General features: G+C 38.2%; 2 protein-coding genes and 1 long non-coding RNA gene across 7 annotated transcripts; 1 reads left to right on the forward strand and 2 right to left on the reverse strand.

Annotated features, from left to right (window-relative positions):
- The first annotated feature begins 13169 nt into the window (after nucleotides 1-13169).
- Nucleotides 13170-23653, forward strand: LOC107806762 (proteasome subunit alpha type-5-like). The gene is made up of 9 exons (XM_075249341.1): nucleotides 13170-13358; nucleotides 13443-13524; nucleotides 13615-13695; nucleotides 14413-14526; nucleotides 14645-14746; nucleotides 16715-16773; nucleotides 22740-22842; nucleotides 23161-23226; nucleotides 23313-23653. The coding sequence occupies exons 1-9, from the start codon at nucleotides 13345-13347 to the stop codon at nucleotides 23403-23405; spliced, it is 714 nt and encodes a 237-aa protein (XP_075105442.1). The 5' UTR covers nucleotides 13170-13344; the 3' UTR covers nucleotides 23406-23653.
- A 2935-nt stretch (nucleotides 23654-26588) lies between these two features.
- LOC107783033 (protein root UVB sensitive 2, chloroplastic) lies at nucleotides 26589-33095 on the reverse strand. 5 transcript variants are annotated; one of them, XM_075249346.1, is made up of 11 exons: nucleotides 32947-33095; nucleotides 32676-32792; nucleotides 31035-31123; nucleotides 30655-30739; nucleotides 30379-30438; nucleotides 30174-30267; nucleotides 29929-30026; nucleotides 29071-29250; nucleotides 27791-27913; nucleotides 27284-27713; nucleotides 26589-26718 (listed from the first exon to the last, which is right to left on the reverse strand). In XM_075249346.1, the coding sequence occupies exons 1-10, from the start codon at nucleotides 32956-32958 to the stop codon at nucleotides 27288-27290; spliced, it is 1284 nt and encodes a 427-aa protein (XP_075105447.1). In that variant the 5' UTR covers nucleotides 32959-33095; the 3' UTR covers nucleotides 26589-26718; nucleotides 27284-27287. The 5 variants fall into 5 exon arrangements, with proteins under 5 accessions (XP_075105447.1, XP_075105446.1, XP_075105444.1 ...); XM_075249345.1 differs by having other exon boundaries at nucleotides 27791-27961; XM_075249343.1 differs by having other exon boundaries at nucleotides 29929-30267.
- A 1785-nt stretch (nucleotides 33096-34880) lies between these two features.
- On the reverse strand, nucleotides 34881-45850 carry LOC107783035 (uncharacterized). The gene is made up of 2 exons (XR_001647378.2): nucleotides 45339-45850; nucleotides 34881-35195 (listed from the first exon to the last, which is right to left on the reverse strand). It is a non-coding gene; the product is annotated as an uncharacterized LOC107783035 (long non-coding RNA).
- Between the last annotated feature and the right edge of the window lie 26239 nt (nucleotides 45851-72089).

Raw genomic sequence — 72089 nt, forward strand, 5'->3', positions numbered from 1 at the left:
TCAACAAAATTCATTTTTTCATATTACTTACCCTCTTACCTTCACGAATTTACTCATCACTTATAATCCTTATAATCCCCAAATAATTTTTTCCTTGGACTAATGCCAATTACATTACGACAAATTCAACGTACAATACTACAAGGTGCAACATCGTCGTAACTTATTACTGCGAAGAGTGACATCATTGTAATGTAATACTAAAGGGCATAATAACATCGTAATTTATTACTGCAGAGGGTAACATCATCGTAATGTTGTGGGGCGTAACATTATTCCCCCCTTTGGAACATTCGTCCTCGAATGTTGACTGATGCACTTATCATTTTCATAACTTATAGCTTCCAAATTCTTTAGAGCTTCCCTTGATATCTAGGCTACTATTATGTGAATGAGTCCAAAGTCCACGGCTTCCCCCCTTAGGGCTCCTTTTCACACCACAACTTGTAGTCAGAATCCTTCCAATCTCGTAACTGTTGCTACCTTTCATCACACAACCTGTACAATTTTGACCTTGTAACTGTGCCCAATCTCTAGGCTTCATATATAGAGCTAGATAAGATGTCCCTTTGGGAATCTATGAGTATACTGAAGTTCTTTGCTCGTACTTTGTTGAATTCACGAATATTTATCGCATCGCATAGGTCTGTTTAGCCATCCATATGAATTTACTGCCATAACTCTTAATTTAATTTATCGTTGTTGAGGTCTGCAACCAAATCCTAGCTTACTCTCGTTGCTTAATCCATATGTATAAATTTAAGTCCTTTAATGCTTCCTCATCACTGTTCATCTTTAGAATGACGGCCTAATCTCATCTCATACGTTGTGACTTTTGTCCATCCATTATTGATTCACCTCAATATTGATCTACAATATACCACTGATAACTTGAAACTTTTTACGTAATACTTTGCCCCTAGGGCTTACGTTACATCAAGGAATATTCGAAGTAATTTTTCTGATCCACTTAGCGGCGATACTGTACTTCAATAACCGTATTCTTTAGCATCCCAAGGTGATTCTCTTACATGAGTATTTTAATCCCCTACAATTCATGAATCCCTTTTCTTTTCTTTTTTTTTCAAATTATTATTGAATCGAAGGCCCAAACGTCATCCTTTATCTATCACAATTACACCCTTATTCTACTATTAGGACAACATTTCATCTCTTCTAAATGCTACTTATGAAGAGTAACTCCTTTGAGTCCATTCAGGCTATACTGAGCTTACTATAACATAGAGAAATCATTAGCTCCCTTGTTTTCATGGGCCTAGTCCTGAGGACTAATCCATTCTCGTCACCTTCTCACTCGCCTTTTCTCGTTCTTACATCCTGTCATAAAACTTTGTCACTTTACTATACTTTAGTTTGCAACCTATACACATCTATTTATACTACTCGTAATCTTGCTTCAACTTGCTTGAATTTCCTTGTATTATTTTAGAACATCAAGCGAGACATCACATCGTCTCTAACTTTTATTTACTTTCTTAACTAGACCTCTCGATACCTAGAAATTATTGACTAGAAGATATGCCACTGACGATGCCGCTATCATTCTTTGATATTGAATCCCCGTGCTTATAGCCTTCTATCCAAAGTATGGACTATTCACGATCTTCTGCCTTTGAGTATCTCGTACGTTGTTCACCTTTACCTTACTTACCTTAAAATCTCGCATCGTATCTTCTATCTCTCTCATGACCTCCCTTCCACCTAGGTGTAATCTACGTCCATAAATTGAAGTTCTATTATAATACTTGCACCTCTGGTACATATACAATCCCCTGGGAGTTTCATATTGACTTTTTTTTAGACTGGTACACTTCTAACTGGCTTTATCGTAGAGCCATTATAGAACATAGTTGTTGTGCTATCTCTCTTGCACCTCTAATATTAAGAGTGATTCTGTTATGTTCTCAATAATGATTCCTATAACTTCTGGGTCCAATAATTAGATTCCTGATTTACTTTGTTGATGTAACTCTTTAGTTTCCTTCTTCTTCTGATCGGCCTTTATGCTGGCTTAAGTTATTTTCCAATCTGCGGCTCACGGTACTAGTTATTACTTTATCCGTCCATGGACGCTATGGAATATTCATGATAAAATCTTTTAACAATTCATTCCTTTGTCTATGACCTGGGCTCAATTCTTTCTTTGAACTTATATCGGAATCTTTTACGGCCGTATGATTGTCAACATATATGCTGCATGTATAAAAATCCAAACTCTTAAGTGCGTTCATAACGTCACCAACTCGGGATCATTGATCAAATAATTCCTTTCATTTATTCTCAGCTTTCTTTTAACGTAAGCTATTACCCTTCCTAATCTTTCTTCCTGCTTGTTGCGTGCATACTTAGCTTATCTTAGCTCCCACGCATGCCGGAATTTTTGTACAACTCATATGATCTTCGAATATTTCTTTTGATTTTTACTTCCTGTTCACTAGCCACAGTAGATTCCTCTTTCTTATGGAGGACGTACAATGTTGTGAAACTGTTGTTACAAGACCACTTCCTCTTTAGGTCATTGTGCTTAGGTTGAAGCCTTCTTCCTCATTTCCTTGGCTAGTCCTTCGTTGTAGTACTTAAGGAGGATCCTCTGACTCTTGTAAAGATGCAAGCTTATTATATCGTATTCCCGATAGAACTTTTGGTGTTCGTGCTCACTTGTAATTATCCTTAGTTACTTACCTCCACACTCATCTGGTCGTACGGCTACTTCTGAACTGAAGTTTTGACTGTCTTCCTAGTGGAACTATCTTTTATTTCCGTAACACTTATACGGTACCTTTAACTACCCCAACTCCTATTTGAATATTTCTCAAATATTACAATGTCATAATTGAGGGGCTAAATTCACTATATTGAGTTTTACTATCTTTATCTTGCACGACCTACTGTCTTGTCTGTATCCTCTTGACTAGCCATAACTAGGCTCTCCCTGAATCAACTACTAACTACTCGTTGACCCATTCTCATGTCAATCTTTTGCGATATCTTTCTTGGGTTATGTCTCGCATTGGCTCCTTAATTATCAATAACATCTCGGGCAGGAGCCATTACTTCTTCTTCTTGACGTCGTGTTTGCATAATGTTCTGGAATCGTGGAATATATGTAGCATTTGGATTAGTAAAATCTCATCCCTTTATCATTTTTATTGCATTCTTCCTTTATCATTCCATATTCCCCCCTTTAGGGTAGTACTAAGAGTTGGAGATACGGAGACCTGCCTATAGATGTTTCACCTTTTCATCTTCAGCGTCATTTTACATGATCGATTACCCTTACTCGCCTTGCAGTAGTCCTTATGTACCAAGGATAATAAAACTCCCTACTCACAATGGTGATACTTAGTGTAACTGGGACATATATTCCCTTAAGCTTAACTTTGCTCCCCTTGCTTGCTTTAGGGAAACGTCTTCCTCAATGACCATTCTCTAAATTTCCCATGAATCTTCTTTTGTTGTCCATTCTATTATTGCCGGAACGCGATCTAAAATTCGCATGATCTCGACCGCTATCAAATCAATCAGTCCCTAATTCATGTTTAGTTTATCTTGTTCACCTACCCATACTGATTTCTATTATTCTGGGTTTAATTCTCCCTTCTGTTAATCACGTTAGAGTCACGAACTTATTCCCCGAAATGAGGATGTGACTGTATGGCCTATACTATTTTGTTTTCTTAAGGCTCATTACCTTTCGTATCTTTTTTCATTTGACTATAGGTTCTGTAACACTCTACCATTGTCATCCATGTATCACACCTTATTCATAATGCTTCCTTATCTCTCTTCTCGTTACTCTGCTAATATTTCTGCATATCCCTTTCTTTCTTTCTTTGTGAAAACTTCAACATGACATTCTTTCTCTTTTAGCTCCCTTTTGCTCCACTCACTGGTTCTTCGAGTTGCCTAGCATTATCTCTCTACTAGGGACATGAGTCATACTAAGATAATATTTATCCTTTCTAGGCTTTCAGCACCTATCTTTGTAGCACTCATATCTAGTGGTACTATTTTAAAATACACCATCTAGGTGTTTCACAAGAAGATCTATTAGTACTTTTTGCAATGTCCTTTGAAATTGTCAACCAACGCAAACCATCCATTATTAATTTGGGTTACCCTAACCCCATCCGGATCTTGATATCTCGTCCTTCTCTAAATTTACATGTTATCCCCCACAGGGCATAACTGGAATGGGTGTGACCAATTGTACATACCTCTGTTACTGCTAAATATTACTCAAAAAGCTTATGTTCCCTTGCCTGAATTATAAACAATGTTAACCTTCATTAACTGGGCGCCTCGTACCCTTCTTCATCTTGCTTCTTTTGCTTGTTGAAACTTTTATTTATCTTCTTAATCTCTCATTGTCTTTCACTATTAAGATGGATAGGCATTCTTGCCTTAAGGCTTCTTATCAGGAAGCTTACACCTTTCAGTACACACATGATCTACTAGAGACCTCACATTTACTTATCGTAGGCATCATACAAAAATCCAATTCCTCTGACTCAGTTCTTTCACAATCATCTCTCTTTCCAATCTCCTTTCTGGATATAGGTATCGTCTTATTACGAATAAAATAGAATTTCGAAATTTGTATTCTTATAAATGAGCTCTACCACACGATCTAAAGTAAGAAGAAAGAGTGGCAATCCTAAATACCCTGTAGCCTCCTGATTATAAGTGTGGTGCACGAGACACCCATAAACAAGACTCTACTAGACACGGCTTGTAGACTCTCTAGGACAAAACTGCTATGATACCACTTTTGTCACGACCCAAACCGATGGGACGCGACGTGCACCTGGTACCTCACTCAATCGAGTACCAACATAACGTATCTTTCTTATTATATCATCTTATACACATGTCATACGGGCCTAATAGGCCAACATGATCATTTATAAACTCAAAACATAGGCCGACAAGGCTGTACAATCTTTCACGTGCACGACATATGTCTACAAGTCTCTAAAAGTACATAAATGTCACAAAGGTTGGGACAGAGTCCCGTCATACCAAACAATACACGTCTAAATCATACTAACCAAACGAGCAACTCCAAAGCAAATGGAGCGCACCAACATCTTCCGCTGAACTGATAGCCTACTTGGAGGGCTTTCGACCTGTCTATCGGAACCTGCAGGCATGAAACGTAGTGTTCCCAGGCCACTGTGGGGAAAATCATCAACGTATACCAGCTGATTAGGTGGTGGTGCGTATATAACGCCATAACCTTTCCAATATCCCATATACATATATATACATACATATATACACGCGTATATAACACCATCTGGTCACGGGTCAATGTACATGAATGCAATACATGAAAAGTACGTTAATAAATTCTTTCGGAATGTCATAAGACCATTTTGCCTTTGAGTAATATCATAAAGTAAACTCTTTTCAACTTTCGTATTTTTCTGAGACCCATGAACAAATGATAAAATATTATGACACATGAAAGTTCAAGAACATAGATATCTTTAATACTTCTATGAATAAAGTCATTCATGGAATTTATGCATTTGCACGTTTCGTTCGTATCGTATGGATCATGCCAAAAAAAAGGGATAGCCTTAACATACCTGGAGTAGGAAAAACTCCATATAATATTCCGTTGGAAACCTTCGTGGATTGAACTTAGAGCCTAAAAATCGGATTAAGCTTCTGCGCTTTGAAACTGAGGAACGGAATCTTGGTTTGATTTGCTGAAATTTGGACGAAATTGCTTCTAATGAAGCTTTCATTTGAAATGAAATGCTTCTGCTTAACGTTCTTGGCTTTTTAAGCCAAAGGCAGATTGGCTTGGCCTTTTTTACAAGGAATTCCTACTAAGTTCATGGATAAGATTTTCAATTCTTATCAAGACTTTAACTAAAGTCATCATTTGGTTACCACATAGTAGCCATCTGGCAAGGTGACCAAGAGTCATCCTTTGCCATGGTGGCTTTATGCCACGTGGAAGGGTGGGTGAAGATTATCAATCTTTACCCACTTATTAGTTAACTGGGTAATGTCTCGTTATCCGGTAATTAATTAATTACCCGCATAATTTAAAAATTGTCCCGAATTATTTAAAATATTACTTTCTTTTAACACATCTTATACACCTTACTATCATGGCTATGGGATACCTTGTATGGTACTCGTCCATAAAAATCGGGTATTTTAGCTCGGGCCGTATTTTATCTCAATATACCAAACTTCGATAAAATTCATTTTCTTCGATATTACTTACCCTCTTACCTTCACAAATTTACTCATCACTTATAATCCTTATAATCCCCAAATAAATCTTTTGTTTGGACTGATGTCAATCACCTTACGACAAATTCAACGTACAATACTACAGGGTGCAACATCGTCATAACTTATTATTGTGAAGCGTGACATCACCGTAATGTAATACTGTAGGGCATAATATCATCGTAATATATTATTGCAGAGGGTAACATCATCGTAAAGCTGCAGAGCGTAACAGCTGAGTTCATTTTCTAGTTCGTCGCTGTATCTGGAGAATATGTTCCCGACGTGCAACATCTTTCCAGCTTTTGTAATTCAGTGATATCATTCTCCTTTTCTATGGAAGTTGGAGAACTGCATCATGCATATGGTAGTTCGAAACAAAATGGTTTAAAGGATTTTATTTCTTTTTGGATAGGTCATGTCTTTTTAATAAAATAATCCTTATATATTGACTTTTACAAGAGGGTATCTACTTACTGGAAATTTTCCACCTAAGAACACAATGAATTATTATCTGATATATATGACGCAACGAAACGAGTAAGCACACAAGTTTTAGAATTGATTCTATTCTTAGAAGTATTAAGGTTGCCTATGTTCCTGATTCCCCATATGTCCTACTACCATATTGTCTATACATGGGTCTCATAACATTCCAAAAGATCATATTGACTTACTTCATTACGCATTGCATTCATTTATACATGTGCATTTACTCATGACCCAGATGGCATTATATACGCGTATATATATATATATATATATATATATATATATATATATGGAAAAAGGTTACGGTGTTATATACATATCAACACTTGATCAGCTGGTATTCGTTGACGATTTTGCCCACAGTGGCCGAGATGATATGATGGGATGCCCTTAGAGGCCTGATGATGTTATGAGATATGTACCTATGTACGACATGACATTCATACGCATATGAATGACACTATAATTATTTCATAGTTATCAAGACTTACAGGTTGAGTCATTTACTCTATATTCCTTTTGTGTCCGTTATGTACTTATTTATGTGCCTTACATACTCGGTACATTATTTGTAGTGATGTCCTTTTTGCCTGGGGACGCTGAGTTCATGCCCGCGGGTCTTGATAGACAGATCGAGAGTCCTCCAAGTAGGCGACCAGCTCAGTGGAAGATATTGGTGCACTCCATTTGCTCCGGAGTTGCTCGTTTGGTCAGTATAATTTAGATGTGTATTGTTTGGTATGGCGGGGCTCTGTCCCGATCTTTATAACAATTATGTATCCTTAGAGGCTTGTAGACATATGTCATGTACATAAAAGATTGTATGGACTGGTCGGCCTATGTTCAATATACGAGTGGTTATTTTGATCTTATAGGCCCACATTTCTTATGTATAAGTTGGTATTACATGTTGTATTATGCCTATTTCATGGCAGCCTCTCCAACAGTTATCTATGATAGTATGGTACGAAAAGGTATGTTATGTTGGTACTCGGTTGAGTAAGGTATCGGGTACCCGTCGCGGTCTATCGTTTTGGGTCGTGACAGAAAGTACTTTGGAAAGGGCAACTGGGCAACCAGCTGAGGACATTACTTGGGAGTCCGAGTCCTAGTTCAATATGAGGAGTAGATATCCGTATTTTTTGTCAGTTCAGGTACATTTCTATGTCCATCCGAGGCTGAACATTGCTTTTAGAGGTAGAGAATATAATAACCCGATAGGTCGTTTTGGGTTCTAGTCTTCCGTTTTATGGTTTGAGATCTTGAAAAGCTTCATTTCATATAGTAGGACTTCTGTGCATGGTTCATTTTGATTTCCAAAAAGTTTAGATGTATTTTGATATAGAAATCTTGATTCTAAAGCTTTATTGTGTTGGAGTTAACCAGGGTCAACATTCTTGATAAATAACCTCGAATCGATGTTTTGACAATTCTAGTAGGTTTGTTTGATGATTTTGGACTTACACATGTTTGTTGATGTCCCAGGTAACTCGAGGCCATTTCAGCACTTATAGTTGAAAGTTGAAATTTTGAGTTTATGAACATTTGAATTCTTTGGTTTTAATATCTGATTCTTCATTTTAGATGTTATTTTGATGTTTTGAGTTTGCGAGCAAGTTCGTGTAAGGTTACTATACTTGTATGTATATTTTGAATAGGGATCGAGGGGCTCAAGTGAGTTTCGGTTTGGTTTCGGGTTATTTTGGTAAGTCTAGCAATTGCTGGTGCTGCAGTTGTTGCAATTGCGATGAGCTACAAATGCGAGATTCACAATTCCAATTGTTAACTGCATTTGCAATGTCTAGGAAGGGGAGGCCAGCTTCGCAATTACGAAGATTTTGTCACATTTGCGACTTTAGTTGCTTATGTGCTACTTAGCAATTGCGACCACTAGTTCACATTTGCGAGCTGCACAATTGCGAACAGTAGTTCGCAATTAGGATATCTGCAACTGGGTAAAAATAAGGAATTTTTGGATTAGCTCATTTTATTCTATTTTTGAGACCTAAACTACATATGGAAGCGATTTCTGAGAGAATTTTCTTCCCAACTTCATAGATCAGTGAATTTAACTTAGTTTTGATTTATTTCTATTATTTTTCATAGATTTTCACCCCTTTACCTATGATAAGAATAGAAATAGAATTTTTGGGTAGTAACTTAAGATTTTAAATTTCAGAGATATAGCACTCGATTTGATGTTGTATCTTGAAATAAATCACATATTTGAACTTAGGGAGGTAATCAGGATTTGGTCCTGATTTTGGATTTGACCAAGTAGGCCTAGGTTGGCCTTTTGTTGACCTTTTCAAATATGTTAAATTTTTAGTATTAGGAGGGTTTCTAAAGGTTATTTTGACGTATTTGAGTATTATTTGACTAGGTTTAGTTATTTGGAGGCTTGTCTAAAGGGGAAGCAATTTTGGATTGTTAATTTGTTCCGAAAAGAGGTAAGTGTCTTGATTAATATTGGTTTGAGGGAATTAGATTGTAATTAGGTCTATTTGCTACGTGTTATATGTGTTGGAGGCGGCGTATATGCAAAATAATGAGTGTATATGCATTTGTCAGGGTTAAGGCATACGGGTAGATCTAGCCTTATTCATGCCTTGTTTGCTTCATGTATTATTTCTCTTATGCTTTAGATAGTTTATTAAGTTACTTGTTTTATCCTATGCATGCTGGTAACTATATATAAGTTTTGTTGGGATATTTGGACATTACGGTTCTTGAAATGTTGATTCATCTATTGTGCAAAGGTCATGATTATCTCTTACATGGTGTTTATGCTTAATCACTCTTCTTTATGTTATTTATACTTCTCACTTTGCTTGGTACTGATTTACATATATTTGGTGAGGATGAGTGATGATACACGATGGCTATTTTCGTGCTGTGAGGATAGATATTATGCATAATGGGTGTTTCCGTGTTGTGAAGATGAGAGATATTGCACGATGAGTATTTTTGTGCGATGAGAATGAGTGATATATACACGACAGATGTTTCTGTACTACTGATATGATTTTCTTTTACTCATTTCTCTTATTATACGAATTCATGGGTTTGCCTTTATTGTTTTCCTAGTTATCATTTCATCCTCTTGGATTTGAGTTGTTTAGAAAGGTTTGATGGTGATATTTGAGAAACATGGCCGCTATTTCTTTTAGTTAAATGATTTTACTTTTTCTTGTATGTATTTCTGTTGTCTATCTTGATATTTATTTTGTTATTTCTCTTGTTACTTCACTTTATTTTTCTTCTTATTTCTCTTACCTATTAACTGCACATGTTTATAAGTAGGTATCTTGTCGTAGCCTCATCACTAACTCATCGGAGTGAGGCTCGATACTTACCGAGTACATGAGATCAATTGTACTCGTACTATACTTCTGCACTTCTTGTGCAAATCTTGGTATTAGTCCCAGCGGAGTCCTAGATGTGCTTAACGTAGACATCTAGGTGATTTCAGGTAGTGCCGCATCTCCGTCCGCAGGCTCTAGAGTCACCTTCATTATCTCTGTTACTGTTTATTTGTATTAGACATTGTTGTATTTCATTGCAGATTTTGCATTTAGTATTTCTTAGAGGTCGTGTACCCAGTGACATCAGTCTTGGGGATTTGTTCTGACAATGTATTAGTTATACTTATTATTTGATTTTGAAGCTTTTACCCTTATTTATGATATTATGTTGTTAACCGTTTATCTGTTGTTTCATTACTTATTGTAAATATGTTGGCTTGCCTAGCAAGTAGATTAGGCATCATCATGACCCCTTGGTTAGGATCTTGGATCGTGACAATGCACTTTCTTAAGTTTATGTTAAAAGTCTCTTTTCCTCTTTTGGATCCTTAATTGATGATAGATTTATGTTATAATCATAGGTTTGAGTGAAAATCACTTACTTCATCGTCTTATTAGGTGAACATCGCTTCAATTCGAGTTCCCTAACTCCAAAAATTCTAAATTAAGCTTATAATATGAAATGAGGCTATTTATAGAGGAAATTCAAAATCAACTGAATATTTATCCTGCTACATCGCCCCCCGCATCGTCCCATGGGTCACATCAGGCTTGCTACCTGCAACTTTTTTGTTGTCAAATACTGATCTGCCACTGTTCAATAAAATAGTCATAAGTCTTTGCATAAATGTCCAAATAACGAATGGATTGAACCTATGAAAACTAGATTCAAAGAGCTATATTCTCATCAAAATCTCATCTCCAAAGTTTTTAATATATTGGGAGAAACACTCTCATGAAATTAGATTAGCTACAGAAAAATCTTATTTCAGTAGTTCGATTATTTCAAAACTTGCTCCAAACGCACCGAAACTTACCCCATCCCCTCGAGTCTCCTCCAAACCATTCCAAAAAGTTAAAATATCATATATGGTCTTTTCCAGAGGCTCAAACCTTGATGTACTTTCAAGGTTTTGCACCTCTCAAGCATAAAGAAGAGAGAAAACAAAAGCACCTCACTAAAGTTTTTCACAAAACTAGTGAAACATTCTTCAAACTCACGTAAGATTAAAAGAACCTTACCCATTCCTTTTTTAATCCCACAAGATTGTAAGAAACGTTGAATAAAGGAAGAAGAATAAAATATAAAATAAATCACGTTTTGTAGCAAGAGCTTAAAAAATAAATCACCAATATTTATTTTCAGCATATTGAGCCCTTTAAATAGGCCTTATAATGAGTAAAATTGATAAGGTTAAGAAAAATTAATCCTAATTAAAATAGAATAAGAATAAGGCTTAGAAAATCTATCCTAACTAAAACATGAAAGAATTCTAGTATGAATGAGATACCAACTAACAATTCTAGTTTGACTAGATGTATAAATATAATCCTACTAAAATCACAATCAAATAACTAGGAAACAAGAAATAAGAAATCCTATCTTCATGGAAAAGAAATGCTAATTTTGAATGGATTCTTGGACTTCTTGAATTTCTTGGATTCTTGACCTTCTTGATCTCGCATCAAAATTCAAATGGGATTGCTGAACATAAAGATAACTCTCACGTCAAATTTATGAGTCTTCAATTTTCAATTTCCATGCAATAGTGTTGAATCACACTCGAGCCACTCAACTCCTAATTTGAGCATACATACAAGTCCATCATTTATGCGAGCCTATGGGAACTTTCAATTTATGATTTTGAGTCCGTTTACCCAAAATCTTGACTTTTCTCAATTATGTTAACTTTAAGGCTCTAGTTAGGAATTAAGTATTTCATATTATTGTCGAACCTCTCTCGGGACCCAAATAAACTATACATGCATGTCATAAACCATCATATGAACCTACTCATATGGAGTGGTAAGTACTCCTATCCTTAACTAGATGTCTCGGGTTCGAGCCCTGGTTACGGAGTCGCCTTTGTTAGGGAGCGCTTTACCTCCAACGTGGGATTTCCTGGCGCGAATTCGGATTTAATCGGGCCCCAATGCGAGTACCAGATAATGGGTGAGAAAAAAAAAAGAACCTACTAAGATCTCAAATCATAGAACGGGATGCTAGGACCCAAACAACGTGTTGGATCGTTTCATAATACAATATCATCAGCAAATAACATACCATCAGACATCATCTTTTATTGTATTGGTTAGTTCACCCATAATTAGGGTAAACAGAAATTTAATATTTTAGCTCTTGCACTAATATAATATCTACGTTAAAATTAAATTTTTAAACTTCATGTCCAATCCATCCGATCATATAAAACGCGCAAAAAAGTATATTTATATTTAAACATTCAACTAAGAGAACTAAATATCACAAATTACTTGCTTAAGTTTAATCAAATACTAGTATCTCATTTCTGTCCAAAGCTTTATTTATTTATTTATTTATTTATTATTTTTGCAATCATTTTAACATACGGAAAATGATATATCTACTTCGGCTTAATAAAAAAATCCGTAATTAACTATGAATCTTTTACAGAGAAAATTCAACTGGGCAACAATAACTAATTGGTGATCTTAAATTTGAACTCATAACCTATCACTAAGACTTATGATTCAGTAGTATTGATGGATTTATGGCACAAAATACGTATAAATTTATATTTTCATCCTTTTTCCTTTCTCCTTCTCCGATCCTTAATGGAATGGGCATTTTTTAAATAAAAAAATATAGACCTATTAACACTATGATTTATTAAAATAAGGGGTCCTTTATTTTGCGGGAATATGTTAAACCAAATTAACGGCAGAATTTTTGCCCGTCAATCTTAACTTATTCGGGTGAACCGTTAGGATTTTGCTGTCAAGTTCTAATTTTTTTTTTTTTTTTTTGTCGCTGTCAAAGTTCTATTAGTAAGGTTATTTTGCAAAATCTTTTTAAGCGAGGTTAAAACCTAATCAGCATGCTAAAAGATCCTATTTGTGCTACTCGGCAGCAAAAGGGCTGAAGTAAACCCGACCCGAAATAAAGCAAGTATCAGCAAGAAAGTGAACATTAGTCTAAATATTTGCTTTACAGAAATGCTTCTTAGTTATTGAAGCCATTAGTTCTCAGTTTAAGAAGAGTTGTCAAAACCTGTGATTAACTGCATCGAAGATGTTTCTCACAAGGTAACATTACACTTGGCTTAACCTAGGGTATATTCGTGATACTGTTTTCCTTTTCAAATCTGACTTAGACATTTTGGTATGAAGAACTGAGTACGATAGAGGTGTTAACACTTTCTCTCCTGAAGGCCGCCTATTTCAAGTCGAATATGCAATTGAAGCCATTAAGGTTATTTATTGGTTGGATTTTTAATTTATGTGTTTGTGACGATTTGTGCAATTGACAATTCTATTTGGGGGTCGTGATTTTTTTTGAAAGCTGGGTTCGACTGCCATTGGGTTAAAGACAAAGGATGGAGTCGTTCTTGCTGTTGAGAAGCGCATTACCTCACCTCTCTTGGTTTGTAACCTTTTCTATCCTTTTTCCTTTTGTGAATATTTGAATTTGTGTGTCAAATTACTTTGCTTTTTGATGAGTCAATGTTGTATGGTTATGATAATTAGGCTTGTAAATTTGTGGACTGGACTGCTTATGTTATACTAGCAGTATAGCACCAATTAATTTTGTTCTTCTTAATCAGTAGACAAAATGCTGGTAGAATTAATACATGTGACTCAGCTGGCCTTCAAAAAATCATTTCTTTATTAAAAGAAGAGAACAAAGAAATTCTGGTGAACTTTCCTCGGCTGAATTGTCTTCTTGTTTACGTTATGAGAGGAAGATAGAATAAGCAATTATTTCTCAGCAGGCAATGCGAGCTACAGGAATGACTTTTGATTTCTCTCTTCCCTTGTTGCATAATGTAATTGGTATAGCTTTAGGAGACATTGTCTAGTGATCAGTGAATTATTAAAGTAGCAACTAGTAAACTCTAGCTAAATATGGTAGTGGATAAATATGGGAAAACCGAGCAAATTTCTTACATTGAGAATATTGAAAAGCATGGTACAGTTTCCTATTTGTTGCCTTTTCTGCTTATTATGGTTTGCTTTGTCATCTGTCAGTTGTTTAAGCAGTTGCTGCAGATTATGAGTGGAGAGCCCACTGTCGGCCTGTCAGTTGTTTCACTAATTCGGTGTTTTCCTCATTCACATCATTGTTTTGATACTCTTACAGGAACCAGGTAGTGTGGAGAAAATTATGGAAATTGATGAGCACATTGGTTGTGCGATGAGTGGACTAATAGCTGATGCCAGGACACTTGTTGAACATGCACGGGTTGAAACTCAGGTATTTAAATAGAAGACACAATTTTTGTAGTTCAATTTTACGACAAATAATTTTTTGCAATGGAATTCTACAGCAAATAATTGACTGAGCTTTCTTGTTTTGTTCTATGTCTCAATAGAACCATAGATTCTCCTATGGTGAACCAATGACAGTTGAGTCCACCACACAAGCTTTATGTGACTTGGCCCTGCGATTTGGAGAGGGTGATGAAGAATCCATGGTTAGAATCATTTTTACTATTATATGTACTTACTCTCTTATTTGGAACTCAACACTTTCAACTCCTCTTAGTTGAAAGATTTCAGTGTCCTTGTTGTTGATGTCTGATTTTTGAAAGCATGGTATTGGTCCAAATACACCTTTCTGCATTCCCCATTTATCTGGAGCTACATGGCTTACCTAAATTTAACGGGATGATTAGATATTTTTAGTTAGCTTAACTAATTTGAAAAAACAAATGGTGCCTTTCTGCTTGAGTTCACATGTTGTTTCTCCTTATGTGGGTATGAAATGGAGAAAGGGTCAAGGAACTTATATTTCGCAGTCATGTGAAAAATTCAAAGTAATTCTCATTCTCTATCCCTTGTGTCAGTAGATATTATGTACGTGATATTGACTGTTGACCATGCTTCAATGTCTTCACGTTTTTGAAAGTTGTATTAGATTTGTTTGGATCATGAAAATCAGTAATTTGTTGCTCCTCTTTCTGTTGAAAGCCTTTTGAGTGCTACTATATTAGATGGACTCTTCACTTTCTCTTGCATACCTATGTTGAACAAATGATCTTTGAGTAAGCATGTATTATTAAAATGATATGATTTTGAGTAGTTGATATTGGTATTTCTTATTGATACATAAAATATGCTACGAAGCGGCTAAAAATTGAATGTACCCATGCCATATACATACATATATCCATTAAGTCATACCCAAGCCTGTTTAATTTCAAAACTTTACCTATCGTAATGGTAGATTAGGTTGCGCACCCAAGGGTGCAGCCTAATAGTCATTGAAGTGGGTGCAAATCTTGGAGATGGGGGTACATATTCTAGTGTAGATAAAAAAAATACACTATAATTTCTTCCAATTTGCCTAAACCTTGGTGGGCAGAGTTACCCTGTACTTGTGCTGGTGGGATGTAGCATGTGTTCGATGGAATAATCGAGGTGTGTGCAACCTGACCCAAAAGCTACCCTTATAAAAAAGGGAAAGATTTGGTGGCTAACTCTTGGATCCAAGATCTTTCTTATTGCTAGAATCTGCTATTGGAAGAATGTCCACCATACAACCTCTTGGTTTCTTTGCAGTTGGTTTACTTTCTCAAAATATACCTTCTATCTGCAATCTAGTCTCCGGAAAGATACTCTTGTGAACTTTATTGTAGAGTTTGATTGGCTCTAGCAGCTCTGCATATATAAAAGTTGATTTTCCAGCAAACTTTCTTATAAAGAGTTCATATCTTTAAATGGTGCTTTATCTGCTGGTGTGAATGCGCACTATAACCAAGCAAGATTGCTTGGAAACTTCTGTTATTTAGGAAAGAAAGCGGGAGCTAGCTTGTGCCTAATGTTCTGATTTATGGACTTTACTTCTATGTTGCGCGGACTCTCTAAAAATGTTGTCACACCCGTGTCGGATCCTTAAAATATGCACTACTTTTGGATGATCCGACGCGTACCCGGCACCATTTTTGCAGAGTCCGAGCAACATAGCTTTGCTTAATATTTTCATGGAAAAGAAAGATGAAGGGCAACGGCTTGTTTCAAAACAAAATTTGATATGCATTGAGTTTTATTCTGGTGAAGTTGCTCTGTAATATACAATTAATAAACTTGGTGCATTGAGGACCTGGTTTGCATTTGACGATTTTCTATAGGGTGTATCTGTCTTGTTCCCTTGTTTGTGTTTATTGGTGGCATTATCGTGTCTGGCCTTTCTTGTTTTATGGAGTAATTTTTTCAAAAAATACTATCTGGAAATTTTGGCAAAGTGAACTAATGTCTGAATCTTGTTAAAGATCACACATACTTTCTAATTTCTATTACTTAATTCTTAAAGAATCTTATAGGCTTCCCTTAATTTCTATATCTTTCTTTCTGAGCACCTCCCTTTTTTAATCTTATGACTAGTGTAAGATTCAAATCTATCACCTTTGTGCATTACTTTCGTGTTTCTTTTGTTCGTGCAGTCCAGACCTTTTGGCGTATCTCTTCTTATTGCTGGTCATGATGAGAATGGTCCCAACTTGTAAGTATTTTCATCCCTTGAATGACATTAGTGGAAACATAACATCTTTTGCTTTCCTAGGTTTTCTCTCATCTCTTGGATACCTTTCTTTTGTTTTTCTACATAAAGTCCTCAAGTTAAGAGTTTTAGTTCAAATTTCCAGGACAAAATAAGTATTGACTAATTTCTAAATAGCAGTCCTAGGCTATTTGTGTACCCCCCCCCCCCAACCAATAAATTTCAAGAGTGTTTGACTAAGTTCGCGTAACTTTGTGGAACTCCAGAAGATGTTTACTACATTCGACCTAAGTTGCTCGAACACAAGTGCGGGTGTCCGACACGAGTGCGGATCTAGAGGTCGGATCCTTCGAGATGTAAATTCTAAGACTCGGAGATACGGATCCTAGTACGGGTACGGGGATCTGGCTAAAAATAATTTAAAAAAATAAAAAAATGTCTAAATTATGAGAAATTTTGAGGAATGCTTTATTATAAAGTGTGGACTTCCTAGATAAGATATGCTATTTTCTTTCCTAGTTTTGGTTCTAATTTCGGGAATCAAATTGTATCTCGTCCCGAATTTTTCCGCCCGTCGTGGTCAAAGTAACCAAAATTGTTTGAGTCAATACCCACACCCATGCTAGTGTCGTGTTGACACGGGTGTGGCACCTAAACTGCTGTGTCGGAGTAACTTAGCGTTCGACCATTCAATTCTTTTTAGGGTAAAGGGGCACATTTTGCCCCTGCACTATCCGAAATGGTTTAAATTTGCCCTCCATTAATAGTTTGGGTCAAATGCATCTCTGCCATTACCAACATAGGCAAGATTTGTCCTTATTTCCAAACAGTAGACATTAGTCTCTAATGAGTAATGACATTGTTTATCTCTTGGTTCTGCCACGTGTCAACCACGTCGCTCAATTTAAACCCACCCCTTTTTACCAGCCCCCTCCCCTCCCCTTTTTACACAACCCCAATTTCCCCAGCTAAAAATTCCGAACCTACTGTAGCGTTTACCAAATGCGATAAAATTGTCAAAAATCAGTTGAATAGCTTACAACAATTAAACCTCTTTGTTATGGACTAATATCTCTTTTTTCAAGTTAAAAGATTTGCTGTTTTACTTATACAAATTAAAGAAAGATTTTGTTCTGACCTGTCACTTTGTCAACGCTCAGTCATTTCCACTTCCTTTTGTCCATGTTTATTCGTTTTCTTTGTGTCAGCATGCTAGAAATTATGCATGAGCAGCTTCAGCACAAGGTACATTGTAGTTGTGCTTATTTCCATGACTTTTGCATTAGGAACATCTCAAGATTATTGTGCTGACAGATGACTAGTTCCCTTTTTGCAAATATGTCATTTATGAACTTTCCATCAATATTATTGATCTGAGTTGCCTCTTAGTGATCTTCAAAAATCCAGTAATCCTGACTAATGATCATAATCTGCCTTCTCTTTTCCTGGCGACTTTCCTTCCTTGAATAGGTTTTTTTTGCTCCAACTAGAATGTATCATTTAACATTTTCTCCTTGTGGTAAATTTGTTCCATTTGGTATTACCTATAGGTAGTTGATATCGTATTTTCGTCAGTGTGAGAAGGCATGGGAGAAAATATGATATATTGATATTGTGTGTTCAATACAATACAAGAGGTCCTTATTTATAGCTATACTATACAAGGACATACTACTCCTATTCCAATGTGGGACAAGACTACATATCTAACACTCCCCCTCAAGACGGTGCATACACATCATATGTACCGAGCTTGTTACACATGTAACTAATACGAGAACCAGTAAGAGACTTAGTGAAAATATCTGCTAGTTGATCATTCGACTTTACAAACTTTGTAACAATATCTCCTGAAAGCCCAAATTGATTTTGAATTTCAGCGTGAAAGGTCTGGAAAATAGAAAACAACTCAGATTGATTTTTTATCAAAAATATCCAGGTGCACCTAGAATAGTCATCAATGAAACTAACAAAGTAGCGGAATCCTAAGGTAGAACTGACCCGACTAGGACCCCAAACATCTGAATGGACTAAAGTAAAAGTGGACTCTGCTCGATTATCAATACGTCGAGGAAAATGAGAGCGAGTATGCTTACCGAGCTGACAAGACTCACACTCTAGAGCTGACATGTGAGATAAACCAGGTACCATTTTCTGAAGTTTTGACAAACTAGGATCTCCCAACCGTTTATGTAATAAATCTGGTGAATCAGTAACAGGACAAGTTATTGAAGGAAGACAAGATGTGAGTCCATGTGATTTAGCAAAGATAAGGTAATAAAGTCCATTTGATTCACGCCCGGTACCAATGATCCGCCCTGTACTGCATTCCTGTATAAAATCTTGGTCATCAAGAAATAAAACGGCACATTTAAGTGATTTGGCTACGCGACTAACATCTATGAGATTAAAAGGACTATTAGGGACATAAAGAACTAAATCTAAAGGTAAGGAAGGAATTGGGCTTGCTTGACCTATTGCAGTTGCCATGGTTTCAGATCCATTGGCCATTGTGACTCTTGGAAGAGATTGAGAATACGAAATAGTAGTGAAAAGAGATTTGTTACCGGAAATATGATCCGATGCACCTGAATCAATGATCCAAGACTCAGAGGATGAAGATTGAGAGACACAAGTCACGCTATTACCTGTTTGAACAACGGAATCTATCTCAGAAAATGTTTGCTTACCTGCTTTGTACGGAAGAAACTCAAAATAATCCACTAAAGAAACCATCCGACTATTCGAAGTATCGGTTCCCATGTCGCTACAATTAATAGTGGTAGGGTTAACTTGAAATAGTGAAAATTAGTAACTCCTTTGGGAAAACTGAAGAAATCGCTGAGAAAACACTTTTTTACAGCAGGAAAACAGAACACTGTTCTGCGCCGGAAAACACTGTTCACCCTAGAAATATTGTAGCTCTCGAAATATTACTGTAGCAGCCGGAAAATATTCAAAGTGGTCGAAATGAAATAAAAACAGTAGGGGTAGGATCGGAATTACCAGAAGACCCAACTGTTCTGAAGGAACTTTTTCAAAAAATTGCCGGAAGTCCACATTTGAAATTACTATTCACGCCGGAAAAATATAAAAGTGGTCGGAATTTGTGTAACCTGGATGGGTAGGCTCGGAATTGCAAGGGGAACAATCTGTCCTGAAGCATCGTTGCTAAAAAATGGCCGGAAGGTGGCCCACGCGACGTCGGAACTTCGCCGGAAAATTTTCTTCGGACAGCTACAGTGCCGCCGGAGATTTTCACTGGGGTTTGGTCGCCGTACAGTGACTACTCTTGTGGTAGTGTTGGATTTTGCACAACACTGACCGAGACAAAGCGCAAAACAACTTTGAAAGTCGTCGGGAAAAGGGTTCCGGTGACTGATTTCACTTCCCGGAATCGCTGGAATTTATGCACAGCGATAAATCTCTCACGATAGCTCTGATACCATGTGAGAAGGCACGAGAGAAAATATGATATATTGATATTGTGTGTTCAATACATACAAGAGGTCTTTATTTATAGCTATACTATACAAGGACATACTACTCCTATTCCAATGTGGGACAAGACTACATATCTAACACTCCCCCTCAAGCCGGTGCATGCACATCATATGTACCGAGCTTGTTACACATGTAACTAATACGAGAACCAGTAAGAGACTTAGTGAAAATATCTGCTAGTTGATCATTCGACTTTACAAACTTTGTAACAATATCTCCTGAAAACCCAAATTGATTTTGAATTTCAGCGTTAAAGGTTTGGAAAATAGAAAACAACTCAGATCGATTTTTTGTCAAAAATATCCAGGTACACCTAGAATAGTCATCAATGAAACTAACAAAGTAGCGGAATCCTAAGGTAGAACTGACCCGACTAGGACCCCAAACATCTGAATGGACTAAAGTAAAAGGGGACTCTGCTTGATTATCAATACGTCGAGGAAAATGAGAGCGAGTATGCTTACCGAGCTGACAAGACTCACACTCTAGAGCTGACAAGTGAAATAAACCAGGTACCATTTTCTGAAGTTTTGACAAACTAGGATGTCCCAACCGTTTATGTAATAAATCTGGTGAATCAGTAACATGACAAGTTGTTGAAGGAAGACAAGATGTGAGTCCATGTGATTTAGCAAGGATAAGGTAATAAAGCCTATTTGATTCACGCCCGGTACCAATGATCCGCCCTGTACTGTGTTCTGTGTTCCTGTATAAAAACATGGCCATCAAGAAATAAAATGGCACATTTAAGTGATTTGGCTAGGCGACTAACAGCTATGAGATTAAAAGGACTATTAGGGACATAAAGAACTGAATCTAAAGATAAGGAAGGAATTGGACTTGCTTGACCTATTGCAGTTGCCATGGTTTGAGACCCATTGGCCATTGTGACTCTTGGAAGAGATTGAGAATACGAAATAGTGGTGAAAAGAGATTTGTTACCGGAAATATGATCCGATGCACCTGAATCAATGATCCAAGACTCAGAGGATGAAGATTGAGAGACACAAGTCACGTTATTACCTGTTTGAACAACAGAATCTATCTCAGAAGATGTCTGCTTACCTGCTTTGTACTGAAGAAACTCAAAATAATCCACTAAAGAAACCATCCGACTATTCGAAGTATCGGTTCCCATGTCGCTACAATTAATAGTGGTAGGGTTAACTTGAAATAGTGAAAATTAGTAACTCCTTTGGGAAAACTGAAGAAATCGCTGAGAAAACACTTTTTTACAGCAGGAAAACAGAACACTGTTCTGCGCCGGAAAACACTGTTCATTCCAGAAATACTATAGCTCTCGGAATATTACTGTAGCAGCCGAAAAATATTCAAAGTGGTCGGAATGAAATAAAAACAGTAGGGGTAGGATCGGAATTACCAGAAGACCCAACTGTTCTGAAGGAACTTTTTCAAAAAATTGTCGGAAGTCCACTTTTGAAATCACTATTCACTCCGGAAAAATATAAAAGTGGTCGGAATTTGGCGTAACCTAGATGAATAGGCTCGGAATTGCAAGGGGAACAATTTATCCTGAAGAGTCGTCGCCAAAAAATGGCCGGAAGGTGGCCCACGCGACGTCGGAACTTTGTCGGAAAATTTTCTTCGGGCAGCTACAGTACCGCCGAAGATTTTCACTGGGGTTTGGTCGCCGGACAGTGACTATTCTTGTGGTAATGTTGGATTTTTTTCACAATACTGACCGAGACAAAGCGCAAAACAACTTTGAAAGTCGCCGGAAAAAGGGTTCCGGTGACTGATTTCACTTCCCGGAATCGTTGGAATTTATGCACAGCGATAAATCTCTCACGATAGCTCTGATACCATGTGAGAAGGCACGGGATAAAATATGATATATTGATATTGTGTGTTCAATACAATACAAGAGGTCTTTATTTATAGCTATATTATACAAGGACATACTACTCTTATTCCAATGTGGGACAAGACTACATATCTAACAGTCAGGATAAGTAAGATAAGTGTAAACTTCTGCCATTTGCATAAATATAACTTCCATGTTTCACAACACGGATGAGGTTGCGACGAGTCCTTACTCTAGACGTGAATGAACCTCTCCTTATTATCTTCCGGAGATATCTCAATATAGCAAGATGGTCATTTATGTATGATCAAATTCTTAAGCCTGAAGAAGGCCATTTTGAGGCTGTAGAAGATGACGCTACAAATTAGCCAAGTTACTAAAGAAGTTGCTAGAAGCTTTTTTAATGGCAGAAAATTTGCCTCATCAATGTATAATTGTACGAGCTACTAATACCAGACTTATTGTTTATTGAAGTTTTCCTGGGAATTATATAGGATGTGAAATTATGTAAAACTAATATGAAGACATTTGGCATTTTGAGCAAATTTTCTGTCAGATGTAGTTCCCACATTAATTCCTGTGGCCATCTGGTATGATGTTATGGACTTCTCGTGTTAACTGTGGACCTTGCAATATGCAGATACTATACTGATCCTTCTGGAACATTCTGGCAATGCAATGCAAAAGCTATTGGTTCAGGTTCTGAAGGTGCTGACAGCTCTTTGCAGGAGCAATATAACAAGGTAACTTCTTAATTAGTTTGCATATCTCATCCTAATGAAATTATGAGTTGTCTTTATACAATGACTCCAGCCTTTCGGGCTGTTCGTTGGTTGATGCTACTGACTTCCTCAGTCCTCAACAACACACAACACCAACCCCCCCCAAAAAAAAAACTCTCTGCGGCCGCCAGGGAAAGAAAGAGGATAAAGCCAATAAACGTGCTCCAACTAAACTAAAGTTGTTGGTAGCAGACTGCTATATTCTTGAAGTAAGCCTAATAAAAGTATTATGTGGTTTTAAAAGTGGATTTCACTTCTACCTGTTTGCTAATTTTGCAGGACCTTACCCTTAAAGAAGCTGAAGCTATAGCACTCTCTATTCTTAAGCAAGTGATGGAAGAAAAGGTAAGTTTCATGTTACTGTATTTTTTATGCAGACTTATATGCTCTACTTATCTATTTATGGAAAATAATCCACCATATGATGCCAGGTGACTCCAAATAATGTTGACATTGCAAGGGTATCTCCAACTTACCATCTCTACTCACCTTCTGAGGTGGAAGATGTTATCAGCCGCCTATAAGAAAGCTCTACTTATTCTCATCACCAACTTTTTCTTATAACGACGCTGCTTTGTAGTCTTGCTAGATTTCCTGGAATATATTTTTCTTCGCAAGGTTGAAATGATGGAGATCGTGGCTTAAGATTTGATTTAAGACATAAGGTCCAGCCTGTGTTCTGTTGTTCCTGGATGAAGTACTATTTGCTACGTGTCCTGCAGGATGTACTTGCCAGTTAATTTGGTATTGAAACTTGTTTGGAGATTTGAAATCCTTGATCTCTTATGATACCACATAATTCTTGTCATAGTTTCTACTCAGGTTGTGACTGTTCTAAAGATGGAAAATAGTACTTTGGAACATTTTCCACGGTCAATATCATTGATTAAATGGAAAAGGCCTAAAAATACTACTCAACTTACAGAAATGACCTATCGATGCCATCCGCTAAAAGCTTGCTATTTCCATGACACTATCGTTACACATTTGGCCCATCTATGCCATTACTTGACTAACGACTGATTTTTTTTTAAATATTTATAAGACCCACATTTCCATGTGTCCTGTCATTACTGGTGCTACTTAACCCATGCCCTACATAATTTTTACTTTGGTTAGGCCTATCTACCCAAACCCAACCTGGTTAAAACACACCCAAATTATTAACCCAAACCTAGCCCTTCATACCAAATCCCCTTCACTCTTCGGTCGTCTCTTTCATCTGTATCATCAAATCTACCATCTCAGAAAAGCAAAATCTGTTGATGAGGATACCTTATCTCGAGAATTCAAGTCACTGATAAAAATTGCATCACCAACATTGAACTCTAAATAGGTTCCTTTGCCTTCAAAGTTCGAATTGCCAAGAGAATTGCTTGAACTTGACACGCTAAATGATCCAACCCTATCACTCATGCCACCAATAGACTTACTTCCACCATTTCCTCCAACAATACTAAGTGTTTTACTACCATTTCCACCTAAGAACCTTGCTGCAGCTGACCTAACACCACTGCTCACTCCAAAACTTGATGATGATTGGGGCTGCGCCTGCATCGGTTTATCCTTGAGATGAGCAATGGTTGCCTGAAAAAAAATTATTATTATTTCATTGGTGGATCCTCGATTTCGGGTAAAAATACAGATAATGCATTTTCGATTAGGAGTTAAAAGGCAGATAAGAACAAAACCAATTTACTGTAAAACTCAATTATTCAAACCCCCAAGAACATACCTTGAACTTGAAACTAACCTTCTTCTTGGGTATGTTTTAACTGGGTTGAAATTAACATTGAACTTGAAATTAACCTTCTTTGATTAAAGAGATTTGGGTTGAAATTAGGTTTGGGTTAATGATTTGGGTATGTTTTAACCGGGTTGGGTTTGGGTAGATAGGCCTAACTAAAGTTAAAATTATTTAGGGCATGGGTTAAGTCGGACCAAATGTGGGTCTTATAAATACTTTTAATTTTTTTTTAGCCGTTAGTCAAGTAATGGCATAGATGAGCCAAATGTATAACGGTAGTGGCATGAAAATAACAAACTTTTAACGGATGACATCGATAGGTACTTTAGGCCTTTTCCGTTGATTAAATTTAGGTACTGTTTAGGGGGAGAATGACACAAAAGGGACTCTTTTGGGTTTGTGTTTAAATTTTGTCCCTGAAATTGACAGTATTACGGAAATAAGGATGTGCGCTAAACGAACAACCACATGATCAAATATATAGGGAATAGAACTATCTTAGTCATACAAAATTTATTTTGACCACAAAATAAATTTATACAAGGATGGATAAGATTATGAATGAAGATATTCGAGAGAAGGTGGGCATGGCCCCCATGGAGGACAAGATGCGGGAAGTAAGACTCAGATGGTTCGGGCACATTCAGAGGAGGAGCACTGATGCACAGGTGAGGAGGTGTGAGCGACTGGCTGTAGTGGGCACGCGGAGAGGTAGAGGGCGACCTAAGAAGTATTGGGGAGAGGTGATCAGACAGGACATGGCGCGACTTAGGATTACTGAGGACATGGCCCTTGACAGGGAATTATGGAGGTCGAGCATTAAGGTTGTAGGTTAGGGGAAAGTTGCGAATATTTCTACAGCACAATAGAGTGAGACTAGCTAGTTAGGAGTTAGACTAAGAATGTCATTGGTCGTCTATTGATGCAGGGCTTTACCTGCTAGTTTTTACTATACCAGCCATTTATTTCGTATTTCGTATTCTGTATTTCATATCTCTTATATTGCTGTTATTGTATTATGCATTTTTATGGTACTAATATATCGGCTCCTGTTGTTTTTTTTTTTTTTTGAGCCGAGGGTCTCCTGGAAACAGCCTCTCTACCCTTCGGGGTAGGGGTAAGGTCTGCGTACATATTATCCTCCCCAGACCCCACTTATGGGATTATACTGGGTCGTTGTTGTTGTTGTTGTTGTTATTTTTAAGATTAATTAAAAACCTTCTCAATAGTTAACAATTCCATAATCTTGGCTCGCAAACTGTCAGAGAAGTATATATAGAAGATGATATCAAGGCATCGAAATATACTCTTCTTTGCTACTCGAAAGCAGAGGTACTCAATATATATACATCTGCATAAATGAAACTAAATTGTAAAGTAACACAAACTAGACCAAGTTTTAAATATTAACGTAAGTTAACTGGAGAATTCATGGCAATTGAAAAATGATACTCCCTTTATAATAGAAGCAAACATAACATTGATATGGCATACGAGATGCCCAGATTTCCATAGGCTCAACCAAATTTATTGAAGGTTGTCGGCCATTCATAAATCTATCATCAAATAAGTTATCTTCTTACTTGGTTAGTGCTTCATGCTGAGAACATGTTAAGAAACTAAGCTTAAAGTAACAATATGAAACAAGGAAAAACAAAAGATGTAAAGAGGAAGAGAGAGCTTTCTTATTTCATCAAGTGTTTTTCAAGTGTGTGCAATGTGATGCCCAAACCCTCTATTTATAGGATAATATTGAGGTAATAAAAGGGACGCCATGAACATGGTATTAACTATTAAGATCATGAGGGAAGATCACAGAGGAGATTATGTAAGTGTGAGAATTACAACTATAATGGTACAATGTAATGGGAGGTTAATGGAAAAGAGTAGTGGGAGTAACTTCTTTAGGAGTTATAGACATCCACTATGTAATATAATATTTCATAACAGAACCTCCTTAGTATTAATATAATACTTCCTTTATTTATATAATAAAAAACGTTTGGAAGTCTCAAATTTATTTCATCCCCTCTTATACATCCATTCATCACTGTCTACGTTTTCAGCTATCCCCACAGGACATGTACTTGCTGCAACCAAAAAAGAGCGTCAGTTCCCACGTTGATGCATGCGCCGAAATGCAATGTGCAAATTTTGCGATAATAATACTGAATATATCATCAGATATCCAATTGGTTTTAACACTTAAGAAAAAGGTAACACAGGTCTGCACCTTTTTAAAATAGTTGCCAGTGTATAGGAAGACTAAAAAGGGGAAATCCTTGAGAAAAACAGTTCGCAAAGTGGCTATAGATAAAACTACACCATAATAGTGAACACTTGGTCCACACATAGCCCATTGAACTCCCAATAAATTGGAATTATCAAATGCCTCTTTGATATAGTGATCAGAGGAAAACCCATGCTATTTTTTCATGGACATTGCCACCTTAAACAAATTGTGCGTGTTTTGAAAGGAAAAAAAAAAAAAGTCTATTGCTTACATTTTGTCCCAGTAGTAAGAGATTCTGTATTGCTTTCACAAGACACATTTCCCCAAAGTCTTCCTAAATGATGCAGTGAATCTTGTGTCTTCATGACAATATACTATACCGATGTAAGAGGATAACAAAGTACCAAGAATTTGATACTTACAGAACTAAAACACAAAACGACTTCCAGTACCATCAAGAAATCGATCAGTATGCCACCCTTTTGCCTGCAGCTCAGCTAAAAATGGGGAGAACACAGAATTCATCTTCTCATAAGCCTCTTGTGAGATATTTGTACTTGGTTCCCTAGCTAATCGTTCCATATCTGAAGCATAAGCAGCAACCATCCAACCCCTCAGTGCATCTTCACCAGTTGCATCGTGCTCCAGTATCATATCAGTCCATCTACTACCACGGTTTAAAAGGAACTTCTCCTCGTGAAATGTTTCTTTAAATTGTCGCAGCTTTGAAGGGCTAACTACTTCATGCAGAGACCTTCCCACCTTTACATTTCCAGCATCCTCTATCAGCCTTTCAGGAAATACGAGATCTTCTTGATATCTTAGGTCAGCAGGACTTGAGATTTTTCCAGTCTAGATAATATAATGGAGAACTCAGTTAATTGATATGGTATTCGATCTGTCTCACCTTTGCAACTTTAGATATGTACCTTCACAAATTCGGCAACAATCATTGCAGTTCTCTGCGGATTTAATGTGTTGACAGGAGTAGCTCGCATTTCTTCACAGACACTGTAAACGTGTATAATAGACAGCAGTGGCGCAACAACCAACTGCAGGGTATTCAATATTTTCAGAATCGGAAAGGACCCTCTAATCAACTGCAATAACAACTCAACACTGTGAACCTTACATGACAAGCCACTTCCTTGCGTTCTCTACACGTAATTGGGCTAAACAGTCTACATGATTGTATTACCATGCTCTGGTAAAAACTGAGCTCAGAAGGGAGTAGAAGCCAAAGGACCCCTGGAACAAAAGTTCCTACAATTTCATTTCTCATATTCGAGGTTTGAGAAGCACACATACCGAGAATGTCTAGTAACTTTTTCAAGTCAATGTGATTTTGGACATCTTAGGACACAAATTCTTCTTGTACTTCTACCAGCTTGAGGTTTGTAAGCACAACAAAGGAAAATAAATTTAGATAGCTACAGAGAGAAGCATACATGGGATTTCATTAACTTAGGTACAAAGCTCAGACTCAGCTAACGCTAAGATGACATCAACAAAAAGAATATGACAACCAATATAACTGATGTTACCATCACTCTTACTTGATTACTACTTTCAGAAGCATTATTAGTAGGCTCTAAAGATAAAATTCTCACACTTTTGCACTCCCTTTTCTCTATACTCTCTCTCCATATACACATAACAAACACCAGTATAAGTATGTTTCAAAGATTACCATTTAAATATGTTGTATGTCTTACCATTTACAAAAAGTATGCTTCATGGACTATCTAAAGAATCTTACAGCTTTAAATTGTGAACTCTTCATGCTACCGCCAGAAAAAGTATTCAGGGAAAACCTTGCAGCTCCTGTAAGCTGGAGCCATACCATGAGTGCACTACTCCTATAAGTACAGAGTTACAACACCAGGTGTCTATTCATCAAAGTAACACATGGCATAGTTAACAGTTCACGGTGATGTCAAACCAACAATTCTGCATAGTGGATTTTATAATCGCATCAAAGTTTAATACTCCTAGTTTAAACATGATTTGGAAGCCATATAAAAGGGTCAAAGCAACAACAACAACAAGAAGCCCAGTATTTTCCCACAAGTGGGGTCTGGGGATAGTGAGATGTACGCAGCCTTACCCCTACCCTAGAAAGACAGATAGGTTGTTTCCGATAGAAAAGGGGTCAAAGCAGAATAAAAGAAATGTAGATAATACACCTTTAGTGGTAATAAAACAGTACCTTTCCCTGCATTGATGAACAAATATTAGATGCTAAGTGAATTCCTGCTCCGAGCCCGAGAACATTAAAAAGAGTGGAAATAGCCTCGCCTTTAGCAAACAGATCACTAAGATTTCCTTCTTTGGCAAATGAAGAATATATCGGCAATCTTGTTGCTCTAGCTGCAACAACTGCCATTCCCTGACAACTCCAAAGAAGTTTTTCTCTTTAAAAAAATTGGGTTCGTTAACATTGCTGGCAACAAGTATCTCACAAATCACAGAACAGAAGCTTATATAATTTACAATTTTCAAAATATACCATAGTTAAGCTTTGACTAATAATATTTCTTTCATAGATAGATAAAGTAAATGAACAGTACTCGAAAAGGAGAAATATTACTCTTTCAAGGGAGATTTTATCATAAAAGAAATTGCGACGTTAGAGTAAGTCGTGTCATTCTCTCAGAGTTCTGGAAATTACAGTTTCCTCTATACAAAATTTTCAATCCTATTATACTTCATATATAAAGTGTAACGATGAACGAAAAAAAGGTGGTATATAGTGTACATAAGATTAACTTCTCGATAGATCTGTTCTTGTATTATATATATTGAGCAGTATTTTTTGCTCCTGCTCTATGAAACAAAACAAAAAAATGCTGTTAAAAGAATACTATTTATCAATTCAGGATAATAGGGGAGAACTTTCGAATGAGGAAAAAAAAAAGGGAAATCATGTCTGCCAGAGGAATAGACGGAGTAACAAGAAATAAATGTATAATACAATCTACATCGGATCAATGTCGTTCATAAGTTTATAGATCTCCCTGAATAGTCCAATCAATGCACCTCTTTATTAGTACGCATAGAAACTTGCCTTTGCGAAATTGCCAAGGCCGGCTACTTCAAGAAACAGATGTGGGCATAAAGGAGACATAACTTCTAAACCAGTCCCCAAGTCATACAGAACATCAGCTGCAGCATAGAAAGCTAATATAATTAAAATCTTTATAATGTGACAGAGAAATGCAAGTAATAGAATCAATTCGTGCAGTAACAACTCCTTTAAAGAAATAAGCAGAATCACAGCATAGCACAGTGCTCCATGGACATCATGTAAACCTAAAATTCTCCAACGTTTAGGCTCAGAATCCATCCGTGCACCCAAGTTGCTACATATGAGCTTTCCTACATGCTGCATGCCATCCTTTAATATCTGTAAATAAACAAAACAATCGTAACATACCTCCAAAAAAACGGAAAGGGAAATGGACAAAATAATTAAGGAGCTCATGTGTTAAGCTTGCCAACTAGATAAAAAACTTACCCAGCTAACTGCAGTTGCTTGAGCAGGTGTAGGACGCAAGCCTGCAGCAAATAGCAGTGACTGCAAAGGAGAAATACTTAAAAATACCATCATTTTAACAGATGTATTATGTATTTAGGTATTAAGAGCAAAAGGCAATTTCAGCCAGCACTATATAATATAGTGTTTGTCTCTGAGTGCCTTTTTTTTTTTTTTTTTTTGATAGTACAGTTTAAAATTTTTTATTAAGCCGCAAAAAGTTTAGCAGTCTGAGATTTTTCATAGTTAGAAGAAGACCTGAGTCGACAAAACAGATAATGCTGCACTTGTGAAGTGTTGCAGTGCTCGAAATTGTGTGTATCTCAGATAGCCCTCATTCACACTGCAGAAGCAATCAAGATCAGCTATTTACATTACATATTCATGAAGCTTATACGAAAGGGAGCTTTGGTGTAACTGGTAAAGTTGCTGCCATATGACTAGGAGGTCACGGGTTCAAGCCGTGGAAACAACCTTTTGCATAAATGCAGGGTAAGACTGCGTACAATAGACCTTTGTGGTCCGGCCCTTCCCCGGACCTCACGCATAGCGGGAGCTTAGTGCACTGGGCTGTCCTTTATTCATGAAGCTTATGAGAAACTACAACTGTTGAGAAATGATTTCTAAGAAATCCATACCTATAAGGATAACCAGATGGAAAAAATTTATTCAGAAAGGATTCAACCATTCTCTGTGCAACTGGTCTTGAGTCATCAACCATCTTGACCTGTAAAGAGACATTGAAGTAAGTGTCTATTTGAAAGGCAAGTAAAGTCTTTTGACTAATTAACATGATAAGGAAAACTTAGTGCATGGTAGTAAGTCTCTATTGAGATGCAAGTGAAGTACTTTTTTGATATATTAACAGGACAAGGAAGATGTAGTACAGAGTGGCAAGTCTCTATTTCAGGAGCAATAAACTTCTGATAAATGGAGATGACAAGGAAAATGTACATACTATGTCCAGTGGAACATTCAGGCAGCAAGGAAAAACAACCAGTATAGAATACCTATCACTGGGATGTAATAAATACCCATTAACATGCTCAAGATGTTTATAACCACTCAAAAGTATTACTCTCTATTTCAATTTATATGGCGTAGTTTGACTGGGCATGAAGTTTAACAAAGAGAGGATGATTTTTGAAACTTGTTGTCTTAAATTTGCCATACATTTGTGTGGCAATAAAAGTTTTAAAACTTATGATTTTAAATATGTCATAACATTTATGTAGCTATGGAAGCTTGTCCAAAAGGGCAAGGACGTACGCAGAACTTTTTGTAAGCGGTGTCGTATTCATATAAATAGAATAAATAAATAAGTACTCTCTGTGTTCCAGTTTATGTAAACCTATTTACTTTTTGGTCCGTTCCAAAAAGAATGACCCCTTTCTAAATTTGGCAACAATTTACCTTAAATTTATAATTCTACCCTTAATGAGAAGCTTTTATAACCACACAAATACTCTCGGCCCCTTTTTGACTTGTTTATGACCAAAAATTCCAAAAATCTTCATTTTTTCTTAACCTCCGTACCTAGTCAAACAGATTCACATAAACTGGAACGGAGGGAGTATTATTTAATATCATTTTCCCGCAAGTTGAAAGCCTTGGTCCAATGGTTTAGTTGAATATTATTGCAAAGGGAGGTGTAGATTTGGTTCTCCTGTAACATTTTAAACAAAAAAGCTCGCTCAAAATGTTCAAAAAATAGAATGTCTAGGTCCAGTCTCGAACATACTACCTTTACAAGCCCAAATACTAGCTTGACCAGTGGACAAAGAAGTACTTTTTGCCAAAGGAAATGGTGTCGTTATTATATATTGCTTCATTTTTGCAAAATATTACTATAAACATTTAATTTTTTTCCGACGAAGGCTTCTACCCATGTGCGTCCGCCCCTAACAAAGGGTAAATGGGAGATTCAAGTTAAATTAATATTACTTAAGGTTTAGGAGCTTGTTCAGATAATAGTTATGAGAGTGCAGTTGTCTTTTAACTAACCGGTAGTTTAATTTACTGGGTACCTATTAAAGAAGAATATGTTCAATTTCCAAACCTTTCCGCACAGCCCCGCACCCAATCCCATTAACCCAATTCCTTGTGCAGCCAAAGTTTGAAATGGACATTTATTGAAATATCACTAATGGCGTTACGTAGTGCAATTACCTGACTAGGTCAATCTTTTTTTCTTCGTTTTACTGGTACATTGGTTACTATAACGAGCAATAAAACGTAAAAAAGTGGGGAATTCTATGGCAAAAGAAAAGAGAACTTACCGACAGCTTACCATCAGGTTCAAATTGGTATTGGCGAGAAACCGAACTGGAGATTTCGACCCAAGAAATTGGCACCTGAGGCGGCAGCTCATCTGCTTCTTTTCTTTGCATCTTTATCTTCTCCAGCAGAAATTTCACCCAAAAATTTTAAAATGAAAGGGAGACTAATAAAAAGAAAATGTCCCAAGTTTTGAAGTAACTAACTGCAAAGAAATGGAATAGAAAAAATACTAAATAAAACAATAAAAACAAGGATAAGCGAGAGAGTTACCAGTATTTTCATTTGCAACAAACGGTATTATGAAAAGAAAGAGAGAGAGAGAGAGGGAGAGTTCCGCCGGGAAGTTGGGGATAGGCCAAACTACCAGACGCGGGAGAGGCAAGGTATGGGGACTATTGTAGTGTCTGTCTCTAGGTATGGGGACTATTATTTTAGTCCCTCCACTCACTTTTACTCGGTGCCTTTTCACTTTTTAGAAAACTTTCTTGATAAATAAAGTGTATAATTTATCATATTACTCATATTAATTAATATATATTTTATTTAATTTGAAAAAATAATTTAAAATAAGTAATAAATACTATGGATAAAACAAAAAAAAAATTGTTGTCTTAATATATATAAAGTGCCAAGTAAAAGGTTATATCTATTTTTAGTATATATATCAATTAAAAGTGATCGGAGGAAGTATAAAATTTATATCATATTAATTTTTTGATTATTTTATTTTAAACAAGAATTAGACCTTTGTAAAACCATCCCAATTACCTTGATTTCTTTTACAACGTACGATTCTTAAGAATATCATATAGAGTTGCTACTAAAAGTTAGAACGTAATAAGATTTTTATAGGACTTTGAGCAAAATTTTCTAGCTTTTACTATTTTAAGGGTGAAGAATCAAGAAAAAATAAAAGATTTCCAAAATAAATCTAGATTGTCTCCCTATTTTATGACAACATAAACAAATTAAGCAAAAACAAGAGCAATATAAATTACACAAGTAAAAAGATATTAATAAAGTTGGAACTTAAAAATAGAGTTATTAAAAGATTAAGTATCCAACAAGAGAAATCTAAAAGATATACAATATCTTGTGTCTTGCTACTCAGGATAACTGGAATACCTGGTGCATTGCTACTCAAGATGCTAGACTTAATTTAGTTCTAATAGAAGTAGCAAAATAGTTTTGGGAGTTGAGAATTTAGGTATTAATTACATGTTGTCTTGTAACAATTTTTATATTCCCCACAAAGGAAAATAATTTAATGCCTTGTGATTTTAAACTTAACATGTAATATATTTTCATATATAAATTTATACGATACTGTTTGATAATTTTTTGAATTATTTTTATAAAACTATCACGGCCCAAACTCCCACCGAAGTCGTGACACTGCCTAATACCGCTTGCTAGGCAAGCCAACAATTTCACAATGACAATAAACTCAATTAACAGAACTTAATAATCTCAACACCGGAATAATCATAAAATATCTAAAAATAGCAACAATAACACAATTATGACCATCCCAATGACTAGGTGTCAACGAGTACATGAGCGCTACAGAATCTCAAAAGACAAAATCAATGCTCAATACATAAATTGTATGGATGATAGAACAGTGATAAAAAAATAAACAAAAGAGAACTTCAAGGTTTGTGAACGACATAGTAGCCACCTCATAGTATCCATAGGCTGGAACCGTGTACACTCTAACAATTACCATGTTCAGAAGTACCTGGATATGCACATAAAATGCAGAGTGTAGTATGAGTACAACCAACTCCATATATTTAATAAGCAATAAACCTAGCCTCAGGCTGAAAGCAGTGACGAGCTCGAAAGAAGGTTAGTGTCCAATACCAATAATCAACAACACATGATAAATGATGGTAGCAAAAGAAAACAACTCAAGAGATATCCTATTTTACTCGTTCACAAATGTTCTACTCGTTCACAAATACGAAAAATTAATCATGCTTTCCAAGGGTAACAATCAAAACCCCAATATTATAACTGAAATCAATAAAATATGAGTTTATCAAAAAAAACTATGATTTTATAAACTTTCAGCAACAAGTAAGACAATTCATTTACCATCTAGCATGAAGAAAGTACATCGTTATGCTTACATGTCAAACATACTGTCACGACCCAAATCGATGGGCCGTGATGGGCACCCGGTACCTTACTCAATCGAGTACCAATGTAACGTATCTTTCTTATTACATCATTATATACACATGACATACGGGCCTAATAGGCCAACATGATCCTTTATAATCTCAAAACATAGGCCGACCAGACCGTACAATCTTTTATATACACGACATATGTCTACAAGCCTCTAAGAGTACATAAATATCATAAAGGTCAAGACAGAGTCTCGCCATACCAAACAATACACGTCTAAATCATACTAACCAAACGAGCAACTCCGAAGTAAATGGAGCGTACCAACATCTTCCGCTGAGCTGATAGCCTGCTTGGAGGGCTCTCGACCTGTCTATCAGGACCTGCGGGCATGAAACGCAGCGTCCCCAGGAAAAAGGGATGTCAGTACGAATAATGTACCGAGTATGTAAGGCATACAAATAAGTACATAAGAGACATAGAAGAAATATAGAGTACATGACTCAACCTGTAAGTCTGGATAACTTTGTAAATCACATATTACTTTTAGCGTCATGTATATGCATATGAATGTCATGTAGTACATAGGTACATGTTTCATAACATCATCAGCCTTTGAGGGCATCCCATCATATTATATCGGCCACTTTGGGCAAAATAATCATCGTATACCAGCTGATCAGGTGGTGGTGCGTATATAATGCCATAACCTTTCCCATATCCCATATACATATATATACATACATATATACACGTATATAATGCTGTTTGAATCATATTTCAGCCACTGTGGGCAACATCATCATCATATACCAGCTGATCAGGTGGTGGTGTGTATATAACGCCGTAATCTTTTCCCATATCCCATATACATATATTTATATATATACGCGTATATAACGCCTCTGGTCATGGGTCAATGCACATGAATGCAATGCATGAAAAGTACGTTAATAAAATCTTTCGGAGCTTCATAAGACCATTTCACCTTTGAGTAATATCATAACGTAAACTCTTTTCAACTTTCGTATTTTTCTGAGACCTATGAACAGATGATAAAATATTATGACACACGGAAATTCAAGAACATAGATATCTATAATACTTCTATGAATAGAGTCGTTCATGGAATTTGTGCATTTGCACGTTTCGTTCGTATCATATGGATCATGCCAAAAGAAAGAATGGATAGCCTTAACATACCTGGATTAGGAACAACTCTGTATACTTATCCCATTTGGAAACCTTCATGAATTGAACTTAGAATCCAAAAATTGGATTTAAGCTTCTGCGCTTTCAAACTTGTGGAACGAAATTGGCTTGATTTTTCTGAAATTTGGACGGTGGCTTCTGGTTCTTGTTCTTGAACATTTGTCTTCTTAAAGACAAAGTGCCATTTTGAATTAAAATTAAGGATCATAATGGGCTTTTTCTTCTTTTGTCAAAAAGGAATCAAGCCTTAAAGTTTGATCAAGTATTTCTCTAAAGTGACTCATTCTAATGAGTTATGGAGGGATTTACACGTTACATACATATGACTAGTCATATGTTAAATGATGGCACATTGCCACGTGGGGAGTAGGGGTGAGTTGTTTTATTAATTTTTTTATCCACTTATTAGTTAAGCGGATAATGTTTTATTACCCGGTAATTAATCTATTACCCGCATAATTTAAAAATTATCTCAACTTAATTAAATACTACTCTCTTTTAACATATCTTGTACATCTTACTATCATGGCCATGTAGTACCTTGTATGGAACTAGTCCATAAATGCCGGGTATTTGAGCTCGGGCCGTATTTTATCCCAAAATGCCAAATTTTGACAAAATTCATTTTCTTAGACTTGCTCCCCCTTTCACCTTCATGAATTTACTAATTACTTGTGAAATAGCATAATCCTTATAATCTTCAAATAATCTTTTCCTTGGACTGATGTCAATTACTTTACGACAAATTTAACGTAAAATACTGCAGGGCGTAACATCAATCGTAATATATTACTGCAGAGGGTAACACCATCGTAATATATTACTGCAGAGCATAACATCGTCGTAATATAATACCGCGGGACGTAATATTGACGTAATAATTCGGGGCGTAACATCATTCCCCCCCTTTGGAACATTCGTCCTCGAATGTTGACTGATGCTCTTATCAATTTCGTAACTTATAGCTCTTGTGAATACCTTAATACTCTTCTTGCCATTTAAGCAGTTGCTTTGTCAATAAATCTAAATTCTAGGGTATTTCCCCCCTTTAGTCTTTTTGCTCATATCATGACCTGTGGTCGAAATCTTCCTAATCTTGCAACTTCTGTTACCTCCTGTCATGCAGCCTGTATGACCCTGGCTTTGTAGGTGCACTTATGCGATTCATCTTTCCTTTTTCCTTTTATCTTTTAGTCAATCTGTAGGCCTTACTTTGTATATACAAGGCTTAATAGGATGCCTCTCTAGGCCTCTATAGGTATACCGAAGTCCTTTGCTCAATACTTTGTAGAACTTGCGAATTTGGCCATATCTTATTTTATAGATCTGGTTATCCATTCATATGACTTTACTGCATTTACATGGGTTATATTATACCATAATTTTTTTTACTTCAATATGTCTTTACTGAGGTATGCTTACCAAGCTCCCAGTTACTTTTGTTACCTATCCTTTAGGTATAAATCTCAGTCCTTCAATGCTCCTTCATTACCGTTCGTCTTAAGAATTATGGCCTAATCTCATGTCATACTTTGTAACTTGTATTTGACCATTGTTGATTCACCTCAATGTTGATCTATAATCCTCTACTTGAAGACTTGAAACTTCTTACGTAATACATTACCGATAGGGCTTACGTTGCATTGAGGAATATTTGAAGTGATTTCCATAATCACATTTCATAGTGTCTCAATGTGATTCACCTTATGGGGGTATCCTAATTTCGTGCTGCCAGCAAAATATTTTCTCCTTCTCTTCTTCTATTTTCTTTTTTTTTTCAAATCATTATTCAAACGAAGGCCCAAACGTCATCCTTTATCTATCACAATTATACCTTTATTTTATTACTAGGTCAGCATTTCATTCTTTCTAAATGCTGTTAATCTTAGATTCCTTTGAGTTCATTCAGGCTATACTGAACTTTCAATAACTTAGAGAAACCATTATCTCTCTTGTTTTCATGGACTTAATCCTGAGGACTTATCCACTCTCATCACCTTTTCACTTGTCTTTCCTCATCCTTACTCATGTTTCCTTAAAACTTTGTCGCTCTACCATACCTTAGCTTGCGACCTATACATATTCATATATAAACTTTCCTTCGACTTGCTTGCACCATATATTTCCTTATGTTATTCTGGAACGTCAAGCAAGACATTACATCGTCTCCAACTTTTCTTTACTCTCTTAACTAGATCTCTCAGTATTTAGAAACCATAGGCTAGAAGACATGTCGTCGACGATGCCACTATCACTCTTGGTTATTGGATCCCCGTGCTTATAGCCTTATATCCGAAGTATGGATTATTCACGATCTTCTGCCTTTGAGTATCTCGTACGTTGTTCACCTTTACCTTACTTACTTTAAAATTTCACATCGTATCTTCTATCTCTTTCCTAACCTCCCTTCCACCTAGGTGTAATTCACGTCCATAACTTGAAGCTCTATTATAATACTCGCACCTCTACTACATACACAATCCGATGGGAGCTTCGTACTGACTTCTTATGAGGCTGATACTTCTTCTAACTGGCTTTCTTGTAGAGCCATTATAGATTATGGTTGTTATGGTTGTTATGTTTGAACATCTGATATTAAGAGTGATTCTGTCATGTTCTCAAGCACAACTTCTATAATTTTTCTAGGTCCAATAATCAGACTCTTGATTTACTTAGGTGATGTGATTCTTTAGCTTCCTCTTCTTTCCGATCAGCCTTTATGTAGGCTTAAGCTACCTTCCGATTTGTGGCTCATGGTATAAGTTATTACCTTAGCCTTTATGGGCGTTATGGAATATCCATGATATAATCTTCTAACAATTCAATCATTTGTCTATGCCCTGGGCTCAATTCTTTTTTTTTTAAACTTATACCAGAGTCTTCTATGGTTGTATGATTGCCAACAAATATAATGTTCCAAAATCTTGAGTGTGTCCATAACGTACTAACTCTGGATCATTGATCAAATAATTCTTTTGTTCCATCTTACCTTTCTTTCAACGTAAGCTATTACTTTTCCTGATCTTTCTGCCCCCTCGTTGCATCTATACTTAACTTATCTTAGTGCCTATACTTGCTAGAGTTTTTATACAACTCATATAATCTCGAATATTACTTTTAACTCTTACTTCCCGTTCATTAGCCACGGTAGGTGCCACTTTCCTTTAGAATGCTTACAATGTTGTTGCGAGATTGTTGTTACACGACCATTTCCTCTTTAGGTCGTTATGCTTAGGTTGAAGACTTCTTTCTTATCTCCTCGACTAGTCTTTCGTTGTAGTACTTAGGAAGAACCCTTGACTCTCGTAAAGCTGTGAGCTTATTACGGACCTTTTTTATGTCCTTACTTGCCTATAATCATCTATAGTTACTTACTTCCATGTCCTTGTGCTTGTACGGTTGCTTCCAAACTGATATTTTGACTGCCTTCCCAGTGACACTTTCTTTTATCCCCGTAACACTCATACGGTACCTTTAACTACACCGACTCTTGTTTGAATATATCTCAAGTATTATAATGATATTCTTCGAGGCTGAATTCTCCATGTTGGGTTCTACTATATTTATCTTACACGATCTAATGACTCGTCTGTAACCTCCTGTTTAGCCATAACTGAGATCTTCCTGACCAATTAATAATTACTCGTTGGACCATTCTCATATCAATATTCCTCGTAATCTTTCTTGGGTTATTTACTTTGTTTTAATTTACGTCTCGCACTGGCTCCTTATTTATTAATAACAGCTCGGGTAGGAACCTTTACTTCCTCTCCTTGGTGTCGTGCTTGCACAATATTCTTGAATCGTAGCGTATCTGTAAGATTTGGATAAGTGTCATCTCATTCCTCATCATTTATCGCATTCTTCCTTTACCATTCCATAGTCACTAGAACCACTTAATTCTGACTTAATGCCACATTACTCCATATTCCCCCCTTTGGAGGTGTACTAAAAGCTGAAGCCACAGAGATCTACCTATAGATGTTTTACCTCTTCATCTTTGGCGTCATTTCTCAACATCAATGATCCTTACTCGCCTTGTGGGAATTCTTCTGTACCAAGGATGACAAATTCCCTTACTCGCAAGGGTGACACTTAGCGTAACTGACACATACAATCTCTTAAGCTTAACTTTGCTCACATTGCTTGCTCTAGGGAAGCGTCTCCCTGAATGATTATTCTCTAAATTCATCGTGAATCTTCATCTGTGGTCCATTCTATTACCGTCGGAACGAAATATGAAATTCCCATGATGCCGAGTACTTTCCAATCATTCAGTCCCTAATTCATATTTAGTTTATATTGTTTACCAGTCCATACTGATTTCTATTACTCTAGGGATTGACTCTCCCCTCTGGTAGTTGCGTTGGAGTCACGAACTTATTTCTCGAAATGAGGATATAACCTTATGGCCTATACTCTTTCGTTGTCTTGAGGCCCATCACCTTTCGTCTCTTCCTTCATTTGACTATAGGTTCTGTAACACTCTACCATTTTCATCCATGTATCACACCTTATTCATAATGCTTCCCTATCTCTCTTCTCATCACTCTGCTAATATTTCTGCATATCCCTTTTCTTGTGAAAACTTCAATACGACATTCTTTCGCTTTTAGCTCCCCTTTTCCCCATTCACTGGCTCTTTCAATTGCCTGAAATTCTTTCTTTACTGGGGGCAGGAGCCACACTAAAGAAATATTTATTCCTTCAAGGCTTTCAGTGCTCATATCTAGCTTTAATATTTTAGGGTGCACCATCTAGGTGTCTCACGAGGAGATCTACTAGCACACTTGCAATGTCCTTCGGAAATGTCAACTAACACAAACAATCCATTCACCATTTTGGTTTACTCTAACCCCAGCTAGGTCCTGATGTTCCGTCCTTTTCTTAAACTATACCTGTTAGCACCCATAGGGCATAACTGAGATGGGTACGGCCAATTGTACATACCTCTGTTACTGTTGAATATAACTAAAAAAGCTTATGTTCCTCTGCCTCAATTATAAACGATGTTAGCCTTCATTAACTGGGCACCTCGTACCCTTCTTCATCTTGCTTCTTTTGCTTGTTGTAACTTGTATTTATCTTCTTAATCTCTCATTGTCTTTCACCATAAAGGTGGATATGCATTCTTGCCTTAAGGCTCCTAATCAAGAGGCTTACACCTTTCAGTACGCACATGATCTACTGAAGACCTCATATTTACTTATCATAAGCATGATACAAAGTCTAGTTCCTCTAATTCAACACTTCCACAACTATATCTCTTATAGATCATCTTTCTGAACGTAGGCATCATCTTATTACGAATTAAAATAAAAGCTCGGGACTTGAATTCTTATAAGTGAGCTCTACCACACAATCTAGAGTAAGAAGAAAGAGTGACAGTCTTAAATGCCCGGTAACCTCCTGCTTATAAGTGTGGTGCATGACACACCCATAAACAAGACTCTACTAGACATGGCTTGTAGACTCCCTAGGACAGAACTGCTCTGATATCACTTTTGTCATGACCCAAACCGATGGGTCGTGATGGGCACCCGGTACCTTACTCAACCGAGTACCAACGTAACGTATCTTTCTTATTACATCATTATATACACATGACATACGGGCCTAATAGGCTAACATGATCCTTTATAATCTCAAAACATAGGCCGACCATGCCGTACGATCTTTTATATACACGACATATGTTTACAAGCCTCTAAAAGTACAATGTGATAAAGGTTAGGATAGAGTCCCGCCATACCAAACAATACACGTCTAAATCATACTAACCAAACGAGCAACTCCGAAGTAAATGGAGCGCACCAACACTTCTGCTGAGCTTATAGCCTACTTGGAGGGCTCTCGACCTGTCTATCGGGACCTATGGGCATGAAACGCAGCGTCCCTAGGCAAAAAGGATGTTAGTACAAATAATGTACCAAGTATGTAAGACACATAAATAAGTACATAAGAGACATGGAAGAAATATAGAGTACATGACTCAACCTGTAAGTCTAGATAACTTTATAAATCATAAATTACTTTTAGCGTCATGCATATGTGTATGAATGTCATATCGTACATAGGTACATGTTTCATATCATCATCAGCCTCTAAGGGTATCCCATCATATCATATCGGCCACTGTGGGAAAAATCATCATCGTATACCAGCTGATCAGGTGGTGGTGCATATATAACGCCATAACCTTTCCCATATCCCATATACATATATATACATACATATATATGCGTATATAACGCTATTTGAATCATATTTCAGCCACTATAGGCAACATCATCATCATCATATACCAACTGATCAGGTGGTAGTGTGTATATAATGCCTTTTCCCATATCCCATATACATATATTTACATATATACACGTATATAACGCCATCTGGTCATGGGTCAATGCATGAAAAGTACGTTAATAAAATCTTTCAGAGCTTCATAAGACCATTTGCCTTTGAGTAATATCTTAAAGTAAACTCTTTTCAACTTTTGTATTTTTCTGAGACCTATGAACATAAATTCAAGAACATAGATATCTCTAATACTTCTATGAATAGAGTCGTTCATGGAATTTGTGCATTTGCACATTTCGTTCGTATCGTATGGATCACGCCAAAAGAAAGAAGGGATAGCCTTAACATACCTGGATTAGGAACAACTCTGTATAATTATCCCATTTGGAAACCTTCATGGATTGAACTTAGAATCCAAAAATCAGATTTAAGCTTCTGCGCTTTCAAACTTGTGGAACAAAATTGGCTTTATTTTTCTTAAATTTGGACAATGGCTTCTGATTCTTGTTCTTGAACATTTGTCTTCTTAAAGACAAAGTGCCATTTTGAATTAAAATTAAGGATCAGAATGGGCTTTTCCTTCTTTTATCCAAAAGGAATCAAGCCTTAAAGTTTGATCAAGTCTTTCCCTAAAATGACTCATTCTAATGAGTTATGGAGGGATTTGCACGTTACATACATATGACCAAGAGTCATATGTTGAATGATGGCGCACTGTCACATGGGGAGTAGGGGTGGGTTATTTTATTAATTTTTTTATCCACTTATTAGTTAACCGGATAATATTTTGTTACCCGGTAATTAATCTATTACCCACATAATTTAAAAATTATCTCAACTTAATTAAATACTACTCTCTTTTAACATACCTTGTATACCTTACTATCATGGTCATGTAGTACCTTGTATGGTACTAGTCCATAAATACCGAGTATTTTAACTCGACCCGTATTTTTTCCCAAAATGCCAAACTTTGATAAAATTCATTTTCTTAGACTTGCTCCCCGTTTCACCTTCATGAATTTACTAATCACTTGTAAAATGGCATAATCCTTATAATCCCCAAATAATCTTTTCCTTGGACTGATGTCAATTACCTTATGACAAATTTAACGTAAAATACTGTAGGGCGTAACATCAATCGTAATATATTACTTCAGAGGGTAACACCATCGTAACATATTACTGTAGAGCATAACATTGTCGTAATATAATACTGCGGGATGTAATATTGACGTAATATTGCGGGGCGTAACATATACATGTCAAGTCAATAACACACAATGAAGCCATTAGGTTTCTCACACTCAATACGCTTATGATGCCTGGAACAAGTGCCCATTCCCATCAAACTCACAATTATGTTCAGCATTGTATGGGTGCCTAGCACAAATTCCCCTTACCAAAACACATATATAACCATGTGCCTACACTCACTATGAATATCACACTCCGGAGGGGTGGATCTTTACCCAATCGGTAATCGAATAAAAGACAATAATCAATATAACCATTGCGGTGTGTAATCCAATCCAATATCAACCCGTTGTGGCGTGTGTCACACCTCCTTTTTTTACCACCCGAAGGGGAGTATAGGGGAGTTTTTTCAATTAAAGTGACATTAATCGAAATGAGATTATTTATTTATTTTTTCAGAGTCGCCACTTGGAATAATTTATTTTTTGGTGTCTCAAGTCACCAGTTTATTTTTAAATCCCAAATCGAGGAAATTTTTGACTTTATTTAAAAGTCCGCGAACCCGAAATTCTAGATAAGGAATTCTGTTAACCTGGAAGAAGGTGTTAGGCATTCCCGGGCTCTGTGGTTCTAGCATGGTCGCTTAGAAATTTATACTTGGCTTAAGTTGTCTAATTACTTATTTTTAGGACCTATGTGCATTTATCTTTCCACCGCTTTTAATCACTTGATTTGTTAGTAATGAAAGAATTGAGTTACGCATACGTATACTCATTTCCATTGGTGCGTCAAAAATTATGTCACACATACATATCCACAATTAATCACACTTTATTAATTATTAAGAAAGTTTTAGTCAAAGTTGTGCGAACGCATCCCTCGATTTATTTTTAGAATGAAATTCGTAATTATGTTACGCGAACGTATACATAATCACCATAATAGACTAAGTCGCACCTAAAGCAAGCTACGAATGTTCAAGATTTTAATACCTATGTTATAAAATTAATGTGAGGACCACAGATTAGGTGATTCAAATATGAATGACACACCTCGATTCATTTTTAAAAGATTTCCAAGAATGTGATTTGTTGACTTCTTGGGTACATAATATTCAATTAAAATTAGAGAACTTTTCAACTAATTGAGATAGAATTCATTTTACATTAAAAAAAAATCTCAATATTCATCCGAAATGTTTCTAAAATCAAATAAGTGATGTTCATACTGTATTAAGATGATTTGTATGTATATTAGAGTGACCTGACGAGATTTATAGAGAACACAAGCAAATAAGTGAAAAGGAGTTTTGAGCCCTTATAGTTAACAAGGGTCATGTGCAGACATATGACTTTTCCCATCCAAAAGTTAACATTGTCATGATGAGGTCTCGTATTTGCTCGTAAATGTTAAATTTAAGATATTATATGCACAACTCATAAAAGTAAGACAAAGAACGTAGGATCCATAAAATGAGGCACCAAACATGCAATTTTGCCTATTAGGCAATAAGCATGAGGCATAATTGTCATAAGCAAACTAAGTGAATGTTATTAACTTCATGGACACTGTAACTTGTAAGCCTACAAGATTTAGCATAAATGCATCTGAGATGCGATAAGAGTTACAAGTCTAAATATGGTATCATTTTCTCGAAATCCAAGTTACAGTCCAACTTAGACAAAATCAAAGCAGACATACTCGAAAGCAAATTTAGGGACCATATTCAAAGCAGACATATTCAAACAATTACTGCAATTTATATTCCATTATATCATCTAAGGGATAATTACAGTGCTTGAAATTAGAATCCATACCTCAAGAACAATGTGAAAATTTCAGAATTGCTAAATAGAAAGCAGAACATGCGAGCCAACAAAGTAGGGACATCAGAGTAGCAACGGACAACGATTCAATCGCTTCAGATTTTCGGAAATTATGAAGCTAAGGCACAGAAGTTGAATATAGCAACGGAACGAAGTCGACAACAATCTTGAAATCTCCTCTTATTTCTATCTTTATTTTGTGTTTTTTAGCTCTTTCTAAAATCTCAGATCTGGATTTTTGTTCTAGATCTGTCAGGCTCTAGTGGGGGCTTGAGAAGAAGATGTCAGCAGCGGCTTCATTTTAGGAGGAGATTTCAGCCGCTTTCATAGAGAGACAAAAGGGGAGGGGTCTGTTTCTTCAGAGAGGAATGTGTTAGAGAAGCTGGTTCATTTTCTTCTGCTGAGAATGAGGAAAACGAATTAGGGGGTGTTCGGTTTTGGAAAGAGGGAAAGTACGCCGTTTGCTGCTGCTTTTTTAGAGAAGTGGAGCCTCTCGTTCTTAGGTCTCTAGGGTCTATAGTTTTAGGTCTTAGGTGTTTAAATAAAAGGGAAAAAAACAATTGGGCCAAGTCGTGAAATGGGCTGGTATTGGGAGGAAATGGACTTGAAGGGATTTGGGTCATGAATTTGGGCTAATTAACTTTGGCCCAATACACTAAGACTAAGGGTGTGTTTGGTATAACGGAAATATTTTCCGTGAAAAATATTTTCCAAGAAAATGTTTTCTTGAAAAATTAGTAGTAATCTTATTCATTTTCCGATGTTTGGTACGCAAATTAAGGAAAATGACTTCTCAAGAGTATTTATAAATAATTTAGATATAATAAACATAAAGCCATAAACTTTCAAACCAACAACCTTCCGGACCCACGAATCTCATAAACTTTCGAACCCGTAAACTTTATAATTTATAAACCCGTAAACTTCTAAACACATAAACCTCCGAACTCATAATTTTGGAACTTCTAAAATTTGTAGCCTTTAAACCGATAAATAATAAAATTAAAACTGAAAAATATATTTAAAATTTTTTTTCGGGGGGGGGCAAGGGGGTGTGGGGGCGGGGGTGGAGTAAAACGAAAAAAAAACCGAAATTTAAATTAAAAAAAAGTAAAAAATTTTTTGAGCGCGGGGGAGGGGGGAGTTGGGGTGGGTGGTGTAGAAAAATGAAAAAACAGAAATTTGAAATAAAAAAAATAATTAAGGTAACCGAAATTTTTTTGCTGGAAGGGGTAAAATGGAGGGGTAGTAGGGGGGGTGGTAATGGAAAAACTGAAATTTGAAAAAAAAAAACCTTTTTTTGGAGAGGGGGTGGGGTGGTTGGTGAGGGTGCGGAAGGTTGAGAAGGAGCTTTGGAAAATGTTTTCCCTTCTCTTGATAAGGAAAACATTTTCCTCCAATTGAAGGAAAATGAATTAATAAGGAAAATGTTTTCCAAAATATTTAAGCAAACCAAACATGGGAAAATTGGAAAATATTTTCTGAAAAATGTTTTCCTTCATACCAAACACACCCTAAGTCAAAATCTTTTTTCCCATTTTCTTTCTTTGATTTTAAAATCTAATAAAAATCCTAAATTAATCCTAAATCAATCTAATTTGTAAAACTTAAAATTATTTATCTATTAAAACAACTATTAACTTAAAACTAAATAAAAACACTACTTTCTAAAGACTAAATCTAAGTATGTAAAAATGACCATTTTTGTGATTTTTCGTAATAAAATTAATTCTTACATGCAAATTGAACCTAAGATGGCATGGAATTAAAATGTGAAAATTTTTATGATTTTTCTATGATTTTAAAATATTACAAAATGCATGAAATGCAACTAAACAAAGAAAAACTTCTAAAAATCAATTAAAATTATTTTTGGCCTATTTTTAGGAGTTATTTTCATGTAGGAAAAAAATTAGGTGCTCACAACTGCCCTTCTTTGCTCAGAAACATGAAAAGTTTTTGGGCAATGATAAAGTGAGCAATTACGAGCAATTTTTGCCCGTTTGAAACTCCATTTGGAAACATTTTAAAAAATCTTGACCGAAACTTGCTTCGTAGGTTGCCTGCATATCCTTTGGCTATAAAGGAATCAGGTCGGTGTAGTTCTGGAAGTTTTGGCAGCTGGGACTACTGAAAAACTGTGATTTCACTGTTGTTGTTGCTGTTTCTGCTTGCTGAGATCCTTATTACACCGAAATAAAAGATGAAAAGCTAAACTAGCTAAGCCTATCAACTATGAGTTACAAGATTCCTATCTATAAACCTTCTAAAGCTTGATCTTGAGTCTTGGATGGTTCTTCCTGCAGACTGTGATCTGAATTTTTATGCTTGTCAGTTGCAACCGCTGATTCATTTTTCTTCAGCTCTTCGGATTAAGGCGCGACATGCAAAGCTTGGGACCTCAATTATATCTTGGTCAGTCCGCATCTTTTATCTGCTTCTACACATAGAGTTCAACTTCTTTTCTTATTTTTATTTTCTTTTATTTGGGTTGAGACTTCTCCTTTTGGTCATCTCAAACCTTGTGCCACACGGTAAAAACCTGTTCAGGCACCAAAGCAAACAAACGAACAAAATTTTCCTGCCCCAGTTTTCACTAGAAAAATTTCGTGAGTTATTGTAACAAAATCTAAACTATTTCTTTATGGAAAACAATTAAAGTCGGGATTGTGTATCCCTGAGAAAAGGAGATTAGGGAGTGGAGACCCTATATCTAAAATGCAATCAAATGGGGATCAGAGGCCCCAAGTTGGGAAGATTACCAGGTTACGCTGGAAAATTACCGGGTTATGCCGGAAAGGTCCTCGGGTTATGCCGGGAAAGTTATCGGGTTATGTCGAAAAAGAAAAAAGGTCCTCGGGTTATGCCGGGGAAGGTCATCGGGTTATGCCGGGGAGGTCCACGGGTTATGCCGGGAAAGTCATCGGGTTATGCCAGAAAAGAAAAAGGTCATCGAGTTATGCCCGGGAGGTCCACGGGTTATGCCGGAAAAGTCATCGGGTTATGCTGGAAAAGAAAAAGGTCCTCGGGTTATGCCGGGGAGGTCCACGGGTTACGCCGAAAAAGTCATCGGGTTATGCCAGAAAAAGTCCTCGGGTTATGCTGGGGAGGTCCACGGGTTATGCCGGAAAAGAAAAAGGTCCTCGGATTATGCCGGGGAGGTCCACGAGTTACGCCGGGAAAATCATCGGGTTATGCTGGAAAAGAAAAAGGTCCTCGGGTTATGCCGGGGAGGTCCACGGGTTATGCCAGGAAAATCATCGGGTTATGCCGGAAAAGAAAAAAGTCCTTAGATTATGCCGGGGAGGTCCATGGGTTATGCCGGAAAAGTCATCGGGTTATGCTGGAAAAGCTCCTCGGGTTATACCGGGGAGGTCCACGGGTTATGTCGGGAAAGTCATCGGGTTATGCCGGAAAAGAAAAAGGTCCTCGGGTTATGCCGGGCAGGTCCACGCGTTATGCTGGGGATCAACTAGGGAGTGGAACCTTATACTGGAAAAGATTACCAGGTTATCTTGGCAGCGACTAGGGAATGGGATCCTATATTGGGAAAACGCAGCTAGAGATTGGGGACCCTAGGCTACCATGATTTTGATTTTTTCTTCTTCTTTTTTTTTTTTTTACTTCACTTTTCATTTTATTTAGGAGAATGAATGAAGAGTTTAAAAGGACTTCCCTTTTCAAGTCAACTTTTGCTACAAAACCGTTTTGGTTTCTGCATGCCTTGCTTTTATTGCACATGCTTCTTGCAGAGTTGTTTTGGACTGCACCTGTTTCATGTTTTCAAATCAAAGAACAATTTGTCAGTTTGAAATGGTGGTTGGTTTTGTGACCTTGATTGTTTTGATCACTTGATCTCGGCCCAACCCTTTTGATGAAAATCTCCATTGCTTGCTGGCTTTCTGGAGATCGGTTTCCTTTCTAAACCCAGGGATCTTGACTTTCCAAAATTCCACGTGACGGTTAACCCGTGTGGGGCTTTGGTCTTTTCATCTTTTTTTGCCTTTATGGGCACTTGACTTTGGATTTCTTTCCTTTTTCAGGAGCTTTTCAATTTCAAACATCAGCCGCCATGGCTGGTCGAGGTTGACTTGATGCCCCCGACGAGGCTGGGTGCCTTTTTGCATATTATCTTGTATCAAATGAGAACCCTGTAAATCAGTCTTACCATTCTTTCTTTGTCTTAGTTTCGGAACAGAGTTAGACCGAAAGGGATTCAAAGAAAACAAACAATGAAATGAAGAATGAGTTTAAATAAGATGTGCCCCTTTCGGGGAAAGGAAAGAAGGACTTATCTGGAGTATATGCGGACTTCAATGTACATGACATGCCTTTTGGATTGGATGCCTGATCCGTGTAACCATCTGACTCTTAGAAATTCATCACAACTTTTGCCTCAAAATTGAGAAACCTTGCCAGGACTCTATCGACGTTGATGGCTGTGAGGATCCTCTTTTCGATCAGGGATGCCCTTTGCGGGTTTTCATGAGCTGACCTCTCTCATTTCTCTTCTCACCATCGCCTTATAGTGCTCTTTACGAGTTTTCACTAACAAGACTCTCTCATTTAAATTTCTCTGCTTACTGTCGCCTCACGGTGCCCATGTGGGTTTTCACCAATAAGTCTCTCTCATTTCATTTCTCTACTTACCATCGCCTTACAGTGCCCGTGTGGGTTTTCACCAATATGTCTCTCTCATTTTGTTTCTCTCATTTTGTTGTATCAGATCCAAGTAACTCTATCCTCCCATTTTGAACCTCTTTGCTGATTGATTATAATGACTTGAATAGGGTTTTGGGGTAAAAAGGATTTGGATTGAGTTACAACTTTGGAACCTTTTGGGCGAAACTATCGCCGAACCATTATAACATCTGCCCCAGTTTCACTTTTGGTGGAATTTGGATTTTTGTTTTGGTGTGACTGAACTCCGGGGAGAGGCTGCCTACGTATCCTTTCGGAATCAAGTCGAACGTAGTTTAGGGAAACTTTTGTTTTTGTTTTTTCTTTTTGTTTTGTTTTGTTTTCTCTTTCTTTTTCCTTTCCTTGTTCACTTTTTTTTTCATTTTCTTTTCTTTCATTTTCTTTATCTTTTCTTTCCTTTTTTTTGTATCTTTCTTTTCTTCTCTTTTTCTTTTTGCCCTTTTCTTCCCTTTTTTTTGTATTTTTTCTTTTTCTTCTCTTTTCATTTTTTTTTTCATTTTTCAATTTTTTTAATAGCACTTTCAGGTTCCAAAGAGGGTAATCAAATAAAGGTAACCGACTCAAAGGGTATGCAAAGGATTTATAGTGTTTGGGTAGCGAGAATAAAAACCTTCTTCATCCCAACCAGAGAATATTAATGCTATATAGAGGATCCAACATAGTACCTTTTGGCTGCATTTGCATTGACAGTTGTTTCAGGACATTTCCTTCGATGATTTCCAGGTACAACGCTCTCTTTAGCAGTACCCTTGTTACCATGTATGGATCTTTCCAATCTGGAACCAATTTTCCTTTAGCTGTTCCAGCTCTTTGTTTTATTTCCTTAAACTTATCTTCATCGTAATCTAATTCTTGATTCATTATTTCAAGGTCTGACAGCATTTCAGGATCTGGGCATGAAGTCCGCAAGCATGTCATGTTATTAAAATTTGCATTTAATAGAACTAAAAAAAAGAATAAGAAAAATGACAAGATTAAGAAAGAGACATTCCTAGACAATGAAATATTAATTTCATTTAATTTTTTTCGATTTTTGGTTTTGATTTTTTTTTTTCTTCTGAATTTTTGAAGATAGAAGGGTTTACATCGGAAAGTAAGACAATAAAGTAAAATGTCCGGATCACACCCTGAGATAATCCGGACGCAGAAAGAATAGCAAGGCTGGCTACTAAGAATCCTGTCTGATGGGAAACGTTCATACTTGGCGACCATTTTTTGGCTTTTCTTCTGTCTCAACAATGGCTGCAATGGCCTTCAGTGCCGGATCAAATTCCTCATCTTCACGAATCATTTCGACTATTGGTCCGCTGTTGTGTGCATGCAACAGATTGTTCATCACATCAGGAGCTTCGTCATCCCGAAAAACGATTCTTTTAGCTTTGATCAAATCTTCAACTGCCCTTTTGAGGGTCCAACAGTCCTCTGTACTGTGTTTCACTGCTCCAGAGTGGTATTCACATCTAACATCAGCTCGATGCGTTGGGGACTCGGTATTCAGCCGGTTCGGGGCCACTGGCTGCAATAGATTTAGCCTGATTAGCTTTTGGAACAAGTTTGAATACGATTCACCAATAGGGGTGAACTGATTCTTTTTGAAGGGCTCTCTTGGGCGAGGATTGTATTGGGGATCATTTGGTTGAGGATTATATGGAGTTTGACAAGGATGGGCAATTCTGGGAGGTGGAGCTCGGTTTTGTGGATAATGTTGTGGCCGCAGGTATGGTTGCACATTCATCACAGCATAGAGAGTTGGTGCCACGGCATAAGCAGCATCTTGAAGGGGATAATAATGTGGTGGGACGATAGGAGGCACATATGATTGGCTGAATGACCTGCGGGCTCCCCTCGAGCTTGAAACCATCATGGCTCCCTCTTCACTCCCATTTCTGTTCATAAAACCCTCTGAACCATTTGGAACATCTGGTAATGTTTCTTAAAAGCAGCATGACTCAAGATTCGACCCGTTTTTAGCCCACTTTCTACCATCTCCCCAATTTTGATAGCCTCAGCAAATAGCTTACCCACAACAGACATCATGTTCTAGAAGTAGTTAGCCTCTTGGGCCTGCAGAAAGACCGTGACCAATTCAATTTCGCCCATTGGTGGCTTTACCCTGGCAGCTTGCTCACGCCATTTGACGGCATATTCACGGAAGCTTTCTGCGGTGTTCTTTTTCAAATTGGACAAAGAGTTTCTGTCGGGAGCGATGTCCACATTACATTGGAACTGGCGAACAAAATCTCGAGCCATATCGTCCCACACATGCCAATGGGTAATTTCTTGATCCGTATACCACTCAGAAGCAATTTCGGAGAGGCTTTCCCCAAAATAGGCCATCAACAGCTCCTCTTTTCCACCAGCACCCCTCAATTGGTTACAATATCGTTTCAGATGAATGACTGGGTCTCCATGCCCATCATACTTTTCAAATTTTGGCATCTTGAAGCTAGCTGGCAAGTGAACATGGGGAAACATACAGAGGCCCGAGTATGAGACACTCTTTTGGCCACTCAGATTTTGCATGTTTTTCAGGCTTTGTTCCAAGCTCTTCATCTTTCGAGCCTTTTCCTCTTGCTCTGGATTTTTAAGCACCTTTTCTTGCTCTACCGAGAGATCATATTGCGGAGGTTGAGTGAAGGAGTACGGGGTCACATATGTTATTTCTGGTTGAAGTTGTGGACCCTGAAAGATGAACATTGGAGGTGGTACCCTTGAAGCCGGTGCCTGGGGGTGAACCACAGAAGGCATGCCCGGATCATTGGAGGGCATTGGAGGGTGCCTGCATGTCACAACCCTAAACCCGAACCCGGTCGTGATGGCGCCTCTCATGAAGACAAGGCCAGCCGACACTACCCATTTCAGTATTTAACAGTTAAGCATTTAGAAATAGTCTAATTATGATCAAATAAACCAAGGTTTAAGCAGTTAATAGCATAATTCGCGAAAAATAACCCAACACAGCCTGATACCGGGGTGTCACTAGTCATGAGCATCTAACAAAACGGAATACTCCAAATCAAACTACAGAGTTTTATATAGAAAACCAAGAACATGAAGAAGTAAGATAGGGAAGAGCTCCAGGCTGAAAACGCCAACAGCTACCTAGAGACTCGTCGGATCCGCCAGAGTCGGGAATGATCAGCACTCGGGAGCGAGACCAGATACGCTTGAATCTGCACACAGGGTGCATGGAATAAAGTGAGTACTCCAACTCAGTGAGTAATAATCATAAATAAAGACTGAAAACATGAAATCAAGTAAGGCACAAAACATGCTATAATGAAGCAGTAAAACCAGTGAAAGATAGGTAAAAATCCTTTAACTCAAATTTAACTTCATGAAAAGCCTTCTTCAACAATTAAGCATGGTAATTGATAGGCAGTTAAGAAAAGATAAACACATAAAGGTTCGCCCCTCGGGCACCGTATCAACAAATCTGCCCCTTGGGCAACATCTTAGAACAATACCAGCCCCTCGGGCTCAATCTCATATCACAATAGGTACCCGCACTCACTGGGGTGTGCAGACTTCAGGAGGGGCCCCTTACGGCCCAAGCGCAATATCAAGCCATCTCGTGGCATCATCACTAGGCTCTAGGCCTCATATCAATAAAGCCACCTCGTGGCGTACATACCTCAGGCCCTCGGCCTCATAATCAATATCAAATGTTTCCTCACAACATAGGCCTTCAGCCTTACTCAGTGAAAATTCTCACTACCAACTCAGGCAATAGTAAAACCTGATTCTCAGCCCAAAATATCATTTAAAAGATCATTTAAGTGTTAAAATAGAGTAAACATGGCTGAGTACGAAAACAGTGAAATATATTATGACTGAGTTCAAGTATAAGGTCAAAACAGTGAGGAAATATCAATAAAAGTCCCTTAAGGGTTCAAATAATTGGCACGAAGCCCAAATATGGCATTCAGCCCAAATAATGATGATAGCAAATAGATTTCAGTCAAATACACGGTAAAATAGTCATTCGGGATGGACTAAGTCACAATCCCCATCAGTGCACGACCCCACGCTCGTCATCTAGCGTGTGCGTCACTTCAATATAGCACAACGATGTGTAATCCGGGGTTTCATACCCTCAGAACATCATTTACAATCATTACTCACCTCGAACCGGTCCAATCTCTAGCCCGCGACGCCTTTGCCCCTCGAATCGGCCTCCACTCGCGTTGAATCTATCCAAAATTAAAACCACGATATCAAAATATTCTAAGGGAATGAAGCCCAAGCAAAAATAATCAATATACGACACAAATCTCGAAATTACCAAAACCCGACCCCCGGGCCCACGTCTCGGAATTTGATAATTTTTTTCATCATTAGATTCCTTATCTCCCCACGAGTTCATACATATCAAAAGTAATCCGACCTCAAATGGTCCTTCAAATCCTCAAGCAAAGGTCTAAGTTCCCAAGCCCTAGTTCTTCAATTTTTGGCTTAATTTCCATGATTATTTAGGTGGAATTCACATTAGAATCGAGTTTTAAGTCCAAGAATCTTACCTCCAAGTGATTCCCTTTGAATCCCTCTTCAATCCCCTTCAAATAGTTCCAAAAACGACCAACAATGGAAGAAATAAACCCCACATTCGCGGATAAGATGACCTTTTAAACCTTCTGCCCATGCCTAAAATCCTTCTTCTCGATCGCGGTCAAAGCCTCGCGTTCGCGAAGCACAAATTAACTTTGACCAATTTTTCCTCTTTCGCGATCGCGACCTCCCCATCGTGAATGCGATTCTTTGCTCAGACCAACCATCACGATCACATTCCGCCTCTCGCAAACGCGATGAATAAAAATCCACTGAAGCTCAGCTGCCCATTTTCTTCTATGCGAACGCGACACCACCCCGCGAATGCGATGCACAACCACTTAGCCCTTCGCGAACGCGTAGCCTTCCTCGCGAATGCGAAGGCTTAAATTCCACCTTCCTCAACTGACTCTTCGTGAACGCGAGGGTCCATTCGCGAACACGAAGAGTAAAATACGTGCAACAGCTGAAACCAAAATCTACAACTCCAAACATCAAGAAATGATCCAATTGACCACCCGAAACTCCCCGAGGCCCTCAGAACCTCAACCAAAGGCACCAACATATCCCAAAACCTTATTCAAACTTGTACAAATCTTCAAAACACCTCAAGCAACATCAAATCAACTAAAACACATCGGATTCAAGCCTAAGTTTCCAAAATCTTCCGAAATTCGCTTTTGATAAAAAACCCAACCAAACCACATTCGAATGACCTGAAATTTTTCACACTCATCCCAAATGACACAACGGAGATACTGCAACTCTCGGAATTCCATTCTGACCCCTATATCAAAATCTCACCTATCAACCGGAAATCGCCAAAATATCAACTTTGCCAATTCAAGACTAAATCTACTCCGAACCTCCAAAACTCATTCCGATTGCGTTTCTAAGTCCTAAATCACCTCCCAAAGCTATCCGAATCATTGGAACTCACATCTGATCCCTCTAACACATAAGTCAATATCCGGTTGACTTTCTAACTTAAGCTTCCTCAAAAGATACTAAGTGTCTCAAAACTTACCAAAATCATTCCGGATTCGATCCGACCAACCCGATACCACATAAAATGGATACACAAAGCATAAAGAAGAAAAAATGGGGGAAAACAGAGTGGTAACTCATGAGACGACTGGCCGAGTTATCACATCCTCCCCAACTTAAACAAATGTTTATCCTCGAACGAGTCAAGAAATATACCTGAAGCCTCAAACAGGTGAGGATATTTGCTCCGCATCTCCCGCTCAGTCTCCCAGGTAGCCTCCTCTACTGGCCCACCTCTCCACTGTACTTTCATTGAAGCTATATCTTTTGATCTCAACTTTCGAACCTGACGACACAAAATAACTACTGGATCCATATCATAGGTCAAATCATCATACAACTAGACCGTGCTAAAATCTAGAACATGAGACGGATCCCCAATTTACTTCCGGAGCATAGAAACATGAAATACCGAATGCACACTCGACAAGCTAGGTGGCAAAGCAAGCTCATAAGCCACCTCCCCAATCCTTCGAAGCACCTCAAAAGGCCCAATGAACCGAGGACTCAATTTCCCTTTCTTCCCAAATCTCATAACACCCTTCATGGGCGAAACCTTCAACAAAACCTTCTCACCAACCATGTAGGACACATCTCGAACCTTCCTGTCAGCATAACTCTTGCCTCGACTACATTGTACGAAGCCTCTCCTGAATTATCTTCACCTTCACCAAAGCATCATGCACCAAGTCTATCCCCAATAACCTAGCCTCACCGGGCTCGAACCAACCAACTGGAGATCTACACTGCCTCCCATACAAAGCCTCATATAGAGCCATCTGAATACTCGATTGGTAGCTGTTGTTATAAGTAAACTCTGCAAGCGGTAGAAACTGATCCCATGACCCTCCGAAATCAATGACACAAGCACGCAACATGTCCTCTAATATTTGAATAGTGCGCTCGGACTGCCCGTCCATTTGAGGGTAAAAAGTTGTGCTCAACTCAACCTGAGTACCCAACTCTCGCTGCACAAACCTCCAAAACTGCGAAGTAAACTGAGTGCCCCTATCTGAAATGATGAAAACTAGGACACCATGCAAACGAACAATCTCCCAGATATAGATCTCTGCCAACCGCTCAGAAGAATAGGTAGTACACACAGGAATGAAATGCGCAGACTTGGTCAGCCGATCCACAATCACCCAAATAACATCGAACTTCTTCAAAGTCTATGGAAGTCCAACTACAAAGTCCATAGTGATCCTCTCCCACTTCCACTCTGGAATATCCATTCGCTGGAGCAAGCCACCTGGTCTCTGATGCTCATATTTCACATGCTGACAATTGAGACACCGAACTACAAATCCCACAATGTCTTTCTTCATTCTCCACCACTAATAGTGTTGCCTCAAATCCTGATACATCTTCGCAGCACCTAGATGAATGGAATACCGCAAGATATAGGCCTCCTCCAGAATCAACTCCCGAATCCCATCCACATTGGGCACACAAATCCGGCCTTGTATCCTCAACACCCCATCATCACCAATGGTCACATCTCTGGCATCATCGTGCTAAAATCTGTCCTTAAGGACAAGCAAATGCGGATCATCATACTGGCACTCTCTGATGTGATCATATAAGGAAGACCGAGAAACCACACAAGCCAATAGTCGACTGGGCTCTGAAATATCTAACCCCACGAACCGATTGGCCAAGGCCTGAACATCAACTGCAAGAGGTCTATCCCCAATTGGAATATATGCCAAACTCCCATACTCACCGCCTTTCGGTTCAAGGCATGGCCACCATATTGGCCTTCCCTGGATGGTACAATATAGTGATATCATAATCCTTAAGCAACTCTAACCACCCCCGCTGCCTCAAATTGAGATCCTTCTATTTAAACAAGTGCTGGAGGCTACGATGATCAGTAAACACCTCACAAGACACACCATACAAGCAATGCCTCCAAATCTTCAATGCGTGAACTATGGCAGCCAACTCTAAATCATGAATGGGGTAGTTCTTCTCATGGGGCTTCAACTGACGAGAAGCATAAGCAATAACTCTACCCTACTGCATCAATACACACCCAATACCAACTCTTGAAGCATCACAATACACGATATATGATCCTGAAGCTGATGGCAAAACTAACACTAAGGATGTGGTCAAGGCTGTCTTGAGCTTCTGAAAGCTCTCCTCACACTCGTCCGACCATACAAATGAAGCACCCTTCTGAGTCAACTTGGTCAAGGGCGATGTGATAGATGAGAATCCCTGAACAAACCGGTGATAATAGCCTACCAAACCAAAAAAGCTGCGAATCTCTATAGCTGAGGACGGTCTGGGCCAACTCTGAACCACCTCTATCTTCTTCGGATCAACCTGAATACCCTCGTTGGACACCACGTGCCCCAAGAAAGCCACTGAACTGAGCCAAAACTCACACTTGGAGAATTTTACATAAAGCTTCTCCTCCCTCAATCTCTGTAACACAACTCTCAAATGCTCCGCGTGCTCCTCCTGACTACGCGAATATACCAGAATATCATTAATGAAGACTATGACAAAAGAGTCAAGATAAAGCCGGAACACATTGTTCATCAAATGTATAAACGCTGCTAGGGCATTGGTCAACCCAAAAGACATCACCAAGAACTCATAATGACCATATCGGATCCTGAAAGTTGTCTTAAGAATATCTGAGTCCCTGATCTCCAACTGGTGATAACCTGAACGAAGATCAATCTTGGAGAACACTCTCGCTCCCTGAAGCTGGTCGAATAAATCATCAATGCGAGGCAAAGGATACTTGTTCTTAATTGTTACCTTGTTCAATTGCTTATAATCGATGCACATATAGTGCCATCCTTCTTCACAAATAGAACCGGTGCACCCCAAGGTGACACACTAGGCCGAATGAACCCCTTATCGAGGAGTTCCTGAAGCTGCTCCTTTAACTCTTTTAACTTCGTTGGTGCCATACGATACAACAGAATAGAAATGGGTTGAGTGCCCGGCACCATGTCAATACCAAAATTGATATCTTTGTCTGGTGGCATGCCCGGCAGGTCTGCAGGAAACACATCGGGAAAATCCCTTACAACTGGGACAAAATCAATACTAGGAGTCTCAGCTCCGACATCCGTCACAAAGGCTAGATACGAAAGACAACCCTTCCCAACCATACGCTGGGCTTTCAAGAATGAGATCACTATACTGGGAACATAATCAGTCACACCTCGCCACTCAATCCATGGCACACTCGGTATAGCCAATGTGACGTCTTAGCATGACAGTCCAGAATAGCACGACACGGAGATAGCCAATCCATGAACAAAACGACATCAAAATCCACCATACACAATAATAAAAGATCCACATGGGTCTCCAGACCCCCAATAGTCACCACACATGACCGGTACACACGGTCTACAACAACAGTATCGCCCACCGGGGTATATACATAAACTGGTGAAGTAAGAAACTCACGAGGCGTGCCCAAATAACGAGCAAAGTATGATGACACATATAAAAAGGTGGAACCGGGATCAAATAATACAGAGGCATTTCTGTGGCAGACTAAGACAATACCTTTGATAATAGCATCTGAAGCAATATCATCGGGTCTGCCTGGAAGTGCATAGAAGAGGGTCTGACCGCCACCTGATCGACCTCCCCCTCTGGGGCGACCCCTAACTGACTAACCTCCACCCCTAGCTGGCTGGGCGGGTGGTGATGAAGTAATTGGCACTGAAGTCGATGACTGACCCCTCTGCTGAGATGAACTTGCAAGACGACGAGGGTACTGCCTCCACATATGGCCCATCTCTCCATACTCATAACAACTCCCAGGTGCTGGAGAAGGGGACTGAAGAGAACCCCTCGCACTGGAGTGACTAGCAGATGCACTCGGCATAGAAGAGCCCTGAACTGATGGGGCACGGGACGAACTCTGAGCTAGAAGGGCACTAAGTGATGACTGGCCCTAATGAGAACTGTGAGAACCATGACTTGATGGCTCCCCACAGTAACCTGGGCGAGCTAACTGAGTATGTCTGAATGGACGGCCTCTGCTGTGCTGAAACTGACCTCTCAAAGGAGTACCACTATAACTGCCAGATCCTCGAGGTCTCTTGGCCTCCCTCTCCTCTCGCTCCTGGCGAGAAACAGACTCAATCTCACGAGCAATATCCACAACCTCATCAAAAATAGCACTAATCACCATCTCCCTGGTCATGAGAATACGAAGCTGATAAGTGAGGCCATCAACAAACCTCCTAATCCTCTCTCTCTATTTGTCGGAACCAACCAAATAGCATGACGAGCTAACTCGGAGAACCTTATCTCATACTGCATCACAATCATCTCTCCCTGACGCAACCACTAAAACTCCCTGTGCAGCTCCTCTTTGCGGGACTGCGACACATATTTCTCCAGAAAGAGAATGGAGAACTGCTGCCAGGTAAGGGGTGCTGCACCAACAGGCCTACGCCTCTTAAAAGCCTCCCACTAAGTGAAGGCAGCTCCAGAAAACTGATAAGTAGTGAAAGCGACCCCACTGGTCTCCAGAATACCCGATGTACGAAGCATCCTCTGACACTTATCCAAGAAACCCTGGGCATCCTCGCCCTCTACACCACTGAAGGTCGGAGGATGAAGTCTACCAAACCTCTCCAATATACGCTGCTCTTCCTCTGGCATGGAAGGAACTACATAGTCCTGAGCAGCTACAATCGGTTGGGCTGGATGTGCCCCTGGTGTCTGAAGTCCCTACATGACCTGCTCAGGTGTGCGAGCGGCGGGAGTCTAATTGCCTCCCCTGGCCTGAGAAGTAGCTGCAATTGTAGTGGCCTAAACCGCTTGAGCTAGGCCAGTGCAAACTGATAAGATTTGAGCCAAGGCCTTCTGAAGACCCGGAATCACAATGGGCACAACTGGTGCCTGAGCTGATGTTGCTGGAGCGTCCATAATTGGGACCTGATCCTAAACTGGGGCAGCTGGTAGATCTGCAGGTGCTGCCCTAGCTGCTCTGTCGCTACCACGACCATGACCGCGTCCTTGGCCTCTGGTGGTCACAGTTGGTGGTACTGGTGGTCGTCCACCCTGACCGGTAGCGCGTGTCCTCACCAGCTTTGAGAGAATAGAATAACAGAAGTTTAGTGCTTGGATCAACAAATTTGCACAACAAGAATTTCGAGAATATGAAGTTTTTCCTAAAGGTTCTGCCGCGTCTCGAGGATAAATACAGACATCTCCGTACCGATCCGCGAGACTCTACTAAACCTGCTCATGACTCGTGAGACCTATGTAACCTAGCTCTGATACCACTTGTCACGACCCTAAACCCGAACTCGGTCGTGATGGCGCCTCTCGTGAAGACAAGGCCAGCCAACTCTACCCATTTTAGTATTTAACAGTTAAGCATTTAGAAACAATCTAATCATTGTGAGCACGTGATTTTTGCCTCCCGAAAACAACTCCAAAATAAATCAAAAATAAATAAAATAAATCTCTTTTAGTGTGCAATTTTTAGAATTTGTGTGGTGTTTGTTAATTATTTGTGTTGTCCGTAAATGTTTGCTTTGTTATAATTAAACAAAATAAAAATAAAAATATATGTTTCATGCATATCTAGGATTTAATTATGCATTTAATAATTGATTCAAAAATAAAATAACAAAAATATGCATTGGTTCTATTTTAAATGTTTCACTGTGTAATTAATGTTTTGTCTATGTGTTAATAATTGTTAAAAGTAATTAGTATTTTTTGTAATGATAATTTTTGTTTTTATAATTTTAATTAGGATTTTAATAATTGAAGAATTAAATTGGAAATTAAAAAGAGTGGAAATTAAATGGGCAAAAACGGATCTGGGCCAAAAATTCTAAACAAAATCAGGCCAAACCAAATTAATCCCCTTCACAGCCCAATCCCAACACTCCCATATCCGGTCCAATTCAAATGAACCAAAACGACAACGTTTGGTCGTCCCTCATCAAGGGCCGTTGGATTAAATCCATCCAACGGCTGAGATCCTACGAACCTAACCCGTGATCCTTACCCGATCCAATACCCGGTTCAACCCATCCCCCCAACTTAAACCAAACGACATCGTTTGGTTAAGTGAATAGATCCTGGCCTTTCATTCTGCTTGATCTAACGGTCAGCATCAATCCACCCCGTCCCTATATAAGTCCAAATCCCAACCCCGGCCCCCTAACTAAACACCCCCCCTCTCCACTGTTCATCATCGTCTCCAAAAACCCACCCCTAACCCTAGCCGCCCTAGCATCCCATCGCCTGAAACCCGGCAGCAACAACGCCGCCGGTCACCACCTTAACACCCCAGACACCTCACAACCCCCTCTTCACGGATCTGGCCTAAGTTTCCTTCGAATCAGACCCCAACTCTTCGAATCTTAAATCGAAGGTGGGTCTGAAAACTCAACCTTCTCCGATGGTCTCCAAATTCACACCGTAGCTTCCCCTAACTACCCTAGCTATGGATCTAGTGTTGGTTTGGTTCGAATCCCCTCAGAACTCTTCGAATCTTCTTTTGAAGGTTCGAATCAAATATGAACTCACTCAGATTCCTTCCAAATTAACACCAAATGACCCCTAGGCTTCCCTCACCCTTATGTCATCTTTGGTTCCCTTCGAATCTGCCCAGAAGTGTTCGGATTTAAGATCCAAAATCTGAAACCCTAAAATTTTTCCATTCTTGGAATTGTTTCAATTCAAGCGAGGGATTGAGGTTTAATTGACCTTAGTCCAAGTATTTTCAGTTGAAAATACTTCGACTAAGGTCTGTTTGATTTCAAAAGTCCGAATCCAAGTTGAGTTTGATTCCGGTTGAATTTGAAGAAGTAAAGGTATTTTCCCTATTTTTCTTTTTTCTTACGTATGTATAGTTGTTTGTTTTAATAACCTGTGTAATTTTTCATATTTTTGTTTATTTCTGTGATTCGGTCTCCTACCCGTCTACTTGATCAAAATGTGAATTGTTTCTGTTGGTTATGATTATTTACAATGTGTGTAATCGACTCGATTAAGCTCGTCGATTAGTTGTGTTATAAATCCTGTTTCTGAAAATGTTGATTGAAACAACCTGTTTTGGATGGATTAATTTGTTGTAATCAGTTGTTTCGTATTTGATAGTCAGTTGATTAATACTCGTTTTTGAATCAATAAGTCTGTCAAAATAAATGTTGTGTATATGTTGTTTCCTGAACTTTAAGTTTTAGGGCATTGTCAGTATATTGACAATGCTCCTGTATTTGTTTAATTTTAGTCCAATGTTGAAATTTAGCTTGATTGATATGCTGAATTCAATATAATGTTGTTGTGATGTTAGGTTTAAATTCAATTTCACAATTGTTGGGTAGATACAACTGTGTTAGGAACTTAAGAGAATTGGTATTAGCTATTTTAAATCAAGTTAATAATTAGGTTTGAACAGATTTTTAAATCTGTTTCATAATAGATTCTGATCTTGTATTAACGGGCAGTAATAACAGTAGGATTTCAGGGCATTTCTGGGAATGAAACAGTAAAAAATAGTGTTAGTGCTAGTGTGCTGGAAGTGGAGTGTTAGTGGCTGTTTAATCTAATAGGATAATAGGAAACCAAAGGAAGTGGAGAGGCTGAAAATAAGGTAAAGGTATCCTTAGTGCTGTTTGAATAAGAAAAAGCAGTTCAGTGGCAGATTTTAAGGGAAAATCTGCCTTAGATAACAAAAAGGGGGTCCAGGCAGCACTTAAAAAGAAAGGGGCATACCTGTATAAATAGAGGAAGCAAACAGATTTTAAGGAGAGATTTTAAGGACTGAGATTTTGAAGAAAAGAAAAGAACTCAGATTTTTTTAAAAGAAAAGGAAAGAGAGGAAGAAAACAGAAAAAGAAATAGAAAAGAGAACATTCACACACACACACACACAATCTGAAACAGATACAAAAGCAGAAACAGAAAAATCAGAAATAGGAATCTGAAACAGATAGAGGAAAGAAACTGAAATCTGAAATGTTATTTTTCTAGAATCTGTCCGTTGTTGGTTTGTGGATATTGTTCGGTTTAAATCCGAAATTTTTCTCAAGTTTCTGTCACTGTTCATCTGGGTTAACGGGTCTTGTTCAGACTTGCTGTGTTATTGGCACATTCTGTCGGTGTTTTGTTGCTGCTATTATTGCTGAAATTTACTCCTTCTACCTTCATTTCCAGGTACATATCTTTTAAACTCATGTTGTGAAGAGCTTCAACATGACAAATAAATGAAGCTTGAATTGTAATACTGTCTTCTATTCGTTTAAGCTCATTAGTTTAAATTTCAGCTTTGTTTCATGTTGGTTAAGCAGTAGTGAGTTCGACACGATGGCTACAAGTTAATTGTCTTATTTTGAAATTCGTATAAAGCTTTGTAATAATGTTATCCATTTCGAAATCTCATTAGTTTAGTTATATTTGAATTGTGTAAATAGGGAACATGGCAGAAAGTTGGCCTTTATTTACACTTTATGATATTGTTAGTTAGGTATAGCATAATATGGAAATATCAAGGAAAAATACGTTATTAGTTTATTTTGTTAGTTAGTTAGTTATTGTTTAAAGCTAGATGATGTTGGTTGCAATTTGCTATATTTTGGCATAACAATGGTTATGTTTATAATCAATAGTTGAAAGATGCATTAGTAAAATCCGCTATGTTCACAATGTCAAAATATGGCGAATAATATTGTAGGCAATATCATTTTATTCAGTCAACAGGTAGACTTGTTCTCTTTCTTAATAACAAAGGGCCTAGGAATTTATACAATGCGAAAGTTAGTGTTTAGCAATAATTCACATAGATTGAGAATCAAATTGGTTTGATTATATATATATATATATCCCAAACTCAATCATAAGCAGAATTAATTAAAATAATTTCGCCTATTAGATTAAAAACAAGTATATGAGAATGAGATAAGATGTATAAGCACGAATTGCAACATTTTATATCAATGGTAAGTAGAAATAGAATTTGCATTAAATAAAAATAATGAAAATTCTTCAAAAAATATCTCTTCCTTTCATAAATCATTTTTTTAGTTTCATATGCAATTCATTTTTGGGTATATATATATATATATATATTGTATTTAAGAGAAAAATGGTAGTCTTAATCACACTTTGTTTATTTTTACTCCTAAAATTCGAATGGCTCGAAAGAATATATATTCACACGTGAAAATATAATCAGCGGTAAACATTTAATAAATTGTGAATTCTTTTCAAAGAATTTAAGGGCACCTTAAATGGGAAATTCTCATGATTTTCATATAAAAATGTATATATATAATAAACTATTTGTAGAAAATCCATAATACCATTAAGAATATTTTGCGCGATTAGGGATGCGTTCGCGTAACCTGATTATATTTTTAAAAGCAAATTCGGATTATGCGTTCGCGCAACTTCGAGTGAATATTTAATAAAAGGGATTTCTCCGAGGATGTAAAATAGTTTCATATAACCCGGGATGTGCAGTTCACTGTTTAAATATAAGGGTGATGACGTTCTTAATTTTATTTTAAATATGAATTTTTAATAAAAACTATAATATGGTCAATCTTATTGTGTACACGTATGCGTGACACGATTTTTTTTATATCTATAAAATGTATAAGGCGAATATACGTACGCGTGATTCGTTTCAAGAAAATCTTTAATTTGTAAATAATCTAAACGACAGCAGTAATAAAATCATGTAATAAAAAACGTATTTAGTAAAATCAAGATAATTAAGCCAAAAAAATAAAAAAAACAGTTAAGCGACCGTGCTAGAACCACGGAATTCGGAAATGCCTAACACCTTCTTCCGGATTAATAGAATTCCTTACTCAGGATTTCTGGTTCGCAGAATAACAAACAGAGTCATATTCTCCTCGATTCAGGGATTAAAACTGGTGACTTGGGACGCCTTAAAATTCCCAGGTGGCGACTCTGAAACAAATAAATAGATCCCGTTTCGACTGTCCTTCAATTGGAGAAAACTCTGCACGCACCCTCACGGGGGCGGAAAAAGGAGGTGTGACAGCTCTGACGACTCTGCTGGGGAAAAAAGTATTGTGAAAACTGTAACCCAGAACCACTGGTTCATGGTTTAAAGAATTCGAGCTTAAAATAACTGCGATAATTGGCTTTATTTACTATATGATTTTCAACTGTTTATATGCTTAATATGCTAAATGTTGCTTTTTACCGCTTTAATATTATTTGAATATATACAACTGCTACGAAACCCCCTTCTTTCTGAGTCTTCTGAATTTATGGTGTACACGTGCGCGTGGCCCACCTTTCTGTTAAAGTCATACCAAATAAGACGGAGTTGGGACAAGTAACTAGGCCGGGTAGACTTTCGTGCTCCCGGTACGTTGCCCCCACTTTGGCTCAAACTGTCCGTTTGGGTAAGCCAGGTTTAGAACAATATGCCTCAGGTTTTTACCTAGAATAACTCAGCCATGTACCGGATCCCTAGTAGGAACGTCTATTAGCATCATGTACATCTGACCTTGGAGACTCAACACAGGGGTTGGGTCTGTCTAGGACAGGTGAACCCGAAATAAAAAGACCATCCTGATGCATCCTACTTGCTACCTGTACATTCATTTGCCTCGAACATGCTTGTTGACCAGATTAATTGAAATCATTGTGAGAACCGAGGAATAAAATGAGTTGTTTTAAAAAATTCCCAAAAATAGTTTTAAATCTTGAAATAAAGGTGTTTAATAAATAAAAAAAATTGAAAATGATTTTTTTTAGTGTATATTTTCAAAATGAGTCTTGACTTTATTAAAATTAAATTTCAGATACAAAATGAGCACCACACAAAACCCCCCATCCACGAATACAGAAGAGTTTCTATTTCAGCTTCAAATGTGGTGGTATGAATTAGGTGAAGATGGTCAAAAATGGGTCGTCTAGCATTTGGGAAATCTCACGGATATTATGAAAGTTAAACCCCGTGATGATCTGATTGCGATGTTAGTAACTTTTTGGGACCCTGTTCACAATGTCTTTCGTTTCTCTGATTTCGAGCTTACTCCTACATTAGAGGAGATAGCTGGATATGCTGGTTTTGACGGAAGTCTAAGAAATCAAAGCCTGATATTCACAAAGGCTCCCTCGGTACATCGATTCTTCGGTCTTCTGAACATCAGTAATCAAATCAGGAAAAGCAATGTCATCAACGGATGTTGTTCTTTCAACTTCTTATATTCAAGGTTCGGAAAGTCAGATGGATTCGAAATTCATGAGAAAGGCCTTACTAACAAGCAAAACAAAGACACTTGGCAGATTCACCGCCGCTTTGCCTTCATGGTGGCTTTTCTAGGAATCATGGTCTTCCCAAACAAAGAGCGAACAATTGATATTCGCACCGCAAAAGTTGTGCAAATCCTCACCACCAAGGAAAATCACACCCTTGTCCCAATCATTCTCTCAGACATTTATCGGGCGTTGACTTTATGTAAATCAGGAGCAAAAGTCTTCAAAGGATGCAAAATTTTGTTGCAAATGTGGGTGATTGAACATCTCCGACAACAGCCCAAGATCATACAATATGGGCCAAGCAATGATAATTGCATCGAGAGTTATGAGGAAAGAATAAAGGATTATAAGTCCCCAGAAGGGATAGAAGCATGGGTATCTCATCTAAGGGCTTTAACGGCAAATCAAATTGAGTGGACTTTGGGATGGCTCCCGATGAGGGAAGTGATACACATGTCAACCTCAAATAGTTATTTGCTACTATTGGGATTGAGAAGCATCCAGCCATATGCGCCACTAAGAGTCCTAAGACAACTAGGGAGATACCAAGTAGTTCCTGATGATGAAGATTTGAGTATGCAAGTAATCGAATTACACCCGGAAGCCACTATTCCCGAGGCTCTAATTCAGCAGATGTGGAATGGATGTCGATACTTGAAAAGTGATACTCAAGTCCCAGACACTACAAAGGGTGAGATAAATCCTGGATATGCAAGGTGGTTTGAGAAACGGTCTCGCGTGGATGATGTACCAGAACCTGAGCTAAGAAGGCCAACAAAAAGACCCCATATTCAAAACTTTTATGATAAAATCCAAGAGCGGTTAATCTGGGGAGAAAAGGAAAAAGGGTACAAAGCAACTATCCATGCCCTAAAGGAAAATCTGAGGAGCCTCAGTCTGGAGAAAGATTTGCAAGCACAAGAAGCTAAAGGCGAGAAGAAGAGTCTAGCTTGTGAGAATGAAAATCTTCATGCTCGATTCCAAAAAATGAAAAAGGCTTCTGAAACACCAATGAGGAGTTGGAAGGATCAAAAAACCATCGCCAATCATTTTGAAAGAATGCAAGATTATGATTCCATTCTTGCTACAAACGAAAGGGCGTTGAGCAAAGCAAAAGAAAGAATCCAACAATTAAACGAAGAAGCCAGATCTAATAAGGAATGCCAAGATAGGAAATCCGAAGAAGACAGGGCACAATTCAAGAAGGAAAAAGATCATTGGATACGATCAGAAGACCAACTTCGTGCACAACTAGAAGAGGCAAGAAGATACAACAGAGAACATCAACAAGCGGACATCGACAGAGAAAGAGCGCAAGCAAGATTAGAGCAGGCCAGACTCCGAGCTCTATTAGAGTCCGCTCTAAATCGTGAAGACCGTGTCAGAGATATAGCCACCACTCGCCAGCAGCAATTCCAGAACCCAAGACCAACGTCTTCAAGATTTCAGGGCACAAATCCACGACCTGGCGGTCTACACCTCTCAAAGTTATGTAAACTGCCAAGGAATGGATTATGAAAGGTTTACAGAGCATGCACCCACTTTTGCCCGTCATCTAGCAATAGAGTTGGAAAGGATGTATCGTACACTGGGAGGTCATCCAGGTCAAACCCCACATTGAGCAGATAATCTAATGATTTACAACAAAAGTGGAAAGTGGGGCATGTTGTGAGATGTTAAGAGTTGTATCTTTTATATTGATTTAAGTGTGCGTGTTTTAAACCATTTTATTATAAAGTTTTCAAATGTAATGACTGTTCATCTTTGTATAATGAATAAAAGTGTTTGTCTCATGACCGAACTACGTAAGGTCTGATTCATGCGGGGGCATGATACGTAGGCAATCTCTATAAGATTCGACCACCACAATAAAATATATATAAGAAAATAAAATAAAATAAAATAAAGCTGGGACGACACAAGCAGCCGAGCAAATGCATAATAGAAAGGGGGTATTTGTCTAAGAGCATTGCATCTCAACGTGTAATTATATATGTGTTAAACTCTCAAAACTAACAAGTTTGTTCATTTCCAGAATTCAAGCAGTTAGTTTCTCTAAAGAGTATACTGGCATATTATCATTATCACACGAGATCAAAAGGACCAATACCCGAAAGTATGTCTATCCCAGATGTTGACACAGGTATTGAGCTAGAGGAGATGGATGTCGGGAAAATGAAAGAAGAGATGTTTAAACTCAAGCAGCAAATGGCTGAAATGTACCAGGCTTTGTCTACAGGGCAGTTACCCCCATCTTACCCAACTAACCCTGCTCCATCAATGACCCAAACTCAGGATAATATTACCACTGAATTATCCCCAAATTTCCCCATTTACCAACACTATCGAGGAACCACCTCTCAGACACCGCAGTCTCCCCCTCCTAAACCAGTTCCATACTTTCCTCCACCTGTAACTCCTGTCTTTGTGGCACCTCCCACAGCTACACTCCCCAAATCTCCTAGTGAGCCTACATTCCGGGCCCAGGACAACCAATATTACCCCCCGGAGCCTACCCTCAAAGCCTCCGAAATCCATTCAACTACTCCTCGTTTTGACCTCCCAACCGAAATTGACAAGCCAGCCAAAAATGCTGAACAAGAAGAGATGTTCAGGAAGGTCAAAAGTCTAGAACAATCGTTCCGAGACATGCGAGGGTTAGGTGGGCAAGTCAGTGTAGCATACAAGGATTTGTGCTTGTTTCCAAATGTACAATTACCAGTTGGCTTCAAAATGCCTAAATTTGACCTATACAATGGGCACGACGACCCAGTAGCCCACTTGAGGGGTTTCTGCAGCAAGATGCGAGGAGCTGGGGGAAAGGACGAATTATTGATGGCTTACTTCAGTCAAAGTCTAAGCGGATCAGCTTTGGAGTGGTATACACGCCAGGACCATGGGAGATGGTACACCTGGGATGACCTGGCACAGGCATTCGCATACCATTTCCAATACAATCTGGAAATCATCCCAGATCGACTATCTTTGACAAAATTTGAGAAGAACCACAATGAAAGTTTCAGAGAGTATGGCTTCCGGTGGAGAGAACAGGCAGCAAGAGTGGATCCTCCTATGAAGGAGAGTGAAATGGTAGACTACTTCCTCCAAGCCTTGGAACAACCTTACTATGCCCATTTGGTTTCAGCGGTAGGGAAATCATTCAACGAAGTAGTGAAGATGGGAGGTATGGTGGAAGAAGGCCTCAAGACAAATAAAATCATGAGTTATTCAGCAATTAAGGCGACTACTCAAGCTATTCAAGGCGGGGTAGGAGGAATCGGAAGAAAGAAGAGGGAGGAAGCAGCGGCAGTTGATTCAGGAATTTGGTCGGGACCCAGAGGTTCACCGCCTTACTATAATCAACAACGACCTCGCCAATCAACTTACCACCACGATTCATCCCAACACTACTATCACCCTTCAGAGCCTCATTTTTCCATTAACCATGCACAAGCATACAATCAACCACCTGTTCATGCTAATTGGCGTGCTCCTGCCATACCAAGTACTTACCCACGAGCCTATTCCGGACCAGGTTTCAGGCCTAGGCCAGCATTCAGGGGAGAAAGGGAACAGAAAAAGAAAACCTACACTCCATTGGGAGAGTCTTACACTAGTCTGTTCCACAGACTGAGATAGCTAGACATGCTAAGACCAATACAATCCAAGCTACCCAATCCTCCTCCAAAGAATCTGGACTACACCATTAGCTGTGAGTATTGCTCCGGTACACCAGGCCATGATACGGAGAAATGCTGGCATTTAAAAAATGCAATACAAGAGCTGATTGATACTAATAAAATCGAGGTCCAAACCCCCGAAGCTCCCAATATCAATGAAATCCAATGCCAGCCCATCAGGAGGCCAATATGATAGAAATCATACAAGCTGATGGGAAGACAAAGAAGCCGTCACAAACTGTCATGATGATCAAGTCTCACGAAGCCAAGCCAGATAAGTAGTTAACAGAGGAGAAGCCGGTAATTAAGCAGAACAGAAATGGTGATGAACCATCTGTGGTAGACGAGAAGGGGTCTTCGAGCAAGGTTGCCACAAAGCAAGAAAGGTTGAAAGTAATAGTACCAGGGGTTGCCAGTAAACCCATTGTAGTCGTGGAAGGAGCCCGTGTAGATCGGGTTATTATCAAACCTGTAACCCAGCTACCAGTGATCAACAACAAAGCTATTCCATGGAACTATGAACGGGTGACTGTAATGTACAAGGGAAAAGAAGTCAAGGAAGAAGTATGTGAGGTGCAAGGCTTGACTCGTTCGGGAAGATGTTTTACGCCCGAAGAGTTAAGAAAAATTAAAAATAATCCAACACCAATAAAGAGAGCTGTGACGGAAGAAGAAGTGGAAGAGTTTTTAAGAAAAATGAAACTCCATGACTATTCTGTTGTGGATCAATTGAAGAAGACGCCTGCTCAAATTTCATTGTTGTCAATACTGATCCATTCAGATGAGCACCGTCTGGCTTTGATGAAAATCCTGAATGAGGCTCATGTTCCTGAAAAAATCTCTGTAAATCATTTGGGAAGAATAGCCAACAGAATCTTTGTGGCAAACAGAATTACATTTTCTGATGATGAATTGCCTGTGGAAGGTACTGAGCACAACAGAGCTCTTTACCTCACCGTGAAATGTGAAAACTCCGTAGTAACCCGGGTATTGGTTGACAACGGGTCAAGTGCAAACATCTGCTCTCTATCCACTTTAAGCAAATTGAAAATCAAAGAGGAGAGGATCCAGAAGAATAGTATCTGCGTACGGGGGTTTGACGGTGGAAGCAGAGATTCATTTGGTGACATAGTGTTGGAACTAACAATAGGGCCAGTTGAATTAAAAATGGAGTTTCAAGTACTAGACATAACTGTTTCTTATAATTTGTTGTTGGGTCGACCATGGATCCATACTGCTAAAGCAGTCCCGTCAACACTACACCAGGCGGTCAAGTTTGAATGGGATCATTAAGAAATAGTTGTGCATGGGGAAGAAAGTTCAAATGCTCACAGCAGTGCCATTGTACCGGTCGAGGGAACAGAAAATGACCAGGGACCATGGGTATACCAAGTGTCCGACACAGTGTCGGTAGAGAAAATTCCAGAGGGGAAGTACCTTCCGAATCCAAAGATAACCTCTGCATCAATCATGGTAGCCTATGAAATGTTAAAAAATGGTTTTATAC

The sequence above is a fragment of the Nicotiana tabacum genome, chromosome 3 (genome assembly GCF_000715075.1).
Source record: "Nicotiana tabacum cultivar K326 chromosome 3, ASM71507v2, whole genome shotgun sequence".
Lineage (NCBI taxonomy): Eukaryota > Viridiplantae > Streptophyta > Magnoliopsida > Solanales > Solanaceae > Nicotiana > Nicotiana tabacum.

Bases quoted from the DNA above. Each gene is read 5' to 3' on its own strand.
- LOC107783033 (XM_075249342.1), bottom strand. The intron at 31,124-32,675 runs GTAAGTTCTCTT...GTCTCTTTACAG, and splicing joins AACCTGATGGTAAGCTGTCG to GTCAAGATGGTTGATGACTC. The intron at 27,714-27,790 runs GTACATATCTAA...TATATTATCTAG, and splicing joins TTGTTGCCGAATTTGTGAAG to ACTGGAAAAATCTCAAGTCC.
- LOC107806762 (XM_075249341.1), top strand. The intron at 14,527-14,644 runs GTATTTAAATAG...ATGTCTCAATAG, and splicing joins ATGCACGGGTTGAAACTCAG to AACCATAGATTCTCCTATGG. The intron at 14,747-16,714 runs GTTAGAATCATT...TTGTTCGTGCAG, and splicing joins AGGGTGATGAAGAATCCATG to TCCAGACCTTTTGGCGTATC.